At 40.1% G+C, this 72,089-nt stretch overlaps 5 non-coding genes across 5 annotated transcripts; 4 read left to right on the forward strand and 1 right to left on the reverse strand.

Moving 5' to 3' along the window:
- The first annotated feature begins 17,306 nt into the window (after positions 1-17,306).
- LOC112085084 lies at positions 17,307-17,412 on the forward strand. The gene has a single exon (XR_002898697.1). It is a non-coding gene; the product is annotated as a small nucleolar RNA R71 (small nucleolar RNA).
- Positions 17,413-24,462: 7,050 nt separating this feature from the next.
- On the forward strand, positions 24,463-24,568 carry LOC112085085. Its single transcript, XR_002898698.1, has one exon. It is a non-coding gene; the product is annotated as a small nucleolar RNA R71 (small nucleolar RNA).
- An 8,416-nt stretch (positions 24,569-32,984) lies between these two features.
- Positions 32,985-33,091, forward strand: LOC112085079. Its single transcript, XR_002898692.1, has one exon. It is a non-coding gene; the product is annotated as a small nucleolar RNA R71 (small nucleolar RNA).
- Positions 33,092-60,285: 27,194 nt separating this feature from the next.
- Positions 60,286-60,391, forward strand: LOC112085087. The gene has a single exon (XR_002898700.1). It is a non-coding gene; the product is annotated as a small nucleolar RNA R71 (small nucleolar RNA).
- A 4,954-nt stretch (positions 60,392-65,345) lies between these two features.
- On the reverse strand, positions 65,346-65,452 carry LOC112085086. The gene has a single exon (XR_002898699.1). It is a non-coding gene; the product is annotated as a small nucleolar RNA R71 (small nucleolar RNA).
- Positions 65,453-72,089: the final 6,637 nt, after the last annotated feature.

Here is a 72,089-nt window from a genome sequence, read left to right on the forward strand (position 1 = left end):
GTGGCTTTTGTGTGTCTTTTGTTGTGTGTAGGAAAGAGCGAGCCACATTTTTTTTGTCTGTCTCTTGTTGTTTTTTTTGGGGATCTCGCTTTGTTTTTCAGGTTTGTTTCTAGCGTACACTATGTTTCCCAATATTTAAACTTGGAAAGGGTTTAGGATATTATCGAAATTTCATTAACAACCCAGCAGTTTTTTTAATTGTTGGAAACTATATTTCTTGTCATCATTACAGACGTTTTCTCAACATCATGTTAACCGAGATATGGAGTACAGATTGAGTCCACATAGACGAAATCATGATTTTTTTTAAAATATGCGTACAGAAATAGGTAAGGTTAGATTTTTAATAAATAATGTCGTTTGTATATCCATCTTCTCCGAAAATTCCCACAAAAGAGATAATGTCGTTTGTATACTCAAATATATAATATGTGATAAATGTAACATTCAGGTGTACAAATTTAGGTGTACATATTGAGTCCAGATTGAGGTGTTCTTTTTTTGTAGTTATTAGGCGTACACAGAGAGGTAAACTGAGACTTTAAATATATAAGAGAATGGTTCTCGAAAAACTGGCACTACCACCCACCGAAATTAAATAAAGTCAACACTATTAAAGTATACATAGATAGAAAGCAAAACAAAGTACACCTACATACATACATACATACATAGTAGGTCTAAATAAAAGATTAAATCATAAAGTACGAAATATGGAATCTAAATCGATTACATAACATAAAAAAACATATTCGCAGATGCTAAACAATTCGAATAATTCTGAAATAATAGCAACGCCGAGGTGTACACAACGCAGGTGTACACACCAAGGTGTACACAACGCAGGTGTACACACCGAAAGTGGTTGACTTTCACCAATCAGTCACCATTCTTCCATTGACGGCCCAGAACGCGCTGCATACCAAACAAATACGAAGAACTTTTGCGTTTCCTGTGCCCAGAAACACGACGTGCACATGCTTGGCCCCTTTAACAATTCGTCATGCCAATCAAGTTGAGCATTGGCAACACCACAGCGACAAGACCAAAGTGTGGCAAACTGAGCATTAGTCTCAAATCTCCTCTTCGAGAACTCTTCAGGCAAATTATTGACATAACCACGCTCACCTCCATCAATAATTTTCCGAATTTTTCTCCTCATTGCCCTGCTGCCTAGTTTTGAAAGATACTCTAAACCCACGGGGTCTTCGACCACTGCTTTCATGTACATGCCATACATGTAAATACCTGTTTCGTATCCCATATCTGCAGATTCCTTGATGAGTTTTATGCCACATTTGTCTCCACGGCAGAAGTAGGCTTGCATCCCCTTCATGAACAGCAAACCCGGATTGCATGCGTCATACATCCTCCTCAACAAGTTGGGAAATTCCCAATACGCGATAAAAGGCATATCGAAATCTTCGGGAATAGGCATCTCCAATTCCACGGGATCAACCGATGCTAGAAAATTTTTGGTTAAAGTGCAGGCCTGGAACCATTTGCAAACTTGCTTCAGTGTGAAAATTTGTTGGACGGAGTTGCAACTGTATGCGAGAACCTTCTCCAATAGTTCGTCGGGAAGCGCCATCAGAGGGGATTGACAATCACGGATATCCGCATCACATCGCCCTCTCTTTGGTGCCATAGTTAATTTGTGAGGTTCAATTGTGATGAAAACGGTTGTTTATGGAGATGGAATAACTGCGGTTTAGGATTTGTGAGGATAAGGGTTGTTTATCTAGCATATATATAATAATTAGAAAATCCCACTAAATGAGCATATACATTAAATGCGGTTACCGTTACGATTGTAAATGAGTTTGTAAAATTAGTGGATAAACCATAAATTTCCTTGTTGTACACCCAGTTGATGTACACCTAAATGGATATTGGTGTACAGATACATATTAAGTCGGGAACAAAGTATTCACACACACCAATTAATAAATACTAAAATAAAGTAAAGTATAAAGAAATGTTTCTGGAGATGGAATAACTACGGTTTAGGATTTGTGAGGATAACGGTTGTTTATGTTGCATATATATAATAATTAGAAAATCCCACTAAATGAGCGTATACATTAAATGGGGTTACTGTTAAGATTGTAAATGAGTTTGTAAAATTAGTGGATAAACCATAAATTTCCTTGTTGTACACCCAGTTGATGTACACCTAAATGGATATTGGTGTACACATACATATTAAGCTGGGAACAAAGTATTCAGACACCAATTAATAAATACTAAAATAAAGTAAAGTATAAACAAATGTTTCTTAATGTACTCCCTTTTGATGCATATTGGTGTACAACTAAACGCAAATTGGTGTACGGATACGCAATTATTAAAGTAAACTAAATTATAAGCAAACTAAATAATTGACACACCAATTAATAGATAGTAAAGTAAACTAAATTATAAGCATATAACTTATCAAATAAACCCACATCCTAAACATTATCAAACACATAACCCAACAAATAACCCTTTCATAAATTGTCAAGTTCAACATTAAACTTCAGCATTCGTCCTAAGCGTTGGCAACAGCCGGATTCCCGACAAACTCTTTGTATGAGTCCATGGCGTATTTCTCCCTTAACCTGTCAACGTCATCGTCCGTTATCAAACCCATATCCTCCACTCCAAGCCCTGCAGCATGCATCTCTAAGAATTTGGCAGCACATGGCCCACAGTCACCGGATCTTTTGTTCTGATATATGCCCTCCAAACGACTCCATGTATAAGGGGTGGTGCGTAGGCCTTCCGTTAATTTTCTATCCAAATAACGCTTCAGTATAAATGGCATACTTTGACACACATGCGCCATATACTGCTTCACAGCCGCTTCATGATTATGACTGATGAATGAGTCCAAAATCTTTATGTTGCCCGTTTTAAAGTCAATTACAAGGTCCACCCAATGCTCAGACCCCCAGTTCATCGGGACATAAACAACGTCCACAAACCGTAGAAACATTTGCCTCTGCCGCTGATTAGCCCACTTTGCTGGTTTTCCCAATACAATGCCATGAATGGTTTTCCCCCAGTCATACTGATTTTTGTCTCGCGATATGAAATCATTGTAGTAGTTGCCGATGATGGATATGAACAAGGTGTCTACAAATGCTACCCTGTCTTTCAAGTATATTTCACCTCTACGTCTCCAAAGCATAGCCATTATGACTTGCATGTGCTGATGAATAACAAAACATAAATAACATATATTACAGCTAATTAAAGATTGAGTAAGTACTAACTATATACTTACCATCGTGTTAACCCACTCAGTAGGCTTCGCAATTTGTAGGAAGAATTGATTGTTGACAGTATGACCAGTGACAATGCAAAAGTCGCTGTAATGAGAGCAATTGGTAATTGACAACAATGAAAGTTTAAGGATAAATTGCTTTCGATACGATATAACTTACATGTTTCTTTCACGCGATAATAACTCCTGGAATGCCTTGAAGTGGTCTTGTTCCACTGTTTCGAGTGGTTTGTACGCAGCTTTCGATCTGGATACAAATAGAGCTTTGACCTTTGAATCTGCGGTGTAAATATCTCGAATCTTGTCCGACCGTACGCGTGCGCGTTTTCCTCTAGCTCTTACGCCTCTTCCTGTTCCTCTACCTCTTCCTCCTTTTCCTGTTCCTCCACTTTTTCTCTTTACACCAGACGATCCCTCAACTTCTTGTGGGGGTTTTGGAGTACAAGGGGTCTTCTGCGAAGCATCACTTGCATCCTCAGGTGTAGTATGTTAATCTTTCCCCGCATTTGAGTCGTCCTCATTAGCCACAGCCTACACACCACCGTAACAATAGAGCGTATAACATATCAATGGTATACCTATCGTATACCTAAACACTATTGTATACACATGCATATCATATGAATAACTTTATTGTCTGACCTGTGCATCCTGTGCATCCTGCGCATCTGTCTCCGCTTCCTTTTTCTTATATGCGTAGCTCAATGGGTGAGGAGTCTGAGGTTTGTAGACTACTAAGGTGCCTGACACCAAATTTGTTCTACCACCATCCACCTGAATAATTCATAAAAAACATAGCACAATACACACACGTTATGAAACTTAATAGAGTCAGCTGGTGACTAAACAATTACCTCACCTCGTGGAGGCCAGAAGGTGGATCTTCATCCGGATTGACGAAGTAAGGAGGTGGACGAGTTGTTCCTGAATTGGCTTGTTCAGGTTCAGGGTTCTTCGTCGGAGCTTCTGGAGTCTTCAAGTACGCATGGTCCCTGAGAGAATAATGGTCGCCGCCGTAGTAAGTAGAGGTCCCTTCTTCGTCATCTCTTTCTTTCTCATGTACACCATCTTCGGGGTGTACACCATCATCATGGCGTACGCTTGACTGTGCACCATCATAACCTCTTTCTTCACCTCCATCTTCGGCTTCGTCTTCATCCGATTTTTGACCATTTTTTTTGGGATTCTGTCCTTTGTCATCCTGTTCCCCATCTTCTTTTGACTGGTGTACATCGTCATCTTCTTCGTCCTGTTGGTATACGCCCAATCTCTTGTCCAACTCTGTCTTAATCTTACGAAGGAGCAAATTATTCTGACTTACTATCCATCTTTTAAGATCTTTAAACTGTCCACTTTCAGGGGTTTCATCTTCCGATAGATTAGAAGAGTTCTTGCCCCTGCCTCTCTTCCTCTGCATCTTACGTTTTTCAGTTTGATGAGTTTTCAGTTTCTTCTTTGGTCGGGTGGATGGCTCAGGATCCTGTTCATTGGTAACCTCGTCCTCTGCATCATTAATATCCACGATAGGTGCCGGTGCCACTACAAAATCCGAAGGTGTGAATTTGTACCCCTCGGCCATGAGTTCCTGCATGAATGCAACTTCGGCATCCTCTACCTCATCACCCCAATGCAATTCATTCTGTTGGTCATTGTCACCATCATCCACTACCATCTGTTTGATAGACAACTAAGACAAAAAAAAACAATTGCAAAATTACCAACCAAAATGACAGAGCACTGATCTTTTAAGACAAGTACTACAAAATAAGACTACAAATAGTACTAAATATAATACTACAAATAATTTACCAGAGGGTCGGATTCCACGGCAAGTATGTCCCCAAGATGCAATAGTGTGATAACGTTTTGACAGCCATCGGGATCTTCAACGAATGTCTTCAAGTTATCAGGTTGAGGAATTTTGGAAACCAACATTGGTATACATTGGAGGGCCATGAGTTGTAGTGATAGAGGGAATCCATAACATGCACTGGTTTTCTGTTTAAGTTGACGGCGCAATCGTGTTACAGGATTCTCCCTTTTCTCGGCATCCGTGATTGCCTTCGGAGCTTGAAAACGAGATACTGTTTTGTTAAAGGATACCCTCCCCCATGGATACAGCATGAACCTATCCAAGTCAGTCAACATCGCAACGTATTTCTCGGTGAGGGCCATATTTTTGCTATTGCAAAACAGAACACCGTCGACAAGAACGATTGGGGCCAATGGAAGCCGTTTCCATCGGGGTAAATCCGGGTCCTTTAGCATTTCAAGCACATCAAACACGTTCATAGCCTTCGCTCTTCCGAACAGGTCTTTCCAGATTCCTGTCTTTCCGACATCTTCTTCTTCTTCTGTGCTATCAGGTTCGGGATTGCAATTCAATCCAGTGATTTCCTTAAACTCCCGTATCGAATATCTCAGAGGCTGTCCACCAAAGAGGAACCAAATCTCGTGTTTCTTCGTGGTCACAAGTTGTCGTGATAGAAGGGCATTGACTAGTTTGGCGCTGTTGCAACATCTTGCAACAGGTAGATGGAATAACTTCCCAAACTGGGAATGAAGTAGCTTCTCAAGATCTTCAGTACCCTTTAACGCCTCGACAAGGAGGCCAATGACATTGGCCTTTGAATATATGTTTAACCGAGCACCAACGGGGTAGCAACCATCGCCGAGGACCCTTTTTGGTAGTTTTTCCGAAATATTGTTTGACGATTCCCCATCTTCCATGCCTGTATTCGAAGGTTCTCCGTCTTCCATTCCTGTATTTGAACCAAAAAACAATTCTGAAATGCAGGAAATATATAATATTCTGGATAAACAGTTAAATGCAAACCCAGGGGAAAAGTTTGAGGGAAAGGAGTTCGAAGGAGTTGGAAAGAGAGAACAGAGATCTGGAAAAACTACCCTATTCGTATGGATTCCTATATAAACTTCTGTAACTCTTTCTAGATGATATAAGAGTAATCCAACCGTTTGAATTCAATATATAGACATAAGTACTAGAGTTCATAACCGCTAATAAATATATCAGGCCAATCAGGCGCCCCGTTTCACATCTTAATTTGAGCTACAAACCAATCAGTACAGTTAAGACAAGGTCGAAGTTCATAAACGTAACTTACTTTTAGAATTCTGAGCAGGCCATTCTAGAAGAAGAGGAGCGAATTGTACTTTGGATCTACACCGCCGGCCTGGATTTTGACGACTCGCGTGAATGGGATCTTCAACCTGGTGGTCACTCTGTTGCGGTGGCATGGGCGGTATGGGCGAGTGGTCCGTCGGAGCTGTCTTTGAGTTACTCCGGAGCACTCGCCTCGACTCCGGAGGCACGGTGTTGTTGCGCCTTAATGATTTTGTTACTTTCCGCGCCATTACAACGGTCAATCGGATGGCTAATCGGAGATGGATTGCCGGAGATGCTAGATGGACTACGTCCAGATGTGGATCCCAAATTAAATTTTTAATTTAAATGTTGGGGTGTCGATAAATTATACATTTGGTTATACTTCGGTTTATGATATTGGACTTCGGTTTATAATTTTGTGTAATCGGTTTACCAAATCGGATTTAATTAAAATTTTTTAGTTTTTTTACTTCGATAATGGCAATTTTGAAAATAAAAATTGCCTTAGGGCCCTTGTGGGAAGACAAACAGTAAAAACAGCCCTATCCTTCCAAGGTTTTCAAAACATCTTATTCCTCTAATTTAAAACTTAAAAACTACCCATTCAGCAATTTTCTCCTAAATTAATGCTTAAGGACCTAAAATGCATGAAATAAAACATGATCTGGACTTAAATATGTACACTAAATGATGCATTTTATGAATATATCAATTCCCCCACACTTATCATTTGCTTGTCCTCAAGCAAAAAAATAAACAAAAGAGAAATTGTGAGTTTGGGAGTTCACATTTCTTTAAAGAGAGAGAGTTAATCATCAAAAGAATTCAAGCTCATGGTCCTAGTTACTAGTTCTAAGATGCAATACAAGGAATACTTTGGATGCAACAAGTTCAAACCCTGACCTACACAAGCATTCTTATCATTCACCCTTGTAACATTCATTGAGTTGTAACCATGTGGATCAAATGATGCTTATTCAAATACTTGTTTGGTTAACGGATGAGGTTATGAGATAAAAATGATCTCATTCAATGCTTATGGGTTCAATGTAGCAAGGGATCTCTCTTTGAATGATCAAACTTTGGCAGAAGGCTAAAGGTAAAAAAACAACTGATGCATACAAGGGCAAGAACTCATCTCTCCCCAATACCTAAGATGCCTCTAACCCAAGGTCTCACACTTCTCTCCTCACTCATTTTTTTCCACTAGGGGATTCACATTTCATTCACAACCACTGGCCTTGGGGTCTAAACCTTATACATAGCTCTCTTTCACTTAGCATTTTCCAACCTCTTTTCTTATCTCTTTAGACACTTGAGCATTTTGGCTTCTTTTCTTTCATTCCTTTCACTTTGAGGCTGGACTTTTCCTTTTTAGAACACCAGAGCTTTCTTTTCTTTGAACAATTGTCCCCAATCCATTCTCTTTTCTTTTCCATCCCCTAGCTCTCATCACTCTCCACTTTACACACATCTCTCTTTTGAGCTCTCACCAACAAACCATTCCCCCACACTTTATTCTTGCCAAGACCTCTTAGTTCCTTGATGATGGAACTAAACACCATAAGGCTTACCCTTGTCGCTCTAAACCTAAAACCTTCTGCTAAGTTTAATCCAAGGTGGACTCTCAACACTCACAAACGTTTGGCTTGAAGGAAGGTTCAGGGTGTGGAAACTGATCCAAAGTATGGAATCAGCTCTTTGAGCTAAGGAAAAGATTGGTAAAAATGGGTTTCTAGCTCAAATATGTATAAGTATCCACAGGTTCATTAAACAAGCATCACAAGATAATTCAAAATCAGATTAAGGGTTCCACTTGCTAAGGCTGAATTCAATTCAAAGCTTGCTTAATCAAGGTCCAAACATTGTTACACATTTCATCACTTGCAAGCATCAAAGAACTAATAACTAGGACCATGAACTAAACTCTTAAGATGATGCTCTCTCAAAGAAATCTATCATTACTCCCATGCAAATGATGCAAACCTATATGATTATGCAACTCTAGACTCAACCTTAACATGTGAATGCAGCTACATGAACATTTTTTTGTGTTAAAATTTTCAATTTTTTTGGTTTTTTCTATGCACTTAAATGATATGCATGATCAAATGAGACTCAAGATGCAAAAGATAAAATAAGATCAAAGAAAACATGATTAGTAAACACTAAACCCCTCTCCCACACTTAAATAACACAGTCCCTTGTGATATAAAAGCATAAGAGAGGAGTGAAAAGCAAAAGCAAGAAAAATGCAAAATGAAAAATTAAGAACTAGATGCATATGTACAAAGAGTTTGGAGTGTTACTAGACTTGTTTTTGATGGAATGGAGGCGTTGACCATTGAGGGAATGTCTGCTACTTTGAACCCTCTCGTTGGAACCAATCTTCCAAGTGGTCATTTTTGTTCATGGGCGTGCAAGGGTACCTCGGCATAGCCATGCAGAGGTAGTTAGGCGGAGGGTGGTCTGTTTCTGGGTTTAAACACATGAAGGCCTCGGTGTGCTCCACCATGAGGCATCACACCAAGGTCTTGACCCTTTGCTTCGTAAACCCACCTCGGCCTCCCCTTAGCCGAGGGGTTCATACTGAGGTGCTGAGCATGATCACTCCAAACAGACAGCCATCTCTTCTAGCTCCTTTTTATGGCCATTTCTTGAAGCCTCTAAGCTGATGTAGGCACCAGGGGTGAGGCTACAAGAGCAGTGAGATGGAGTGCAACAATTGGCCGATGGGCTCGCCTTGTATGCACTAAGAGATGATGATGTGGAGATGGATCGAGATGAGGCAAAGATAATTGGCCGAAGGGCTCTCCTTATCTTCACAAAGTAATGAGATGGAAAGTGAAACGAGAGATGGAGTGAATAAACGCCACACAGGGATGGTAATACCGTGATAAGTCTGGTGAAACACTAAGCAAGGGGTATCCTCACAAGCTTAAGTATCTCGGTAAAGCTCAAGAGACAAGTTCTTGAAGAAAGTTCGATCTTTATTAATATAAAAAAGGTTGTGTTCGTACAAAGCTGCGTGTGGGACTTTATTAATAGTCCGTCAGCTGTGAACCTTCTAGGGTTCGACTCAAAACTCAAAAAGAAAAGAATAAAACGACAGACTCTTAAAAGATTAAAGACATTTCTCTATTCTAGGACAATTGTTTCTAAAAACTAAAAATAAAAGGACTAAAAGACAAAGCCTGCAAAAAAAACAAGGAAACTCGTTAGAAATTCAAATTGAAATACTCACCTTGTCTTTAAAAGTGTCTCGGTGCATCCTTTAAGCCGGTGATATGGAAAAGACACAAGTTTCCTTATGTGGAGCGATGTAGGGCCAATGCGGAGTGTGAGAGGTCTTGAGGCTGTTGTGGGCTCTTGATGGATTCTTGGAGTTGTCTTGGTTGGGCTCCACACAGACTAAGGCTTGGCTCATTGTGGGGCTTGTGTTAGTTGGTTCTTGAGGCTCGGCCATGTTCACTTGAAGGCCCTTTAGTGCTTGCTCGGATTCTATCTCCTTGAGGGGCAAAGTTGGTGGGTCACAAGTATTGGCTCGGTCCCCTTCTTGACTTGTTGCTCATCGAAGATCCTTGATGTATGGCTGTAGGGCTCCATTTGTTGTAATAAGCTTCGGACTGCCTTATCAAATGCTTCCCGAGCTGCTCTAGTCCTTGATCTTGTTTGAGGAGCCTCTCTCATGACAGGCATTGTAATGTCTTGCTCGGCTTCCTCTTCAGTTTCTTCCTCTTCACGGTAGATGTCCTCATCATTCCCTCCCTCTTGAGAAGGTTCTGACCTCAGAACTGGTTCATCTGCATTGAAAGGAGCCAGGTTAGTAAAGTTAAAGCTTCTAGATACATTAAACTCACCTGGAAGCTCCAAACGGTAGGCATTGTTGTTAATGCGCTCTAACACTTTGAATGGACCGTCTCCTCTTGGGGCTAGCTTAGAGCTGCGCTGGTTTGGAAACCTCTCCTTGCGTAGGTGCAGCCAAACCCATTCTCCTGGTTCAAAGATCATTTCCTTGCGATGCTTGTCAAATCTTTTCTTGGTAAGCTCATTCTTTCTTTCGATATTTTCCTTGGCCTTTTGGTGGAGCTTCTTAATGTGTTGTGCTCGGCTTTCAGCATCTTGATCGGCATACGCTCCCGGTGGTAATGTGGTGAGATCTAGTGGTGTGAGTGGGTTGAACCCGTATGCTATTTCAAAAGAAGAAAACTTGGAAGTAGAGTGAGTAGCACGGTTATAAGCAAACTCTATAAAAGGTAAACAATCAAGCCAGTTTCTTAAGTTTTTACCAACCGTAGCTCTAAGTAAAGTAGAGAGCGTACGGTTTACAACCTCGGTTTGGCCGTCTGTTTGTGGGTGGCAGGTGGTGGAAAAGAGTAGTTTGGTGCCTAACTTTTTCCACAATGTCTTCCAAAAGTTGCTGAGGAATTTGGTGTCTCGATCAAAGACAATAGTCCGCGGTAGTCCATGAAGCCTCACCACTTCTTTGAAAAACAAATCAGCTATTTGTGTGGCATCACTAGTCTTGGCACAAGGAATGAAGTGTGCCATCTTCGAAAATCGGTCCACCACAACAAAGATAGAGTCTTTGTTCTTGACTTGGGGAGTCCTAGTACAAAATCCATAGAGAGATCCTCCCAAGGGGCGTTAGGAATTGATAAAGGTAAATATAAGCCGTGTAGATGTAACCTGGATTTAGCCTTAAGGCATGTGATGAATTTGGCACAAAATCTTTTGACATCTCGCCTAAGGTGTGGCCAAATGAAGTGCTCCATGATGATGGCTAACGTTTTATCTCAGCCAAAGTGGCCCATGAGGCTGCCTCCGTGTGCTTTCCTTATGATAAGCTCGCGCATGGAACCCTTTGGAATACAAAGGCGTTTATCTCTAAACAAAAAATCATCAGGTCTATAAAAAGGTCCGAATACTCCTTTTTCACACTCCATGTAGGTGCTACCAAAGTCGGGATCCACCCAATATTGTCCTTTGATGTGCTCAAACCCAAGGACCTTGGCCTCCATTGTAGTTACAAGAGCGTATCTCCTTGATAAGGCATCAGCCAGAATGTTCTCCTTTCCCTTCTTGTACTTTATTACGTAAGGGAAAGCTTCTATGAACTCTAACCATCGGGCATGTCTTCTCTTAAGTGCAGTTTGTCCCCCTAGGTGCTTTAGAGTTTCATGATCCGTGTGAATAACAAACTCTTTGGCGAGCAAGTAATGTTGCCACACTTCCAAGGATCGAACTAGGGCGTATAGTTCTTTGTCGTAGGTGGGATAATTGAGAGTTGCCCCATTCAACTTCTTACTAAAGAACGCTATAGGTCGACCTCCCTGCGTGAGTACGGCTCCAATGCCAATTCCAGAGGCATCACACTCCACTTCGAAAGTTTTGTTGAAGTCGGGTAGAGCTAGCACCGATGCCTTAGTCAAGCTATCTTTGAGCTTCTTGAACGCATTTTCTTGCTCAGCTCCCCACTTAAAAGATACATTTTTCTTGATAACCGCGGTAAGAGGTGTGGCTATGGAGCTGAAATCCTTCACAAATCGGCGATAGAAGCTTGCTAGGCCATGAAAGCTCCTTACATGGCCGATGCTCGTTGGCGTAGGCCATTCTTCTATGGCTCGTATCTTTTCTTGATCAACCTGTAATCCCTGCGAACTAATAACAAAACCTAGGAAAACAAGATGATCAGTGCAGAAGATGCACTTCTTGAGGTTTGCATAAAGACTTTCTTGTCGAAGAGCCTCTAGAACTAACTCAAGGTGCATAACATGATCTGATAAACTTTTGCTATAAACCAAAATATCATCGAAATAGACCACCACAAACTTACTGACGAAGGCTCTTAGAACATGGTTCATAAGCCTCATGAAGGTGCTAGGGGCGTTGGTGAGGCCGAATGGCATTACTAACCACTCGTATAGACCTTGTTTGGTCTTAAAAGCGGTCTTCCACTCATCTCCTTCCTTCATACGGACCTGATGATATCCACTTCTCAAATCCACCTTAGAGAACACTGTAGAGCCGCTGAGTTCATCTAACATGTCGTCAAGCCTGGGTATAGGATGTCGGTATTTGATGGTGATGTTGTTGATTGCCCGACAATCTACACACATGCGCCATGTCCCATCTTTCTTGGGAACTAACAATACAGGCAGGACACAGGGGCTCAGACTTTCTCTAATGTATCCCTTGGCCATCAGGTCTTGAACTTGAGACTCCAATTCTTTAACCTCTCCTGGGTTCATGCGATAGGCTGGCCTGTTCGGTAAAGCTGCTCCAGGGACCAAGTCTATCTGATGTTCAATGCCTTGGAGGGGTGGTAATCCTGGTGGCATCTCTTCGGGAAATACATCCTGAAACTTGTCTAACAAGCTGTTGATCTCTACAGGTAACTCAGGGGTTTCGTTTCCTGAGAACAAGCTTTCTTTGAAGATCATTAGTAGCACATTTTGTTGAGAAAGTAAAGCTTTATTAACAACAGTTGGAGTAATGTATAGGTTAGTTTTACTTACCTCGGGGTCTTTAGCCATCTTAACTTGAAGCTCATGTACTTCGGAGGGACTAAGAGGGGCCAACGTGTGCTTTCGCTTGTCATGAACGAATGAGTACTGATTAGTGCGGCCATTGTGGGTAGTTTCTTTGTCAAACTGCCATGGTCTCCCCAGCAGGAGATGCCCAGCTTGCATCGGAAGCACGTCACACAACACTTGGTCATGATATTTGCCAATGTTGAAATGCACGGTGACTTGTTCGGCCACCTTGAGCTCGGTGCTGTCGTCTAGCCACCTTAGTTTATACGGTCTCGGATGCTTCTTCTTAGGCAAACCTAGCTTCTCAATTTATATTTGCTCGCAACATTAGTACAAGATCCTTCATCTATACCTTGCCTCCTACGGTGCATCTTGTATGAAAGATGCTTTCACGTTGCATGGTGTCGTTTGGCTCGATCATGGTGCTAAGAATACGGCGTGTCACTAGGAGCTCGCCGGTCTCTGGATAGTTGACCTCTTCATCCGTCTCAATGATCTCTTCTTCTTGTTCCTCTTGTGATTCGTATCCTCCATCAGCATTGAGGATCATGATTCTCTGGTTTGGACACTCCTTTGCGTAGTGACCCCTGCCCTGACATATAAAACAAGTAATGTCACGGGTTCTAGATGGGTTATTAGGGAGCTTACCTTGATTAGGCCGATTAGTCTTAGACGGCTCAGGCGCTTGCTTCTTAAACCCAGGATTCCACTTCAATCGCTTTGCCTTTGTCATAGGGCTTTGGTGCGTTGGAGTTCCATTGCGGTCTAGGTCTATTGGCGGCTGGTTTGCTCTTGACATGTTGTTCAGCGTGTATTGCTAAATGCAAGAGCTTTTGGAGGTCATGATACGGCTGCATATCAATCTTGCGAGAGATACGGTTTTGAAGGCCATCTAGAAACTGAGCCATGAGATCCTATTCAGGTATCTCGGTCTCTAGCATGTTCTTGAGTTGTTCAAACTCCTCAAAATATTCCTCCATGGTCTTGTTTCCCTGCACAAGTTTTCTAAACCTTTTTAGCATTTCACGGTAAAAATATGGTGGTACATACCTCTTGCGGAGCTAGTACTTCATTTCATCCCAACTAGTGATCTGGCCGTGTCGGTGCCGTCTTCTATCGGCCACCTCACGATCCCACCAAGAGAGGGCGTTCTCCGTGAGTTGAGCTGCTGCAAAGGTGACTTTCTTTTGGTCATTGTACTCGTAGCATTCGAAGATATGCTCGAGCCGTGCTTCCCAATCTAAGTAGGCCTCAGGATTGATTCGGCCGGCGAAGGTGGGAGCCGTTAGTTTTGGGTCAATGCTGTTAATCCTTGGTGCTTCCACTTCTTGAACGCGGCCTCGGTGCACAGGATCCCTCACCCGCAGTGGAGGTGCATTTTGGTTTTCTCCGAGCTCAGGTCCTCCATCTTGTTGTCCATTTGGAGGGATATTGCGGATGGGTTCTCGCCGTTGGGGTTGTTGCTGCTGTTGCTCCATGCGTGCCATCCTATCACTCGTAGTAGTGAGTTGTGCCGTTAAGGCAGCGAGGGCCTCAGTGATTGGTTTGGTTTGGTTCGGTTTGCTCAGCCATCTTAGTTACCCTGAAACTTGATCAAAAACAACAAGGAATAAAAATACCAAGTGTATTGTAAACGAAGGTAGCTACTGCGGTTAACTAGCTTTTTTTGTTTTTTTGACTTTAAACAAAAACAATCCGACAGAAAAAAAAGAAATGCAAACTTTCCTTTTTAGATACTAGGGTTTTCTCTTTTCTTACATCTAACAACTAGCCGCAAGCAACTAAGCAACATGACGATATGAGGCTAACTAGATTAATCTAAACGATGTAACAAAGATGTCAAGACTTCAAAGCTAACAAGGAATGATGATAGGTGTATATATATTTTTTTTTTGAGCAGAAAGAACTAAGTGTAAAATGATAGATCCGAAAGGTATGGAAGGAATAAACCTGGTGTGGAACCTTTCGGCTCTGATACCAGATGATGTAGGCACCAGGGGTAAGGCTACAAGAGTAGTGAGATGGAGTGCAACAATTGGCCGATGGGCTCGCCTTGTATGCACTAAGAGATGATGATATGGAGATGGATCGAGATGAGGCAAAGATAATTGGCCGAAGGGCTCTCCTTATCTTCACAAAGTAATGAGATGGAAAGTGAAACGAGAGATGGAGTGAATAAACGCCACACAGGGATGGTAATACCGTGATAAGTCTGGTGAAACACTAAGCAAGGGGAATCCTCACAAGCTTAAGTATCTCGGTAAAGCTCAAGAGACAAGTTCTTGAAGAAAGTTCGATCTTTATTAATATAAAAAAGGTTGTGTTCGTACAAAGCTGCGTGTGGGACTTTATTAATAGTCCCTCAGCTGTGAACCTTCTAGGGTTCGACTCAAAACTCAAAAAGAAAAGAATAAAACGACAGACTCTTAAAAGATTAAAGACATTTCTCTATTCTAGGACAATTGTTTCTAAAAACTAAAAATAAAAGGACTAAAAGACAAAGCCTGCAAAAAAAACAAGGAAACTTGTTAGAAATTCAAATTGAAATACTCACCTTGTCTTTAAAAGTGTCTCGGTGCATCCCTTAAGCCGGTGATATGGAAAAGACACAAGTTTCCTTATGTGGAGCGATGTAGGGCCAATGCGGAGTGTGAGAGGTCTTGAGGCTGTTGTGGGCTCTTGATGGATTCTTGGAGTTGTCTTGGTTGGGCTCCACACAGACTAAGGCTTGGCTCATTGTGGGGCTTGTGTTAGTTGGTTCTTGAGGCTCGGCCATGTTCACTTGAAGGCCCTTTAGTGCTTGCTCGGATTCTATCTCCTTGAGGGGCAAAGTTGGTGGGTGAAACACGAAGCTATGGTCACTCTCTTGCACAAGTATTGGCTCGGTCCCCTTCTTGACTTGTTGCTCATCGAAGATCCTTGATGTATGGCTGTAGGGCTCCATTTGTTGTAATAAGCTCCAGACTGCCTTATCAAATGCTTCCTAAGCTGCTCTAGTCCTTGCTCTTGTTTGAGGAGCCTCTCTCATGACAAGCATTGTAATGTCTTGCTCGGCTTCCTCTTCAGTTTCGTTCCTCTTCACGGTAGATGTCCTCATCATAAGTATAAACAGCTTTTGAGACCTTAGAGCACTTAACAAACCCATCAAAACATTCCAAAAACATAAAAGAAAATATTAAAAAGATTTATATAAAGGATAAGCTTTGGGTGTCTCCCAAGAGCACTTTGTTTTAAGTCACTAAGTCTGATTTTTCAGAACCTTTGTCCATGAACTCAGGTGTGATGGCCTTGTTCATCAGCTCTTGAACACCAGATGACCCTTAGTCTATGAGCTCTTGTGTGAGGATGGCCCTGACCTTAGCAAAAGGTTTTGATCCTTCATTGCGTTGGAAATTGTATTCCATAACTCCACCATCAAACTTCCATGGAGTGAGAGTTAAGACTTGCGAAGAGGACCCAAGAGTGAATGGTTTGGTGCTTGTTGGGTTCTTGTCTTGAGACCCTGAACCATTGCATTTGTTGCTTCTGATCTCCTTCTCAATTGGTGTAGGAGATAGAGATTCCAAGCAATCCTCATCATCACTAAAGAACTTCTCACCATCAATGAACTCAAAATCAAGCTCTCTTTGGTGTTCTTACTTTTTCTCACAAGCATCAAAAGGCTGATCCTTCTCTTTCATTCCACAAGTCCCCACATATTTCATCACAGAGACTTGGAGTCACATAGGCTGGCGGCTCAATAGGTTTTTCTTCTTTCTTGAGCTTTTGCTTGGCCTTCTCTTCAGCAACAATCTGAAATTTGTCTTTAGAAGCTCCATGGACGTCTTTTATAGCAAAAACTTCAGTTCCAGGGGTCACCTCCCCACTGAGTTGCTCAATGTCCTCATTGGCTTGTGAAGAAAGACCTCTAAAAGCAATGTCTTCTTGTGGAATATATAGTAGGCGTTCTATCTCCTTTATAGCAGCTTCATGATTTTTGATCTCCATGTGATTCACTTGAGAGGTTAAACTCTCTATTTTTTTTGGAGATCATTGTAGAAACTCTTTTCTCTTGTTGTGATCTCATCTTGTCCCTTTAGAAGTTGTTGGAACATGCTGTTCAGCTCCACTTCTTGAGGCTTTGAAGCAGCTTGCCCTTGTGGAACAGATTCTTGCTGAAAACAAAGCTCCACCTCACCTTGACCATCTTGAAAATCTTCAATATCAAGTTCTTTGTATCTTTCATTACTCTTGGCCAAATTCTCAACAAGTAGCTCTCCTTGTTCTATAGTAAGGTTTGCAAAACGCCCATTGCTAGCTACATCCAATGTCCATTTATGGTCTCTATCAACTCCCCAATAGAAGATACTAATTAGGGAAAGCTTCTTGTTCGAACCCATGATGAAGACAATCTCTAGTGTAGCCTTTAAGTCTCTCCCATGCTTCATCAAAGGTCTCATGGATTCTTTGTTTGAAGCCCAAGATGTCTTACCTAGCTTGGACACTCTTTTGTATGGGATAAAACCTACGGAGGAAGATCATCTTGCAATCATCCCAAGAATTGACCAAAAAGGATGGTAATGCTCTCTCCCATTTGCTTGCCTTTTCTCCAAGTGAAAATGGAAAGGAGTCCAAATGATCATATGGGTTCTCCATTCCTAACCTCAAGAACTTAGAGTCTTGAATCAACCTAACCAAGCTTGATTTGATCTCATAGGCCTCAACTTCAATTGAAGGAGGGTGGATACGATACCTCTTTCCATAACAAGGAGTGTCACAGCTTCCAATTGTTGGCTTTTTCTTTGGAGCTTAGGTCAGTACTAGAGGCAGAGCTTGAAGTTGTGGCTTTTGTTGGGGTTTTGAAATTTGAAGAATACTCTTGTGGACGTCCATCTCCAACAGCTCAACAGAACTTGTCTTTCCATTTCTCTTCTTGTGAATTTGGTACCTTTCAAAGCTCAAGAGAATCAAGGAAGACAAGTTAGTGACAATGAAAAATAGAAAATTCAGCATCTCAAAGAGATGCATGCTCTTAATGATATACATTAACATAATGAAAACAAAAGAAAATGACTTTATCTCAAGAAGATCCAAAGTCTTAATGCTAGAAAATCCCCAATTGACAATGGCGCCAAATTGATAGTAGGTTTTTAGCCTACTAAGGTCAATTAACCTCTTGTGCTGTAGCACTTGAGGGTCAATCCAAATGGAGAGATTCTAGACAACAAGACTATAAGGAATTATCTTAATTCAAGTCTAATAAGCAGATGAGTTGGTAACCAAGAGATCTAAAAGCATAAAACAAACAAAAACAAGCAGTAATTAGGAAAAAGCAACAAGAAAAACAAATCAAATACTCAAATTCTAAATAAGATAAAGCTAAACCTCTATATGTGATCATATCAGGGTTCCTTCAATGTTGCTTCATGATGCTAAGCAAGCAATACAACACTTGTTACTCTTTAGTCTAACACACTTGGTACATGCGCATCTCTTGGAACCCGATCAGACATGCTTGTCTTCCGCTTCCCGAAACTCTTAGCCCACAACTTCAAATGACACAAGATCAATTCCAAAAGAAAGATGACTCAATAAGCTCGAACTTTGGTGAAGAAACCAATTGCATACGGGTAGAGCAAGGGTTCCCGGAGGACTGATCTTTGAAGTGCATTGCACGGGTCCAAATTGGTTTCTAGACATGTCCATCATCAGATTGCAATATCTCTCCGCTCACAGCTCCAAATATCCTGATTATAAGCGTTCTGCAAACTAGATCCACTGTTCACAAACTTTCATGAAAATCCCGGAAGCCAGATCGAAAGGTAAGGCTTTCCGGTAACAACATCTTTGAGGTGTATCGGGTTGCTCCGGAATGAATGCGATACAGGTTTATTTTCTGATGGCCATATATTTCATCTCGCTGCTCCAAATGCATTGATTGTACCTGTTCTGGAATCTTGACTCATTTATCTAGATCTTTGCTGAAGACCCCGGAAGCTGAATCGGCCGGGAAGACGACCTTTCGGTAACGCAAGCTTTGAAATTTATTTGCACTGGAGATTTTTGGCCGAGACTTAAACAGGCGGTACGCGTTTTGGCCGAGAGATCCTGCCTGCGGTATGGATTTTAGCCAAGAAACATCGACCTGCAGTACAATGATTTTCCGAGAAGCTCCAAATTGCCTTTTCTCACCATTTTTGATCATTTAAACACCATTTCTTCATCTGGTTCACTTTCTCCACTCCAATAAGCTCCAAAAGCACTTGTTTAACACTCCAGACCATGCAAAGACTCACTTGGACCTAATGCAAACTCCTAAGTCCTAAAACAATGTCTAAAGACCTAAAATACATGAAATAAGACATGATTTGGATTAAAATATGCAAGCTAAATGATGCATTTTATGAGTATATCAGGTCTCCAGGGTTTGCTTCCTCAACAAAGAAACCATACTATTCATCTTCAGAAATAACCATGTTGCATGGTCCATAAGTGGCTGATTATTCTCTCTTTTTTGAGGCTCGTGCAGTAATTGAGAAGACAGGTTGATCAAATAACTGAGATCTGGTCACAAGGGGTCAATTTCCAGTTGACCAGCTTTTAATAAGGGGATAAAAAGGCTTAGGACTTGTGAAACAGATGTCCTCCGTGGATGAGAGCTGCACAGCCACGATGGAATCAAGCTTGGCTACGGGTGAGACTTGCGCGCCCGCGGTGGTCTCTCCTTGACCGACCATGCTTGATTCTTCATTCTCCTCTTCTCCAGTGTTATATTATTGTATCCAAGGGTCATCAGGCATGTCCTTTGTCTACATATCAGGGTCTTCAGTATTTGGATCATTCTCCTTATGATCTTTAGATAGTTTTTCAACTTTCTCTTCAACTTCATCAAGAGCATAAACAACTCTATCTAAATTAGAATCAAGCTCCTTGGTCTTGTCAGCAACCTTTCATACTTCTTCCCACAGCTCCAATGTGTTGTTATAGGATTGATTTTTGCTGTCATTAAGATCGTTGTCCAAGTCTTTGATCATGACACTCAAGATTCACATACTTGATAGCAGGAATTTTTCAATCCTTGATCAATTCCTCAACTACTCATGTCATTGTAGCACTTGAGGTATCAATCCAAATGGAGATATTCTAGACACTAAGACTATGAGGATCAATTCTTAATCCAAGTCTAATGAAACAGGTTGGTGATTAAGTGATCTAAAACATATAACAAACAAAGACAAGCAGTAATTAAGAACAAGCAACAAGATAAACAAAACAAAGACTCAAATTCAAAAATAAGATAAAGCTAAACCTCTAGATGTGATTATTGATCAGGGTGCTTTCAATGTGAATTCATGATGCTAAGCAAACAATGCAACACTTTCAATTCTTTAGTCTAGACTTCCAAATCAGATTAATTCATTCTCATGACAAAAATCCCTTTGTTAATTACCAAATCAAGACTAATTCCCATTAGATGAATAAGCAATCAACAAGCATAATGTTCCAGGTTTAAAATGACCAGACAGCCTCATTGTGCATCAAAATAAGAGCTAAGAAAGACTGAATCTTATACAGAAAGATAAAGCAAGCATCACATGATCTCAAATTCCAATTAACTTAGAACTCTAATCTAGATTAATCCTCTCATGAAGGCATTAACCTCTACACTAATCCATTTTCAAACCGAATAATCATTTGTGAAATATGAATCAATGAGCATTAAGAAACATTTCTAATATGTCATTCATGCATTTAACAATCATTCCCATGATGAAGAAGGCATAAACCCTTGAGTTAGCTCATTCAGGCATTTCATCAAACACCTTGTGGGTGGAGAAATGCCTAAGCTCTAGATCAGAGTGATTATCAAAGATCTAGCATTAAGAGCAGCTAACTAAGGAAAGGAAATGAAAATCTAGAACCTAAACATCATAAGTCAAACATCTAAGCACCCTAATCTACACACCTAGAAGCTTAAAACAATACTCACTAATCATGCTTAACACACCTAATCTTTTTCAAGAGGTGATGTTAAACATGATTAGAAGCAAAGATAAGGAGAGAAGATGATAAGAAACAACTTTAGATTGATTAAATCCTTGAGATATCTCTTAACAAAATCTAGGTTTTCACAACAGCGGCAAAGAGAAAAGAGAGAATAAATCTTAACCTAATCCCTAATTTCTCAAAAATATTTATACCAAGGGTTTTCTTCATGAGCCAACCCTTAACAAGCAGGATATTTTCCCAAAAAATCCCAAAAACTCGGACTGGATCGAGAGAAATATCGACGTGCCATATCTCGATATTTTGGTCGATATTATTTCGGCGTTTGAGGTTGGAAAATATCGACCATGGGTCACCTCGAAATTTTGGGTTTAGAATCTTGAAGAAGACACCGGAGGCTGAATCGCAATAAAAGTCCTCCTTATAAGGTGATGAAGTAGAGGGATTGTCGGCTTCTATCCACTTGTCCGGTTTTGATGCATTCACACGAGGGTCTCTCCACGGCTTCTGTCCCAAATGCTCTTTTTTTGCTCCAAATGACCTGTAAACACTCCAAAATGCAAGACTCTATAGGACATAATGCATTTCCTATCCTAAACCAACTATAAGGACAACAGTATTGAAAACTACCTATATGTATGCATGAGACTCAATATTTGGACCAAAAATGCAATCCTAAGTATGCAAATTATGAATATATCAACTCCCCACACTTGTCCTTTGCTTGTCCTCAAGCAAAAAGGATCAAATGAAAGAGAGAGGCCAGTTGAGTGCATTGGGAGTTCATATTTCCTTTGAGAGAAGTGACCACTAAGAGAATTCAAGTTCATGCTCAATATGCAATGCAAAACCATACTTTGGTGTATCAACTCAACAGTAATCTCCACAAGTTCTCCTATTCCTCAACTTTTTAACATTCATTAAGCTTTTTACCAAGTGGATCAAATGATGCATTGTTTAAACAAACAGAGTTTGGCTAGGGTGAGGTTATGAGACTAAAATGATCTCATCAATGCCTGAGTGGGTTCAATGCAGCAAAAAGATCTCTCTATGAATGACCAAACTTTGGCAGAATGCTAAAGGTAAAAGGCAACCTATGCATACAAAGGCAAGGACTCATCCCACCCCACGCTCTACTCAAAGTTTCCTCACTTGCTTACTTTTCACACTCATTCTTCTCTCACTAGGGGATTCTCTTTTCCTTTTCATACACAAGTCTTGGAGTTCAAACTTTACACAGCTCTTTTTCACTTTCTTTTGTAACCTCTAGCCTCTTTTTCTTTCTTTCTTAGAACATTTGAGCTCTTTGGCTTCTTTTCTTTTTCTTTCACTTAGAGGCTTGACTCTTTCTTTCCAAAACACTAGAGTTCACTTTCTTTGACTGAAAATTTCCAAGACTGATTTCTTTTCTTTTTCTATCCCCTAGTTCTCACCACTCTCCTTTTGTTTACACTCATCTCTTCTTTTTCCACTCACCAACAAGTATTCCCGACACTTAGTTCTCGCCAAATCTCTCAGTTCCTTGATGATGGAACTTACCACTCAATGAGACTTGCCCTTGTCGCTCTAAACCTAACAGTTTCTGCTAAGTTTGGTCCAAGGTGGCCTCTCAATCACACACAAACAATTGGCTTGAAAGAAGGATAGATTCAGGGTGAGGAAAACTGATCTATTATGCAGATTCAGCTATTTGAGCTAAGGAAGAGGATGGTAAAAACAAGATTCTAGTTCAAATATGTATATTGGTATCCACAAGCTTATTCAAACAATGCACCAAATGATAGTTTCAAGTCAAGTTCAAGGTTTTCACTTATTAGAGTTGAGTTCAATTCAAACTTGCTTCTCAGATTCAGATCATTTCAAGCTTTGCAAGCGCAGAAATCATTTCACAAGCATATTTGGTCCAAATTCATAAAGTGATGTACTCTCAAGAAAAAACTATCATTACTCCCAGCAAGATGCAACCTATATGATGCAAGCTAGACTCAATCCTAAAATGTGAATGCAGCTACATGAACATTTGTTTTTTTTTTTTGAAAATTTTTCAGATCTTTCAATTTTTTTTTGGTTTTTATATGCACTTAGATGAATGCTAAATGAGACTCAAGACTCAAAATGGAAAATAAGATCAAAGAAAACATGATTAGTAACACTAAACCCCTCCCCCACACTTAAATAACACAATCCCTTGTGTTATAAAAGCATTATAAAGAGGATAAACAGAAAAGAAGATGAAAAAATCAAAAGAAAGATGCAAAATGCTATGTACAAGGTTTGGAGTGGTACCTTTAGATATTAAGTGTTGGAGAGGGATGTGGGTGGGTCTCTGATTGTGCTTGAACCATCCCTTTGAGCATTGGAAATCATGGAGCCGCTACATTCAGATCGACCTACTAAATGTCGATATTCTGGTCGATATTTCTTCGGTGCTATGGGTTCAAATTATCGACCAGAATATCGAGCATTAGCACCTCGGTATCTCAAGAAATTCAGATCTTTTATACCATATCGAGGTGACACAGGTCGATAGTTTGATCGATATTTCTTCGGCGCAAGCAACAGGTCTATATCGACAACTCCACCATCAAACTTCCATGGAGTGAGAGTTAAGACTTGCGAAGAGGACCCAAGAGTGAATTGTTTGGTGTTTGTTGGGTTCTTGTCTTGAGACCCTGAACCATTGCCTTTGTTGCTGCTGATCTCCTTCTCACTTGGTGTAGGAGATAGAGATTCCAAGCAATCCTCATCATCACTAAAGAACTTCTCACCATCAATGAACTCAAAATCAAGCTCTCTTTGGTGTTCTTACTTTTTATCACAAGCATCAAAAGGCTGATCCTTCTCTTTCATTCCACAAGTCCCCACATATTTCATCACAGAGACTTGGAGTCACATAGGCTGGCGGCTCAATAGGTTTTTCTTCTTTCTTGAGCTTTTGCTTGGCCTTCTCTTCAGCAACAATCTGAACTTTGTCTTTAGAAGCTCCATGGACGTCTTTTATAGCAAAAACTTCAGTTTCAGGGGTCACCTCCCCACTGAGTTGCTCAATGTCCTCATTGGCTTGTGAAGAAAGACCTCTAAAAGCAATGTCTTCTTGTGGAATATATAGTAGGCGTTCTATCTCCTTTATAGCAGCTTCATGATTTTTGATCTCCATGTGATTCACTTGAGAGGTTAAACTCTCTATTTTTTTTGGAGATCATTGTAGAAACTCTTTTCTCTTGTTGTGATCTCATCTTGTCCCTTTAGAAGTTGTTGGAACATGCTGTTCAGCTCCACTTCTTGAGGCTTTGAAGCAGCTTGCCCTTGTGGAACAGATTCTTGCTGAAAACAAAGCTCCACCTCACCTTGACCATCTTGAAAATCTTCAATATCAAGCTCTTTGTATCTTTCATTACTCTTGGCCGAATTCTCAACAAGTAGCTCTCCTTGTTCTATAGTAAGGTTTGCAAAACGCCCATTGCTAGCTACATCCAATGTCCATTTATGGTCTCTATCAACTCCCCAATAGAAGATACTAATTAGGGAAAGCTTCTTGTTGGAACCCATGATGAAGACAATCTCTAGTGTAGCCTTTAAGTCTCTCCCATGCTTCATCAAAGGTCTCATGGATTCTTTGTTTGAAGCCCAAGATGTCTTACCTAGCTTGGACGCTCTTTTGTATGGGATAAAACCTATGGAGGAAGATCATCTTGCAATCATCCCAAGAATTGACCAAAAAGGATGGTAATGCTCTCTCCCATTTGCTTGCCTTTTCTCCAAGTGAAAATGGAAACAAGATGAGCTTGATACTGTCTTGGGGCACTCCTCCAGTCCTAAATGTGTCACACAACATCTCAAAGGAGTCCAAATGATCATATGGGTTCTCCATTCCTAACCTCAAGAACTTAGAGTCTTGAATCAACCTAACCAAGCTTGATTTGATCTCATAGGCCTCAACTTCAATTGAAGGAGGGTGGATACGATACCTCTTTCCATAACAAGGAGTGTCACAGCTTCCAATTGTTGGCTTTTTCTTTGGAGCTTAGGTCAGTACTAGAGGCAGAGCTTGAAGTTGTGGCTTTTGTTGGGGTTTTGAAATTTGAAGAATACTCTTGTGGACGTCCATCTCCAACAGCTCAACAGAACTTGTCTTTCCATTTCTCTTCTTGTGAATTTGGTACCTTTCAAAGCTCAAGAGAATCAAGGAAGACAAGTTAGTGACAATGAAAAATAGAAAATTCAGCATCTCAAAGAGATGCATGCATGCTCTTAATGATATACATTAACATAATGAAAACAAAAGAAAATGACTTTATCTCAAGAAGATCCAAAGTCTTAATGCTAGAAAATCCCCAATTGACAATGGCGCCAAATTGATAGTAGGTTTTTAGCCTACTAAGGTCAATTAACCTCTTGTGCTGTAGCACTTGAGGGTCAATCCAAATGGAGAGATTCTAGACACCAAGACTATAAGGAATTATCTTAATTCAAGTCTAATAAGCAGATGAGTTGGTAACCAAGAGATCTAAAAGCATAAAACAAACAAAAACAAGCAGTAATTAGGAAAAAGCAACAAGAAAAACAAATCAAATACTCAAATTCAAAATAAGATAAAGCTAAACCTCTATATGTGATCATATCAGGGTTCCTTCAATGTTGCTTCATGATGCTAAGCAAGAAATACAACACTTGTTACTCTTTAGTCTAACACACTTGGTACATGCGCATCTCTTGGAACCCGATCAGACATGCTTGTCTTCCGCTTCCCGAAACTCTTAGCCCACAACTTCAAATGACACAAGATCAATTCCAAAAGAAAGATGACTCAATAAGCTCGAACTTTGGTGAAGAAACCAATTGCATACGGGTAGAGCAAGGGTTCCCGGAGGACTGATCTTTGAAGTGCATTGCACGGGTCCAAATTGGTTTCTAGACATGTCCATCATCAGATTGCAATATCTCTCCGCTCACAGCTCCAAATATCCTGATTCTAAGCGTTCTGCAAACTAGATCCACTGTTCACAAACTTTCATGAAAATCCCGGAAGCCAGATCGAAAGGTAAGGCTTTCCGGTAACAACATCTTTGAGGTGTATCGGGTTGCTCCGGAATGAATGCGATACAGGTTTATTTTCTGATGGCCATATATTTCATCTCGCTGCTCCAAATGCATTGATTGTACCTGTTCTGGAATCTTGACTCATTTATCTAGATCTTTGCTGAAGACCCCGGAAGCTGAATCGGCCGGGAAGACGACCTTTCGGTAACGCAAGCTTTGAAATTTATTTGCACTGGAGATTTTTGGCCGAGACTTAAACAGGCGGTACGTGTTTTGGCCGAGAGATCCTGCCTGCGGTATGGATTTTAGCCAAGAAACATCGACCTGCAGTACAATGATTTTCCGAGAAGCTCCAAATTGCCTTTTCTCACCATTTTTGATCATTTAAACACCATTTCTTCATCTGGTTCACTTTCTCCACTCCAATAAGTTCCAAAAGCACTTGTTTAACACTCCAGACCATGCAAAGACTCACTTGGACCTAATGCAAACTCCTAAGTCCTAAAACAATGTCTAAAGACCTAAAATACATGAAATAAGACATGATTTGGATTAAAATATGCAAGCTAAATGATGCATTTTATGAGTATATCAGGTCTCCAGGGTTTGCTTCCTCAACAAAGAAACCATACTATTCATCTTCAGAAATAACCATGTTGCATGGTCCATAAGTGGCTGATTATTCTCTCTTTTTTGAGGCTCGTGCAGTAATTGAGAAGACAGGTTGATCAAATAACTGAGATCTGGTCACAAGGGGTCAATTTCCAGTTGACCAGCTTTTAATAAGGGGATAAAAAGGCTTAGGACTTGTGAAACAGATGTCCTCCGTGGATGAGAGCTGCACAGCCACGATGGAATCAAGCTTGGCTACGGGTGAGACTTGCGCGGCCGCGGTGGTCTCTCCTTGACCGACCATGCTTGATTCTTCATTCTCCTCTTCTCCAGTGTTATATTATTGTATCCAAGGGTCATCAGGCATGTCTTTTGTCTACATATCAGGGTCTTCAGTATTTGGATCATTCTCCTTATGATCTTTAGATAGTTTTTCAACTTTCTCTTCAACTTCATCAAGAGCATAAACAACTCTATCTAAATTAGAATCAAGCTCCTTGGTCTTGTCAGCAACCTTTCATACTTCTTCCCACAGCTCCAATGTGTTGTTATAGGATTGATTTTTGCTGTCATTAAGATCGTTGTCCAAGTCTTTGATCATGACACTCAAGATTCACATACTTGATAGCAGGAATTTTTCAATCCTTGATCAATTCCTCAACTACTCATGTCATTGTAGCACTTGAGGTATCAATCCAAATGGAGATATTCTAGACACTAAGATTATGAGGATCAATTCTTAATCCAAGTCTAATGAAACAGGTTGGTGATTAAGTGATCTAAAACATATAACAAACAAAGACAAGCAGTAATTAAGAACAAGCAACAAGATAAACAAAACAAAGACTCAAATTCAAAAATAAGATAAAGCTCAACCTCTAGATGTGATCATTGATCAGCGTGCTTTCAATGTGAATTCATGATGCTAAGCGAACAATGCAACACGTGCAATTCTTTAGTCTAGACTTCCAAATCAGATTAATTTATTCTCATGACAAAAATCCTTTTGTTAATTACCAAATTAAGACTAATTCCCATTAGATGAATAAGCAATCAACAAGCATAATGTTCCAAGTCTAAAATGACCAGACAACCTCTTTGTACATCAAAATAAGAGATAAGAAAGACTGAATCTTATACAGAAAGATAAAGCAAGCATCACATGATCTCAAATTATAATTAACTTAGAATTCTAATCTAGATTAATCCTCTCATGAAGGCATTAACCTCTACACTAATCCATTTTCAAACCAAATCATCATTTGTGAAATATAAATCAATGAGCATTAAGAAACAGTTCTAATATGTCATTCATGCATTTAACAATCATTCCCATTATGAAAAAGGCATAAACCCTTGAGTTAGCTCATTCAGGCATTTCATCAAGCACCTTGTGGGTGGAGAAATGCCTAAGTTCTAGATCAGAGTGATTATCAAAGATCTAGCATTAAGAGCAGCTAACTAAGGAAAGGAAATGAGAATCTAGAACCTAAACATCATAAATAAAACATCTAAGCACCCTAATCTACACACCCTAGAAGCTTAAAAGAAGACTACTCACTAATCATGCTTAACACACCTAATCTTTTGCAAGAGGTGATGTTAAACATGATTAGAAGCAAAGACAAGAAGAGAAGATGATAAGAAACAACTTTAGATTGATTAAATCCTTTAGATATCTCTTAACAAAATTTGGGTTTTCACAAAAGAGGCAAAGAGAAAAGAGAGAATAAAGCTTAACATAATCACTAAAGTCTCAAAACTATTTATACCAAGGGTATTCTTCATGAGCCAACCCTTAACAAGCAGGATATTTTCCCAAAAAGGCCCAAAAACTCGGACTGGATCGAGAGAAATATCGACGTGTCATATCTCGATATTTTGGTCGATATTATTTCGGTGTTTGAGGTTGGAAAATATCGACCATGGGTCACCTCGAAATTTTGGGTTTAGAATCTTGAAGAAGACAACGGAGGCTGAATCGCAATAAAAGTCCTCCTTATAAGGTGATGAAGTAGAGGGATTGTCGGCTTCTATCCACTTGTCCGGTTTTGATGCATTCACACGAGGGTCTCTCCACGGCTTCTGTCCCAAATGCTCTCTTTTTGCTCCAAATGACCTGTAAACACTCCAAAATGCAAGACTCTACAGGACCTAATGCATTTCCTATCCTAAACCAACTATAAGGACAAAAGCATTGAAAATTACCTATATGTATGCATGAGACTCAATATTTGGACCAAAAATGCAATCCTAAGTATGCAAATTATGAATATATCAACTCCCCCACACTTGTCCTTTGCTTGTCCTCAAGCAAAAAGGATCAAATGAAAGAGAGAGGCTAGTTGAGTGCATTGGGAGTTCATATTTCCTTTGAGAGAAGTGACCACTTAGAGAATTCAAGTTCATGCTCAATATGCAATGCAAAACCATACTTTGGTGTATCAACTCAACAGTAATCTCCACAAGTTCTCCTATTCCTCAACTTTTTAACATTCATTAAGTTTTTTACCAAGTGGATCAAATGATGCATTGTTTAAACAAACAGAGTTTGGCTAGGGTGAGGTTATGAGACTAAAATGATCTCATCAATGCCTGAGTGGGTTCAATGCAGCAAAAGGATCTCTCTATGAATGACCAAACTTTGGCAGAATGCTAAAGGTAAAAGGCAACCTATGCATACAAGGGCAAGGACTCATCCCACCCCACACTCTACTCAAAGTTTCCTCACTTGCTTACTTTTCACACTCATTCTTCTCTCACTAGGGGATTCTCTTTTCCTTTTCATACACAAGTCTTGGAGTTCAAACTTTACACAGCTCTTTTTCACTTTCTTTTGTAACCTCTAGCCTCTTTTTCTTTCTTTCTTAGAACATTTGAGCTCTTTGGCTTCTTTTCTTTTTCTTTCACTTAGAGGCTTGACTCTTTCTTTCCAAAACACTAGAGTTCACTTTCTTTGACTGAAAATTTCCAAGACTGATTTCTTTTCTTTTTCTATCCCCTAGTTCTCACCACTCTCCTTTTGTTTACACTCATCTCTTCTTTTTCCACTCACCAACAAGTATTCCCGACACTTAGTTCTCGCCAAATCTCTCAGTTCCTTGATGATGGAACTTACCACTCAATGAGACTTGCCCTTGTCGCTCTAAACCTAACAGTTTCTGCTAAGTTTGGTCCAAGGTGGCCTCTCAATCACACACAAACAATTGGCTTGAAAGAAGGATAGATTCAGGGTGAGGAAAACTGATCTATTATGCAGATTCAGCTATTTGAGCTAAGGAAGAGGATGGTAAAAACAAGATTCTAGTTCAAATATGTATATTGGTATCCACAAGCTTATTCAAACAATGCACCAAATGATAGTTTCAAGTCAAGTTCAAGGTTTTCACTTATTAGAGTTGAGTTCAATTCAAACTTGCTTCTCAGATTCAGATCATTTCAAGCTTTGCAAGCGCAGAAATCATTTCACAAGCATATTTGGTCCAAATTCATAAAGTGATGTACTCTCAAGAAAAAACTATCATTACTCCCAGCAAGATGCAACCTATATGATGCAAGCTAGACTCAATCCTAAAATGTGAATGCAGCTACATGAACATTTGTTTTTTTTTCTGAAAATTTTTCAGATTTTTCAATTTTTTTTTTGGTTTTTATATGCACTTAGATGAATGCTAAATGAGACTCAAGACTCAAAATGGAAAATAAGATCAAAGAAAACATGATTAGTAACACTAAACCCCTCCCCCACACTTAAATAACACAATCCTTTGTGTTATAAAAGCATTATAAAGAGGATAAACAGAAAAGAAGATGCAAAAATCAAAAGAAAGATGCAAAATGCTATGTACAAGGTTTGGAGTGGTACCTTTAGATATTAAGTGTTGGAGAGGGATGTGGGTGGGTCTCTGATTGTGCTTGAACCATCCCTTTGAGCATTGGAAATCATGGAGCCGCTACATTCATATCGACCTTCTAAATGTCGATATTCTGGTCGATATTTCTTCGGTGCTATGGGTTCAAATTATAGACCAGAATATCGAGCATTAGCACCTCGGTATCTCAAGAAATTCAGATCTTTTATACCATATCGAGGTGACACAGGTCGATAGTTTGATCGATATTTCTTCGGCGCAAGCAACAGGTCTATATCGACCAAACTATCGAGAAGGTGCATGTCGATATGAATGCGGACTTGGCCGACCGTTTCACCTTTTCTTTGCTCCATGTTCCTTGAGACTGCACTTAAGCCATACTTAACCCTGTCCACACTTCAACAGAACATCAAAACATCCTAAAAACAACAAAAGAAAGCATTAAAAAGAGTATTTACAAAGGATAAGCTTGGGGTGTCTCCCAAGAGCACTTTGTTTAAAGTCACTAAGTTTGACTTCTTACACTCTTTTCTTAGTGAGGGTGAGGAGGAGCATTGATGCTCCTTGTCTTGTCCATGAACTCAAGTGTGATAGCCTTGTTCATCAGCTTTTGAACACCAGCTGACCCTTTGTCTATGAGCTCTTGTGTGAGGACTGCCCTGACTTTAGCAAAAGGTTTTGCTCTTCCTTTGCCTTTGACCTTGTATTCAACAGCTCCACCATCAAACTTCCAAGGAGTGAGAGTTAAGACTTGAGAAGATGACTCAAGAGTGAATGGTCTGGTTTTTGGTGGCTTCTTGTCTTGAGACCCTGAGCCATTGCCTTTGTTGCTGCTGATCTCCTTCTCACTTGGTGTAGGAGATAGAGATTCCAAGCAAGCTTCATAATCACTAAAGAAATCCCCTTCAAACTCAAGATCAGGTCTTATTAGGGATTCTTTCTTTTTCTCAACAGATGCAAGGGGTTGAGCTTCTTCTATAGTTCCAACACTCCCCACATACATCATCCCATAGCGTTTCAACTCATCAGAATCATCAGATATAACTCCACAAAACCCAGCAAGAGGAGGCTTAAGAGGATAAGATACTTCATCATCTACCTTAGCAAGCACTACTCTTTGAGTATCAAAGTCCATCCTTGCTCCTGCGGTGTTCAGAAATGGAGTTCCAAGAAAAAGAGGTAGCTCTTTTGTCTTCTTCATCGAGTCCATAACCATGGGGTCCAGTGCACGAGATCTTCATGACTACCAAATCTGTTGGAACTGTGCGTTCACCAATTTTCAATGGGTAGTCTTCAAGGATTCCATATGGTTTATTTGAGGATGAATCTCCAAAGGTGATTGACATGGGGTGATGCTTAAGACTCTGGATCCCTAGTCTATCCACAATGTCTAAAGACATTACTCTGATGCTTGATCCAGAATCACACAAAGCATTCTTCACTTTCAAATTTCCAAGAGAGCATGAGATGGAGAACTTTCCTGGGTTGCCTAGCTTGGGAATAGATTTGGGTTTCACCCTTGTTGAACCAGTGCTAGAGACTCCATCAGATGTCCTTCCTTGAACCATTCTCTGATCCTTTCCTTCAGCAATCTCAGAATCATTCTTTTTCATATCAAAACAGACTGCCTCCCCACCTTCTTTCTCAATGTCCTCATTTAGATCACAGAACAGGAGCTCAAACTCATCTATGATGGCGTCCTCATCATCTTTTGTCAGTCATTTTTCACTTGAGACATTGCCATGGAGAAGGTCCTCAATCTCTTGGACAGCAGCATGATTCTCATCATTTGAGAGGATTGCATTGTAGTATTCTGTTTGATGTGCAATTGATGTCCCTGGTAAAGATCTTGGAGCTTGAGAACTGCAGTGGCCCTTGTTGTTCTCTAGAGTCTTGACTTTGGAAGCCAAGGTAAAAAGTTGAGTTAGAAGATCAGAATAAGTGCAATCCACCTTGTTGTTAATCTCTGCCATTTTCTTGTTGAAGTCTATGGCACCACTTGCTTGACATTTGAGGATTGCTGGAGCAGGTTCTGCACTTCTTGATCCTTATTCTCTGAGCTCTGTTGGAGACTTTGTTGTTGGGGAGGGACAAAACTTTGTTGTTGAGTATTTTGAGGATAGAAGTTCTGGTTTGGGGGATTCTTGTAGTAGGTAAAGCCCTTTTGGTAACCTTGTTGGCCACCTACAAATTTCACCTCAGCTGTGATGTCTTCCCTTTGAAATGTGTCTTGAAACACATGATTCACATCTCTAACAAAGTTGGCTGACTGATGAGAAGCTAAGAGAAGTGTGTCTAGCTTCTCATTGAGAGACTTAATGTCTTTCCTTGTCCTTTCCTCTTCAGCACTCACAACTCCTCTTGAATTCCTTTCAAAGTCTGATCCATAAAGCTCATCACTCTGAGCTACATTCTCCACAAGGGTCATGGCATCATTGACTTCTTTGGTCATGAAATTACCATTTGAAGCTGTGTCCAAGAGTAGTCTGGCCTTTGGTAAAGCACCTCTTTAGAAGGTACTTAGCAGCTGAGCATCTGAGAATCCATGGTGAGGGCATTGCATGGTATACCCTCTAAATCTTTCCCAAGCCTCACAAAAGGATTCATGGTTCTTCTGAATGAAACTTGAGATTTCATTTCTTAACTTTGCTGTTCTTGATGAAGAGAAGAACTTGGTTAGAAATGCTCTTTTGCATTGCTCCCATGTTGTGACTTATCCTTGAGGTAGAGACTTTTCCCATTGATGAGCTTTGTCTCCTAGAGAGAAAAGGAATAGCCTCAACTTGAAACCGTCCTCATTCACTCTATTCATCTTAGTTAGATCACAAACTCTATCAAAGTTGTCAATGTGATCTAATGGGTCTTCTACTGCCAATCACAAACTCTATCAAAGTTGTCAATGGGATCTAGTGGGTCTTCTACTGCCAAGCCATGGAACTTTTTTGATTGCACCATAATGATCAAGCCAGATTTGATCTCAAAATCGTTTTCAGGTGTAGGAGCTTGAATCCCATGTCTTTGACCCTGAGCATTGGCCTCATCACCAGCTCCCACAACTTGTCTTGGACGTGGAGGTGGTGGCTCTTGCTGATTCTGGTGGTTTCCATTACCACAATGAGCCTGTTGCCCTTGATCCATACCGAACCTCTCAATGTGCACAGCTCTTTCTCTTTGTCTTCTTGCTTGACTTCGGGTGTTCATACACCTGAAAACAAAGACAGCACTTGAAAGGTAATCAGTAAAACAAAAGAAAATGACTTGATCTCAAGAAGATCCAAAGTCCTAATGCTAGACTGAACTCTCCAATTGGCAACGACACCAAATTGATAGCAGGAATTTTTCAATCCTTGATCAATTCCTCAACTACTCATGTCATTGTAGCACTTGAGGTATCAATCCAAATGGAGAGATTCTAGACACTAAGACTATGAGGATCAATTCTTAATCCAAGTTTAATGAAACAGGTTGGTGATTAAGTGATCTAAAACATATAACAAACAAAGACAAGCAGTAATTAAGAACAAGCAACAAGATAAACAAAACAAAGACTCAAATTCAAAAATAAGATAAAGCTCAACCTCTAGATGTGATCATTGATCAGCGTGCTTTCAATGTGAATTCATGATGCTAAGCGAACAATGCAACACGTGCAATTCTTTAGTCTAGACTTCCAAATCAGATTAATTTATTCTCATGACAAAAATCCTTTTGTTAATTACCAAATTAAGACTAATTCCCATTAGATGAATAAGCAATCAACAAGCATAATGTTCTAAGTCTAAAATGACCAGACAACCTCTTTGTACATCAAAATAAGAGATAAGAAAGACTGAATCTTATACAGAAAGATAAAGCAAGCATCACATGATCTCAAATTATAATTAACTTAGAATTCTAATCTAGATTAATCCTCTCATGAAGGCATTAACCTCTACACTAATCCATTTTCAAACCAAATCATCATTTGTGAAATATAAATCAATGAGCATTAAGAAACAGTTCTAATATGTCATTCATGCATTTAACAATCATTCCCATTATGAAAAAGGCATAAACCCTTGAGTTAGCTCATTCAGGCATTTCATCAAGCACCTTGTGGGTGGAGAAATGCCTAAGTTCTAGATCAGAGTGATTATCAAAGATCTAGCATTAAGAGCAGCTAACTAAGGAAAGGAAATGAGAATCTAGAACCTAAACATCATAAATAAAACATCTAAGCACCCTAATCTACACACCCTAGAAGCTTAAAAGAAGACTACTCACTAATCATGCTTAACACACCTAATCTTTTGCAAGAGGTGATGTTAAACATGATTAGAAGCAAAGACAAGAAGAGAAGATGATAAGAAACAACTTTAGATTGATTAAATCCTTGAGATATCTCTTAACAAAATCTGGGTTTTCACAAAAGAGGCAAAGAGAAAAGAGAGAATAAAGCTTAACATAATCACTAAAGTCTCAAAACTATTTATACCAAGGGTTTTCTTCATGAGCCAACCCTTAACAAGCAGGATATTGGCCCAAAAAGGCCCAAAAACTCGGACTGGATCGAGAGAAATATCGACGTGCCATATCTCGATAATTTGGTCGAGATTATTTCGGCGTTTGAGGTTAGAAAATATCGACCAAGGGTCACCTCGACATTTTGGTCGATATTATTTCGGCGTCCTAGGTTGAAAATGTCGACCACTTCTTATCTGGATGCTTCTGGTCGATATGAATGCAAACCCTCTGAACCAAAACCATCATAAATCTCCGCTCAGAGGTCCGAACCTCGGTCTGTCAACTCCGTGAGCCAAATATCCCCATCAGCTACAACTTTGATGAAGGGTCCGGATCCAGCAGACGTCGGCAAGGGCTCCGTTTCACCGGTTCTTTGAGGCGCGTTGTTTTGGTCCTTTAGCGGCTGCGAGAGATGTGTTCTTTATGATTGGCGTAACTTTCAGCTCCGACCTCAATATTGAGTGATCTTAAGCGTTCTGGAAACTAGACTCAACCCTCTAGAATCTTTAAGAAGACACCGGAGGCTGAATCGCAATAAAAGTCCTCCTTATAAGGTGATGAAGTAGAGGGATTGTCGGCTTCTATCCACTTGTCCGGTTTTGATGCATTCACACGAGGGTCTCTCCACGGCTTCTGTCCCAATGCTCTCTTTTTGCTCCAAATGACCTGTAAACACTCCAAAATGCAAGACTCTATAGGACCTAATGCATTTCCTATCCTAAACCAACTATAAGGACAAAAGCATTGAAAACTACCTAAATGTATGCATGAGACTCAATATTTGGACCAAAAATGCAATCCTAAGTATGCAAATTATGAATATATCAATACTCCTCTTTGTTGAGCGAAGATCAATATTGTTCTTCTGTCCTTGTCCTTCTTCAACAGCTTCCACTCTCAACTAAAAGGTTGCAATGTCTTTAAATCTGTTCTTCTAGGGTTTTCACATGATCAAAGAGATCATCAAACTTCTTACTAAGATCAATGTAGATGGCATCTATTTTCATATGTAGGGCAGCCTCAACAACAGTTTGAGAATCAAGGAACTGATTCAACTTGGCTTCTAATCCATTAAGGTAGAGATTAAATCGATTGTTCTAATCATTCTGTAGAATGTGATAAGGTAGAGGGTGAGATGGTCGATGATTCACCAAACAAGGCAAATAGGGTTCATCGCGGCAAGTAGGAGGCTTGCGGCTTCCATGGTGATGGTTCGGCGTATAGAACTGCATTCAAAACGCCTTTGGGTATGACCTTTTTCACCTTGTTTATGGGAAAGCATGTCATCTTTCACTAAAGCTTGAGCTGAGAGAAGAATGTACAATAAGGAAACTGAATTACAAGATCCAGACAGGAAGTGTGAAATGCTTGAGTCAGTTGAATGAGTTAGACGAGATTTGCTATAATGCCTATGAGAATTCTAAGATCTATAAGGAGAGGACTCAAGCATATCATTACAAAAAGATAGTTCCTAGGACGTTCTCACCTTGATCAAGTTCTACTCTTCTACTCACGCCTAAAACTCTTTCCCGGGAAGCTTAGATCGCCATGGTCTGGACCTTTCAATATCAAAGAGATTTTACCATATGGTGCTGTGGTTCTCTGGAACCGTCAAGGAGGCAACTTCACTGTCAATGGACAACAATTAAGCCATATCTTCCAGACACTGAAGAAGACAAGGAAGATGTGATTTCCTTAGTATATGCGCCTATACGTCTAGAAGACGACTAATTCAAGCTAACGACTTAAACAAACACTTAGTTGGGAGGCAACCCACTTGATATTTTATCAATTCTCGTTGATTTGCATTTTATATTTTTCTTACTTTATTTTTGTTTCTTTTAATTTCAAGATTTTAGACGAAGAATGAAGAAGAGATGAGTAAAAACCACAAACCAGAAAACGATTTATCACTGCCATTGCACATAGTCCACCCGTGGTAAGCCAAGATCGACCACGCACGGAACGTTTCTACCCACTGATCTGCTCAAAGTTTAATCCATGTAGCTACTCTGCAAGAGCACATATGTGCCGTTGTAGTATTGCAAAGGTCAAACCACAGAGACAAGAAGTTCATTCAATAAACCTATTGAATTCAAATTAAGCTAAGCAAGATGATGAGAATTAAAATAGCAGTGTAGTAAAAATGTTTATAAAACTTGGATGGATGGAAATTAGGTTCAGGGCGTTTTTCAAGAAATCAAAGAATGCAGATAAATCGATTATTCAGGGTTCAGGTTTAAGCACGGTTCTTGAACTCAAATCACAAAATTATAATCAACCAACTTCCGTTGTGAGAATCATCTAAATCTAAATCTCAGAATCTGATGTGTGCTGTCGTGAGGGTTGTCAAGTTTTACCCTAATTGAAATCAATAGCCGCAAGTGCACAGCTGATCGATTGTAGTACTTAGGGATCGAATCCACAGGGAACGAGGATCTTTTCCTGCAAAAAGCCTTTGAAATAAGTATAAAGTAAGGAAGTCTAGAACCAAAACGGTTTTGTGGGGGTTTGGTAGTGTGTTTAAAATGTAAAAACGAAATATTAAAAGAGAATACGAGAATTAAATGACGTAATAACTAAACTTAACGAAAATGACTAAAAATGTAAAAAACGGATATCTAATTGCTTAAATGAAAATGAACTAAAAAGGAAAGACAATATTGAACTAAAGCTTGAAAGAAAATCGGTGTAAATCAATGGGAAAGAAGGCGTTGCAGGGAAGTTTTCTCAGGGGTACGAACGATTCAAAACATTGCTAGAGAGTAAATTTGATAAGATCTTAGCTTAAACTTTTCGAACTGGAGTCACGGACGTATGAATACACCACTGTCGTGATCATAGACAACTATCTCTCTCAACCCTGACCAGTAGGTTTCCACTCTGGCCCTGGAAGAGAAGAGATGCATTATGTTTAAGACTCGTCCTAATTCACTAATCGCCCTTAGGTAGTTTTCCACTCCTATGTTTGTTTTGCTCTCCCAAACTAGATCTGATACCGGATGAACACTTTCGTGTCACGAAGCATCTGGATCAGATTGTAGTTCATGACGCTACTCTCATGCAGTAAAAACGAATTCAGAAGAAAAAGTTCTAAGATTCGGCTCAAAAGCTCATGGAATCCTCATCGAACATATAAATCCCCATCGAAAATCCTTTAATCCCAACAATAAAACTACTCAGACATAATGAACGAAATCAAAAACATAGTATTAATAAGTAGAATAGAAACCGAAATTGATAAAGAAAGAACAAGGGTTCAAGAGAACAAATCTCTCTCTCCCTAAAAGCTAAAGCAAAAACAATAAAAGTATGAAGTAATGATAGATGGTATTCGGTTACTCGATTATCTCCTCGTTTAGGGTTCCTAAGACATGTATTTATAGTGCTCAAGACCTCTCTGGACGTCACTTAGGGTTTCTCCAAATGTGGGCTTCAGAAATGGGCTTTTTGGTCTCGGAGGTTGATGGTCGCAGTCGGGACAAGTGTGACCGCGGGGAACGAGTGGTTTGCCGCGGTCGGGATGCTCCTGACCGTGGGGAATGAGTGTTTGGCCGCAGGTGGAAGTGCTTGCCGGCTGGTTTACGGGACATCTTGCTCTTCGCGTATCTTTTGATTGAACCGTTGGATTGCCAAGCTGTAAAGTGCACTGGAAAGCTGATACTTCCATCTTTAAGGTCTCCAAAGTTGAGCTGGATCAGACGGTGATAAGGCCTTCAATCAGGGGTGAACTTCTGACGGTTTGACTCTGAGCTGAAATCTGGTTTTCTATCCATTTTGTTAAGCTTTTCCCTAAGTTACCTGAAAAGAGTCTTGGAACTACAAATACTAGAAAACGTAATAAAAGTACTTAAAAGCAATTGTAAACATAGAAAAAGCATTTCAAAACGATCCATAAAAGTGGTCAAAATACGGTGTTATCAGAATCCCAAATTCCTTTTCAAATGCTAAAGATATAAACCAGCTGTAATCCTCAAGTTCGATATGTTCACAAAGTATCTAAACCAAATTCCTTTGCAAATAGATACTTTGCTCACCCTAGGTTCTTTCCATGTATTCAATTACACTTCTGTGTCAATCAAGTAACCTAATGATCTAAGTTCTAGGTGATCAGTCCAGAATTAGCCTTAAGAACAACCTATGGTGAAGAACTAACAGGATTATGAACCCTAACTAATCAATCAATCAAACAATCAGAGAAAACCTGAATGAGAACCCTAAACCTAAAAAGCTAACTACTCAGACATAGATATTGAATCAACACATATGATTGAATAGATTGCAAAATAAGATGGATAGAATAGATAACAAGGGTTCGAAATCTTCTCTCAAAAACGAACAGAGTTTAGACTTATCTCCCCAAGCTCTCAAAATCACGACAAAGCCAAAGCAACAAGTGCTCTCTTCAAAAATCTAAGGTATCGATATATGGTGGCTAAAAAACCCTAATACATACTAAAAAAAACACGTGTTGGGCTTCCTTGTAAATATTGGAGACTTCTGGGCCCAAGAGATTCATCAAAACTTGGACAAAATCACGTTTTCCTTATTTCTGCGATCAATGTTGAGTGACACTCTCCATGGTGTTGAGCGACACCAATGCACATAATTCATCCTTCACGAATTTGATCTCTGTTTAGCTCCAAAGTGCTCCAAAATCTCCAGTTAAGCTCCAAACGTACCTAAGACCTGAAAAGACTCGAAAAGACTCGAAAACACTCAAAAGACTCTATAAAGAAGACTTATATCATGGTCAAAAATCATAAAAACCATGATATATCAACGCCCCCAGACTTAGCATTTGCTTGCCCTTAAGCAAACAGAATACCAAATGAGAGAAAGAGGTTGGAAAAACATGGAGATTCAACTTTTCAATAGAAACAGAAAGACTTATATACAGACTTACTAGTGAGTTTCCTCCCACCAAGTGCTTCTTTAAAGTCATTAGCTTAACTTGACGGGGTTCAGGCAGGGGGTGCACCATCCAGAGGCATTATATGCCCATCTGGAATTTTGGCTTTCGCCCAGTAATGTTTCACCCTTTGTTCATTCACTGTAGACTTCCTCCTGCCATCTGGGCTGAGTAGGACGATGGCACCATATGGTCTGACCTCCTTGACTATGAAAGGACCTGACCAACGAGAGCGCAGTTTACCAGAAAAAAATTGCAAACGAGAGTTATACAGGAGTACCTGGTCGTTCGGTTCGAAATACCTGGTGAGGATTTTCGAATCGTGGTACGCCTTGGTTCTCTCCTTGTACAGCTTCGAGTTCTCATAAGCGTGGTGTCTGATCTCGTCCAACTCATTCAGCTGGATCAATCTCCTTTCTGCAGCAGATTTGATGTAGAAGTTCATCAGCTTAATCGTCCAAGCTGCTTTGTGTTCAATCTCCACCGGAAGATGACAAGATTTCCCTTAGAGCAGATGAAACGGTGTAGTCCCAAGTGGCGTTTTGAATGCAATCCTGTAGGCACAAAGCACATCATCCAACTTTGCAGCCCAATCTTTCCGAGTTTTAACCACTGTCTTCTCCAAGATCTCTTTAATTTGTCGATTAGATACTTCGACCTGTCCACTCGTTTGAGGATGATAAGGAGTTGTTACTCGATGGTGCACGCCATGCTTTCTCAGTAGCTTCTCAAAAATCTTGTTAATAAAGTGAGAACCATCATCACTTATAACAATTCGAGGCACTCCAAATCAAGGGAAAATAATGGACTTAAACATTTTGAGAACCACTGAAGAATCATTAGTGGGACTAGAAATTGCTTCTACCCACTTAGACACATAGTCGACAGCAACCCATATGTACTTATTCCCATAAAATGAAGGAAAAGGACACATAAAATCAACGCTCCAGCAATCGAAGACTTCAATCTCCAAGATGAAGTTCTGTGGCATCCTGTGTCGCTTACTGATTTCCCCTCTCTTCTGACAAACATCACACTGCGAGATAAAGGTGTGAGCATCCTTAAAAATTCTAGGCCCCCAAAAGCCTGCTTGAAGAACTTTAGACACTGTTTTGAAGACAGCAAAATGTCCAGCATACTCGGATCCATGACAGTGAAACAGCACCTCTAGAACCTCTGACTCTGCAATGCATCTCCTGTAAAGCCCATCAGAACAATGTTTGTACAGGTAAGGCTCCTCCCATCGATATCTCCTTAGCTCCCTTAAAAAAATTCTTCTTCGCATACCCTTTGAAGTTCTCAGGCTCGGCCTCTGCAGCAAGGTAATTTGCAATATCGGCATACCATGGTCAGTTGGTAGCAGACACAGCAGCTGAATTTATTACATGAAGTCTGATTTGATCCTTAAAAAATCCTGTGTTTTGCTGCGTCGGGTGTCGTGCAACACTAGTGATGGTATCGCTCGACACTAACGTTTTTCCAACTCGAAAAGCCTGCAATTCTTCGTCAAAACCACTTTGAAAGCCAGTTTCCACGTAGTAAACATTCTCTTCAGGCAGAAAACCATCAATGGGGACGTCATCTTCAACCCTGATATGCAAAAGATGGTCAGCTACTCCATTCTCAACTTCCTTCTTGTCTTTGACCTCAATGTCGATTTCCTGAAGTAAGAGAATCCATCGCAGTAACCTCGGCTTCGCATCATTCTTCTGCATCAAGTATTTGAGCGCAGAATGATCTGTATGCATAATCACCTTCGATTCCACTAGATAAGGACGAAACTTCTCAAATGCAAAAACTACAGCCAATAACTCTTTTTCGGTGGTCGCATAATTTTTCTAAGCATCATCCAGATTTCTGCTGGCATAGTAAACTGCATGAAGTTTCTTGTCCTTCTTCTGTCCCAGAACAGCTCCAACTGCGAAGTCACTGGCATCACACATCACCTCGAAAGGCAAATTCTAGTCAGAGGGTTGGACAATTGAAGTACTTATTAATGCCTGTTAGATCAGTTCAATAAGTGGTCTTGCGATTTTGCTGAAATCTTTGATGAATCTCCGATAAAACCTAGCGTGTCCCAAGAAACTTTTCACTGAATTCGCAGAATCTGGTTGTTGCAAGCTCATCATGACATCGATCTTCGCATGATCTACTTCAATCCATGCTTCTGAAACTCTGTGCCCACGAACAATGCCATCTCTGACCATAAAATGACACTTTTCCCAATTTAGAACCAAGTGCTTCTCTTCACATCTAGGTAGCACCTTGCACAGATTCTCCAGACAGTCTTTAAAGCATGATCCATAAAGACCTCCATAAAATCCTCGATCATGTCAATGAGGATGGACATCATACAGCGCTGGAAAGTCGGGAGCATTACAAAGTCCAAAGGACATTCTGCGATATGCGAAAGTGTCGTATGGACATGTAAAAGTGGTCTTCTCCTGATCATCTGGGTGGATGGGGATCTGGAAAAACCCTGAATACCCATCGAGGAAGTAGTAGTACGGGTGATTGGCTAGTCGCTCCAGCATATGATCGATGAAAGGTAGGGGAAAGTGATATTTCTTGGTTGCTGCGTTTAGCTTCCTGTAATCAATACACATCCTGTGCCCAGTCACTGTTCGCGTCAGAATCAGCTCATTCTTCTCATTCTTCACAACTGTGATTCCCCTTTTCTTAGGAACCACGTGCACTGGGCTGACCCAAGCACTATCTGAAATCGGATAGATGATCTCAGCTTCCAGCAGCTTCATGATCTCCTTCTTAACCACCTCCTTCAGATTCAGATTCAGCCTCCTCTTGTGTTCGATCGACGACTTCGTCTCGTCCTCCAGGTGAATCCTATGCATGCACAAGTCGGAGAGATATCATCAAGAGAATAACCAAGAACTTTGCAAAATTTGCGCAGCTTGCTTAGCAGTAAGGTGAGCTCTACATTGTTCAATGAAGCATTAACAATAACAGGATAAGTGGAATTAGGTCCCAAGAATGCGTACCTTAGCCCTGTGATGTGGGTGCAGTGGGCAACACAAGTTTTACCCTAGACAAGCTGCAAGTACACAGCAAACGCAGTAGTACTTAGGGATCGAATCCACAGGGATTTGTATGTTGAGAAATTCTAACTGATACTAAAAACAATCGTAGACCTAATCTAATAAAAAGGGATTTTGGTTTGTCACTAATTCTAATTAAGTAGAGAATGAAAAAGCTGGAAATAAAATCGGTTGAAAACTATATGAAATACGGCGCTGGGTTCAAGGTTCATCTTTAGGGTTCTTGTTCTAAAAGACAAGGAATTTAGGCAAGAATTTTCTATGACTCTGAAACTAGGATAGACACTTGTAAGATTAGCCAACTCTCGTCACCCTAATCATCTAATTAGTCACTCAGGACAACTAACTCTCGCTCTCATGCCAGAACAAGATCATGCATTGTAGATCGGAATCTATCTCGGCTTACGTATCCTCCGTAGGTAGCTTTCGTCTCCTATGACGGTGACATCCATAAGATCCAGTTCAGGTAACCTAGATACAACACTCTCCTGGCTGGGATTTAACCTAGAATAGGATTCTGGGTGATCAATCCAGAATTACCGCTTTTGAGATTTGGATGAATGGGAGAATCATGTAAAAATCGAAATAATTTTTCCTAAAAACCTAGATGTCATTTGAACACAGGATCCCTTAGGATTTCACTTTCACCCAACTAGGTGACTACTCAGACATGGCTGAGTTAGACATCATCATCGGTTTAAGAACTAAAAAGAAGAAAAGTAAATAAACAAAAGTTGCAGAAAAACTTCTCTTATTGAAGACAGAGTGGCAATGAAGAGCTTCTACAGATGCATACAAATAAAAACCTAAAACTAGAATTGAGTTCTCTCTCAAAGAGAAGAAAGAGGCTTTCTTACAAAACACCTAAAAATGAGTATTTATAGTGTTTCTTCAAGTCTGGGTGTCTAAGGCTTGTAAAATGGGTGCATGAAGTGTCTTGGGTCTTAGTTGGGCTCCTGAGGTTCGGACATAGGTCCACCGGGGGTGAAACCTCTTGAGCCGCGGTGGGAATAATTCTGGCTGCGGGTGAAAGCTCCAGTTCTTGACTGGGCTTGTGTTGATCGGCCTTCAGGATGATATCTGGAGATCTAACCGTTGTATTGCTTTGATTCCAAGTGTGTTGGAAAGCTGGTTGTCTCTTCTATAATTTCCCCAAATTTGGTGATGATCAGACGGTGATAAAGTCTTCATTGGTTGCCAAACTTCTGAAGGTCTGAATTTATCCAAAAATGTACTTTTGCTCCAAAAATGTACTCCAAAGCTCCAAGTTTTCTGAAAAGCCTTTTAAAACTCCAAAACATGGAAAACACTTATAAAACATTTTAAAACTGAGTGAAAACACCTGCATAAGATTGAAAATGATCCATAAAAGTGGTCAAAATCAAGTGTTATTAACTTCTCCAGACTTAAACATTTGTTTGTCCTCAAACAAAACCAAAGATCTGAACCTGGAAAAGAGGTTTGAAAATCTCAGAGACCATGCTTCTAAACCAAAGTTAGTCATTATGCTCAGATCAGGGATGATCTAGAAAATTCTCACCAAAGTACAAGCATAACTAGTCCGTTGATCCGTCATGCGAAAGTCTAGACACTTAAACCTATCTTCCAGTCAACTAGCTCTTAACATTCATTTATACGTTCCAGTGGTTCTCATCAAAGCGACTTTAGTAAAGCAATCAAGGCTAGGTTTTCAAAATGGTTGTTTAAAGGGTGAGGTTCTTAGTGTTTAGGGTTACCTTTTTCTGGAGAGACAAGACATTATGCAAAACAGCAAGAGATGATGGATCTGTTGATATCCACAGTTTCCAGTCACATTCTTCTTGCCTTAAGATTCTTGATCTCCTTTTTTCAGGTTCTCCTCATGACGCCCCCAGACTTAGATTTTTGTCCAGGTTTTGAAAAACCAATACTCACAGATAAATACTTGTAGCCTTTGCTTCAAATAATTTCAGCCATCATAGACTCTTTTAGGCTTTTTTTCCTTTTCTTTCATTTTTTGATTTTTTTTTTAAAGGGAAAAAATTCCTTTGGATGTAGAGTCTTAGAAGGAAAGAAATTTACCTTTGAGTTCAAGCTTTTTGAGGAACCATTAAGCTTTGATAGATTCTTGATGCTCCACTTTCCCAAATTTCTTCAGTCTTTCTCTTAAGTGAATGGAAACTATATTGTTTGATATATTCATAATTTGCATACTTAGTATTGTATTTTTAATCCAAATATTGAGTCTCATGAATACATTTAGGTAGTTTTATTTATATTTGTCTTTGTATTTGGCTTTAGTTAGGAATTGCATTAGGTCCTAGAGAGTCTTGCACTTTTGGAGTGTTTAGAGGTCATTTGGAGCTAAATGGGAGCAATTGGAACAAAATCCATGGAGAGACCGTAGCCTTGTGTGCATCAGATTTGGAAAAGTGCATAGGACCGACGATCCCTCTACTTCATTCCCTAAGCCGGAGGACTTTCATTGCAAATCAGCCTTCGGTGCCTTCATCATGATTAAAGAAGGTTGAGTCTAGTTTTCAGAACGCCTAAGATCTTCCAATTTGGAGTTGTGAGCTGAAAGTTATGGCGATCAGAAGGAACATTTGTCTTGGAGCCGCTAAAGAACCAAAGTCATGCGCATCAAAGAACCAGTGAGACGAAGCCCTTGACGACGTCAGATGGACCCGTACCCTTCACCAAAGTTGTATCTGATGGAGCCATCTGGCTCATGGAGTTGACAGACCAAGGTTCGAACCACTGAGCTGAGAGTTACGAAGGTTTTGGTTCAGGCGTTTTGCATTCATATTGACCAGATGCATCGAGATGAAGGATGGTCGATATTCTTGACTTGGGCCGCCGAAGAAATGTCAACCTGTGTATCGAGGTGAAGCAGTGGTCGACATTTTAGACCTTGAACCGCCAAAGGATTGTCGACCTAAGTATCGACCAAGCCCATGGTCGATATTCTTGTTAAGAAATCCTTTGCAAGAATGTCGACCAGACATATCGAGATATGGCACATCGATATTACTCTCGATCCAGTTCGAGTTTTAGGGCTTTAATGGGCCAATATCCTGTTTGTTAAGGGTTGGCCTATTAAGAAAACCCTTCCTATATATAGTTTGGAGACATTAATCATTAGGTTAAGCTTTATTCTCTCTAATGTTCTTACCTCTTTTGTAAAAAGACTCTCCTTTAGTAAGAGATATCTATTTTTGTGAGTTTTAATCAAGAGAAATCAAGGATCTTTTGTGTTTAAAGCTGCAATCCATCATTATCTATCTTCTCCATCTTCATTTCCCACCATTAATCATGTCAATCTGCTCTACTTGCAAAGGTTTAAGAGAGATTAGTATGATTAGTGAGTAGTTTGCTTAATGAAGTTCTAGATATGTAGGTTAAGGTGCCAAAGTGTTAGATTAGGAGTGCTTAGGGCTAGATCCATGTTTTCATTTCTCTAAATAGCTGATATCTATGCTAGATCCTTGCACATCACTTGTGATCTAGAATCTGGGTTTTTCATGCACCAAAATTGGATGAAATTCCTGAAATAGCTATATTAGAGGTTTATGCATTAATGCCATGATGAAATTTGTTATTTGCATAAATGATCACTTAGGATTAATTCTTAATGTTGTCTTGTTGTTTGATCTCCAATGATGATTGGGTATGTGAAATGGCTTGATTTGTGTCTTGATGCTTGGGAAAGATTAAGCCTTGATTAGAATCCTAAATCACTTGAATCATGTTTCATTATTGTCATTAGCATTTCTAGTTTAGCACCAAAGAACCCTAGCCAACTATCATGTCTAGAATCTCATGCTTCCATCATTTCATATCATCTCATCTTGTTTAATTGCTTTTGCTTGCTTAGTTTACTTAATCACTTGTCTTTTTTCTAGTTTTAATCTTATTTTAAGCATCATTCACCGACAAACTTCACCATTTGCTTGAATTAAGAAATTGTCTTGCATTCTAGTGTCTACCACACATTGGATTGATAAACCCTTTATGCAACAACAGCTAATGGTTTGATAACCTTTGCTAGAGCCTCAAAACCTCTAGTTATCATTGTTCCTCCCTCTCCGGCGTTTTTGCACATATCTGTCGATACAAACAAGAAAGAGAGTGCATGAGGTTTGAACACAAAGGTTTGGGTAAAGGGTGTGGTACCAGCTAAAGATGAACTGGCCATCTAGGACAACAAAGAGTGGTAACAATAAGGTGAAGATGTCCTAGATGTGTATCATGATGCCTGCTAAAACCAATGATGAGAAAATTAGATGTCAAGATTATGTTCAAGTGAAATGAGCTAGTATATCCTGGCAGAAAAGATCTCCATGAATAGAAATCCTCTGGTGGGAGTTTGTAGTGCAAGTACTCTAGCTACCGCCTAGTCTAGTACTAACCACAAAAAGAACTAGCATGAAAAGTTTAGAAGCACATGGGTTTTACTCATCATAGTTTTGTGTCAAACATTCCTGAAAAATACTCAAGGTCTTTTAATAAGCATAGAAAAATCTAAAAATTTCAGAAAAAGATAAAAAAAAAACAAAGAAAAATAGATTAGTACGGATAAACATCCTCCCCTATACTTAAATCACATTGTCCCTAGTGTGAAAAAAGTTGGTGAGAAGATAGTGATTAAAAGCAAAATAGTCTAAAATAAAAGAAAAGAAAAATGGTGATAGAACCGTGGGTATGATGTGGTGATGGATAGGCGCCTATGTCTCATGGCTGTCATCTGTCTCTATGGCAGAAGAGTCATCATCAAACCTGTGGTTCTTCTTCAGTAACTTCTTCATGCGCCTGTTGATCTTCTCTTGCTGATCAAGCTTCTTCTTTAAAGCTGCAAACTCTGCATTACTCGTAGTGGATGCTCTAATCTGAGAAGAACTGGCTTGGGATGAAGATTGTGCAGGCTGAAGTCTCCTGCTGTTTGCAGCTACCTCTCTCTTGGCTTTTGCAGACAGAAATTGCTTCATAGTCAGAGGTAAGAGTGGCAAAGATGGTAGGAAGTCGCTAGTCTCTGGTTTCCATCATGGGCCAGCTCCATCTCGAGTACAGGGCATTGAATCTGAAGGTAGAAGGACCCTATACTCGGTGGTACTAGTGCAGAATTTGTAGGCGAATCTAATGGGGTCCATCTTGGCCCTAGTGATAGTCCTGTCTCTAGAGAACTGAGAGAGATCGAACCAATCCTCCCTAAGAGGTGTCTCAGCTGAAAAATCAACTCCTGCTGCTACCATAAGCGAAGTAATGATGCTCCCACAAGCTGGTGAGTAGTCCTGACACTCAGATGTTAGCATCTCATGCTTAACTTTCACTAGGTTCCTTGCAATGATGCAAGCAAAGCAAGGGAACCTTGGGTGATCTGCGAAAGGTAGTTGTAGTGTCACCAACTCTGACTTGAGGACATTCGTCTAGTTGGCTCGAGAAAACACAGTGTGTGCTAGCAGCTTATGTACATATGATAACACCGTATTTTGACCACTTTTATGGATCATAATTGTATCTTATGCAGGTGTTTTAACTCTGTTTTCAATGGTTTTTAAAGTGTTTTCAATGTTTTAGAGGTTCAAAAGACTTTACAGGAATGTTTCCACTCCTGAAAAATCATTTTTTTTCTAGCCGTGAGGGAACAAGTTTTACCCTTAACAAAACAAATGAAAGCCGCAAGTGCACAGCTAATCAGTTGTAGTATTTAGGGATCGAATCCACAGAGATTTGTGTGCCTGGTATTCTTCTATGGTTTTTAACTTTATGTCTAGACTAAATTGGTTTTAAAGGTTGGTTGTTTTTCTTGCGAATTAAACTAAAACAAAAGAAAGCAAATAAATCTATCCTAAAAAGCAAGTAAAGAAAATTGAATGAAATGTAAATGAAAATAAGTAAAATATTGAACTAAACAAAAATAAGGCAAGTAAAATATCGCATGAAAGGTAAATAAAGCAAGTAAATAACGAACTAAGGAAATTGAAATGCAGGTCTAAGAAAGCAAGTAAAGATCGATGGAATTGTAAACTATGGCTAAAAACGCTAAGCTTTTGGGAACTCTAAGGGATCATAATCGGTTTTAACATTAGTGTAGATAGATTGGGATTGACGGATAACAATATATGGGTTCTAGAGCTAGAGTACGGCGGTATGACTACGTCACTGTCGTGATCATAACCAACTGTTTCTCGCAACCCTGACCAGTAGGTTTCCACTCTGGCCCTGGAAGGGAGAGAACGCAAGAGCTGCACAAGACTCATCAGTACTCACGATCTCGCCGCAGGTAGGTTTCCACTCCTCCGGAAAAACGCCTGTTTCATTCTAGGGCTGATACTTAATGAAAACTTTCGCAACACTAACTATCTAGATCAGATACTAGGTGATCAATCAAGCATACATGCAATAAGAACAAGAATAAACAGAGAACAGGTCGAAATCCCAGATCTATAAACCTAGATGTCTTAATCAATTATGAGAGCCCCTTTCGGGAACCCTAAGCCCAACTCGGGATCTACTCAGACATGGCTGAGTTCGACATCATCATTGGTTTTAATAAAAGTAATGAAAAACAGTAAAGAAAAAGATAAAGAAAGCTTCTCTATTGAAGAACTCGGACTTGAACAATCTTCTACAAAAATCTCATAAAAACGGCTAAAGGAAAAGGGTTTCTGTAAAGTATGAATGGCTCTCTCTAAAAACGACCTAAATGACATGTATTTCTAGTCTCCAATACTTCATGGTCTCTAGGGTTCCGGAATTGAGGCTGGGAATGACTTTGGGCTTCAGATAAGTGGGCTTTAAGTCGGAGCTTGAATGCCGCGGTCGGGAGTGTTGTGACCGCGGCAATTGGCTTGTTGGCCGCGGTCGGAAAGCTTCTGGCCGCGGCAAATAGCTTGTTGGCCGCGGTCGCGTGAGCTGCTGGCCGACTTCGAGTGGCTCCGGGGCTAATGAAATATCTTGAGATCCAACCGTTGGAATGTCTCCAAACCAAGTGCAATTGAAAGCTGGTTGATTCTTCTATAAGTTGTCCAATTTTGAGGGTGATTGAACGGTGAGAAGGTCTTTGTCTCTCCATGAGAGTTCTGACGGTCTGCATTTATCCAAAAGAGTCTTTTTGTTCCATTTTGTGTCTCTTTATCCCAAATTACTTGAAAAGTCTTTTAAAATCCGGAAACATAGAAATCCTTTGAAAACATTTGAAAATGGAGTAAAAACACCTGTAAAAGATATTAAAATAATCCATAAAAATGGTCAAAATACGGTGTTATCAACTCCCCCAGACTTAGTCTTTTGTTTGTCCTCAAACAAAACAAAGGCTAATCTCGGTGAGAGGTTTGAAAACGCAGGAACTAAACAAAATCTCAGAGACCAAACTTCTAGACCAATATCAATCAGTATGCATCGATCGGGGATAGCCTAGAAAATTCTCACTAGCAATATAGGCATAACTAGTCTTTTAATCCGTCATGCAGAAATCTATGCACTAAGATCTAACTTCCAGTCAACTAGCTCTTAACATTCATTAAAAATCTCGGTGGTTCTCATCAAAGAAAATCTAGGCAAGGCAATCTAGGCTAGGTGTAAAGAAGGATTATTTTGGGGGTATTGCTTAAAGTGTTTAAGGGTTACCTGAAGATCTGGAGGATGCAGGACATTATGCAAAACCGCAAGAGAGAGTGAAGCTGTTGGTATCCACAGTTTTCAGTCACTTTTTTCTTGACATAGATTCGTGGTCTTCTTCCTCAAGTTCTCTCCAAACTCCCCCAGACTTAGATTTTTGTAAATCTTTCAAAAGAATAGCTCCTTAAACGAATAGTGGTTGCTCATTGCTCCACAAATTTCGACAATCTAAGACTCATTAGGCTTTTTGTTTCCCTTTCTCTTTTCACGTTTTTTTTTTTTTTTTTAGAGAAAGATAGGGAACACCTTTAGATATAGAGTCTTAGAGAGAACGGATTTACCGGTTAATATCTGTCTTGTAAAGCTTTATTATGTTTCTGATACTCTTCCTTCCCAATTCCATTCAGTCTCTTTTGCGAGTGACTGAAAACTGCGTCGCTCCTCTTCTCTCCGACGTTTTTGCACATATCTGCTGATATAAACTAAAGAGAGAATGCATGAGGATTGAAAACAAAGGTTTTGGGTTTAGGGTATGGTACCAGATAAAGATAAACTGGTCATCTAGGACGACAAAGAGTGGTAAAAGTTCAGTAAGATACAATTAAAGCCCAGATCAATCACATCAAGTTTTTGGCGCCATTGCCGGGGAAGGCACGCGTTTTCTTTTCTGCAAAACCCCGAGAAAGGTTAGTAAATCGACTCTAGAACTCCCTTTTCTGCAACTTTCCATTTTTCGGTTATTTTATTTCCATTTCAGAAGATATGGATCCTATAAATCGAAATATACACTATGAGGAAGGTTTCTATAACACTCCTCAAGCCACAAGACGCAGAGAAGAATACCAAGGCCGAAATCTTAGCTACATGGATCGATACAGCCAGCCAAACCACCCTTACCACCGGCGCAGAGAGACTGTTCCACACCGGGAAGATCCTTATGGCCCTCCTCCGACCTACTTCGAGCCACACGCCTATAATCCTCCACTTCAGAACCCTAGTCAGCAAGAGGACAACTTGAGGATCAGCAGACGTTTGGGACGCCTCGAGGGGATGATAAACCAGTTCCTTGATCAGCAGATTCTCACCGAGAACACCCTGCTCAAGAAAATTGATTCAATCTCTGAAGAATTCAACAAAAAATTCGATGGGATGGCCAATCATGTTCAAGTTTTGGAAGAGCAAACCCACAAGGACTCACAAACACTAGCTGGGATGATCCACCAAGTCGCAACAGAGCAGACAAGACAAGGGTATGACATCATACAAAACTCAAGTGATATTGTTGAATCAAAACAGGAGATTAAAGAAGTCAGAGAATCCGCCTCCTGGTATAGAGAGAAGACAGACGAAGAGTTGCAAGAGATCGAGCACAGGCTGAACAAACTCGAGCTCAAAGCACGGTAGATTGATGCAAGAATGGAGCAAATGCCCAACATTGAGCAAATTGAGAGGTTTTCTAAGAAATCTCCCAAAGATCCTGATGAAGATGCACAACAACGCCCTGGTATGAGTTCATATGATGCTAGTCTACCCAATAAAGAAGCTGGAGAGGTCCGTATCAAGTACAAGAAGGAAGAGACGGACTATGAGCATATTTCATCCGGAGCCGCGGGTCCAAGCTTTCCGACCGCGGCCAAGGCCCTGTTCCCCGCGGTCGCGACTCCTCTGACTGCGGGAGTTGGTCGTTCAGATGCTCCTCCGGGTTTTGAGAAGAAAATAATACACCTTCTGTCCCAACTTCAGCCTCCAGCACCTAAAAAAGCAACTCAGGAAGAAGAAAACTAAGTTTCAGATGAAGAACCAGATTGGCATGAATCATTACCTTGTATGATGGCAAAGGAATGTGTTGAAGATTCAGCTGACTCTTCAATCCAAGAAGACCAGACGTGCAGCGAGATAAAGATGCCATACATCGATTCAATCATTGAATATGATGCTGCAGCTTTCTTTTGTGAATCCTATTCTGCGTTTGAGACACCAGCCAACACCTACAGAGAAAGGCAAGTTCGAATTCTCCATAAGGTCAAGACTACAGGTCAGTTTCTTATCTCTTGTTCTATTAGAGGAGAAATGTTTAAAAACGTGCTATGTGATTCTGGAGCTTGTCTTAACATGATGTCCAAGGCAATTGCTTTGAGACTTGGTATTAGACACCTGCGCAGGACTAGAGCAAAGATTAGCTTAGCTGATGATTCTAATGCAACACCTCAAGGATAGCTCATGAAATTCCTTTGAGAATAGGAGATTGCATAGTGTCTGTCGACTTCTACATTGTCTAGACGAGAGATGCAACATATCCAGTGATTCTAGGATGGTCTTTTCTAGCAACTTCCGGAGCTATAATGGACTGGCCAAACCGGACGATTTCATTTGCTAATATCGACAAAGATGTCTTCACAGAAGCTGTTCCATACAACAGCAAAGCAGGAAAACGTTCTGCAGCAGAAGAGTTTGAAGAAGAACTTTGGAGTGACGAAGAACCTGCTAAGCAAAGCAAGGAGATGTCTAAAAAGACTTGTCTCAGGACAAGGTCTTCTTCATTGGAATAAGTCACATCCAACACCAAAAGTCGAGCTAAACGACTTAAAACAAAAGCGCTTAATGGGAGGCAACCAATTTAGGTATTGTTTTCTTTAGGATTTTTCTTTCTTTTTCTTTTGATCTTTTTCTTTTTCTTAGTTTCAGATGTTTCTTATAAAACAAAAAGCCAAAAAAAATAAAAAAACCAAAAAAAACCAAAAAGAAGGATGGTACCTGACTGCTCGGCCCAGCAGGAACCAAGGAGAAGCAGGAAGAGGCCGCGATATAAGCCCCCGCGGTCGCAGACGTTCTGACCACGGGAAACGACCCATCGACCGCAGTCGCGTGAATATGACCGCGGCCAAGTGCTTGTTTGCCGCGGTCGTGCAGCCCCTGACCGCGGCACTTGGTCGTTGAAATCCAAACCCGACCCAAACCACCCCATTTCACCTCATTTCACCTCACCAATGACCCTCCACCTCATTCATCACCCTCCACCACCTTCATCACCGCCTAATCACCTTCCCAAACCCCTTCGAATGAATCCGGTTCATCTCCACCAGCATCCCGGATCCAGGTAAGTTCTCTTTGTCCTTACCAATTCGATTATTTATGCATTTTTCTCATCCAATCTCGACTTGTTTCACACTGAGGACAGTGTGATTTAAGTCTGGGGGAGGATTTCATCCCTTTCTAACCACTTTTCTTTCATGAGTCTTGCATTATCTACACTTTTTGCATTTTCCTCGAAGTTTTTCAAAATCGGTTTTCAAAACAAAATACGTTTAAAAGGGAATGGTGAACATGAATCAATATATAGTTGACTGTGTGCTTTAGACTGTTCCTAGTGACTTGCTCATTCATGATTTAGGACTAGACTAGGCGGTAGCTAAGCACATTTGAAACGAAGTACCCCAGAGGAATTTGAATAATTTCGATTTAGATGAAGGGATACACTAGCTCTGTTTTATTTGGACTTAATTTTCTCATTGAAGCATTAGACTCGGGAAACGAATCATACATCAGGACTCCTTTATCCTTTTACCACTCTCTGTTGATCCTGAATGGCTAGTTCATCTTTAGCTAGTTCCCCACCTTAACCAATCCTATTTCAAACCACATGCACTCTTGTTTTCTATTGTCTTATATGCAGATAAATGCAAAAACGTTGGAGAGAAAGAGGAACGACGTAGTTTTCAGTCACCAAGGACAGAGACCTGCGATTTGCCGGAAAAGTTCCCGGAAGGATTCAACACAAGAGGAAACTCAGTTTGCCTTAGAAAAATCTCAAATTTTGGTACAGTCTCGTCCTCTAGTCTCTCTCTCTTTAAAAGGCATTTCCTTTCCACCAAAAAAAAAAAAAAAAAAAAAAATTCCGAAAATAAGAAAAGAAAGGAAATAAAAGCCTTAGAGAGTCTAGAGAGGTCGAATTTTAAGTCCCAAGGCAACTGGAGTTTGATTTTATGGAGTTTTGGAGATTGTTTTCTGAATCCCGGAAAGAATCTAAGGTCTGGGCGGGATAGCTGTTTACAACAAAGGAGGAATGATTATGCAACAACATTTGGCAAGAAGAAGTGACTGAAAACTGTGGTCATCAACAGGTCCTTATCTCTCTTGCTGTTTTGCATATTATCTTGCATCCTCCAGATCTTCAGATAACCCGAAACACTTTAACTCCACCACTTAAATAGCCCTTTAATGTCAAACGCCGTCTACCCTGGATGATGTCTTTAATGAAAACTCACTATTGAACTTAATGAATGTAGAGAGCTAATTGACTGAAATCAAGATTTAAATTGTTTAATTTTTGCATGACGGAAAAAGTGGACTAGTATCTCTTGTGCTTTGGTGAGAATTTTCTAGACTAAGTTGAGGATTGATGCACTATCTTTGGTCCTAGTTTAGAGTTCATGTCTATGAGATTTGTGCATTTCCTATTTTTGTTTTCACTTAACCAGTTTAGGCTTGGTTTAAGTCTGGGAGAGTTGATAACACCGTATTCTGACCACTTTTATGGATCGTTTTGAAAAACTTTTTCTATGTTTTTAATTGCTTTTAAGTACTTTTATTACGTTTTTCTAGTATTTGTAGTTCCAAGACTATTTTCAGGTAACTTAGGGAAAAGCTTAACAAAATGGATAGAAAACCAGATTTCAGCTCAGAGTCAAACCGTCAGAAGTTCACCCCTGATTGAAGGACTTCGCACCGTCTGATCCAGCTCAAATTTGGAGACCTTAAAGATGGAAGTATCAGCTTTCCATTGCACTTTACAGCTTGGCAATCCAACGGTTCAATCAAAAGATACGCGAAGAGCAAGATGTCCCGTAAACCAGCCGGCAAGCACTTCCACCCGCGGCCAACAAGCATTTTCCCACGGTCAGGAGCATCCCGACCGCGGCAAACCACTCATCCACCGCGGTCACACTTGTCCCGACCGCGGCCATCAACCTCCGAGCCCAAAAAGCCCATTTCTGAAGCCCACATTTGGAGAAACCCTAAGTGACGTCCAGAGAGGTCTTGAGCACTATAAATACATGTCTTAGGAGCCCTAGAAATCGTGCAACCTTAGAGAACCGAATTATTTACTTCATACTTTTATTGTTTTTGCTTTAGCTTTTAGGGAGAGAGAGATTTGTTCTCTTGAACCCTTGTTCTTTCTTTTTCAATTTCGATTTCTATTCTACATCTTAATACTATGTCTTTGATTTTGTACATTATATCTGAGTAGTTTTATTGTTGGGATTAAGGGATTTTCGATGGGGATTTATATGTTCGATGAGGATTCCATGAGCTTTTGAGCCGAATCTTAGAACTTTTTCTTCTGAATTCGTTTTTACTACATGAGAGTAGCGTCATGTACTACAATCTGATCCAGATGCTTGGTGACACGAAAGTGTTCATCAGGTATCAGATCTAGTTTGGGAGAGCAAAACAAACATAGGAGTGGAAACCTACCTACGGGCGATTTGTGAATTAGGACGAGTCTTAAACATAATGCATCTATTCTCTTCCAGGGCCAGAGTGGAAACCTACTGGTCAAGGTTGAGAGAGATAGTTGTCTATGATCACGACAGTGGCGTATTCATACGTCCGTGACTCCAGTTCGAAAAGTTTAAGCTAAGATCTTATCAATTTTCCTCTCTAGCAATGTTTTGAATCGTTCGTACCCCTGAGAAAACTTCCCTGAACCCCAACGCCTTCTTTTCCATTGATTTACACCGATTTTCTTTTAAGCTTTAGTTCAATATTGTCTTTCCTTTTTAGTTCATTTTCATTTAAGCATTAGAATATCCGTTTTTATCATTTTTAGTCATTTTCATTAAGTTTAGTTATTACGTCATTTAATTTCCGTATTCTCTTTTAATATTTCGTTTTTACATTTTAAACACACTACCAAACCCCCATTAAACCGTTTTTGTTCTAGACTTCCTTACTTTAACTTATTTCAAAGGCTTTTTGCAGAAAAAGAAAGGCACGATTCCCGGCACTCCACTTGATGTCTTTTAAAACTCTAAAACATTGAAAAATCATTCATGGAGCACACATTGAAGTGGTAAAACTTGTTCCCTCACGGCTAGAAAAAATCATCCACTTCAGTAAGTACGAAGCTTCCAGGATCGTTTTTCTTTTCAGGGATTCGGCTTTGCAGGATAGAACTACATTCATGGGTTATCATCATAACACCTTCTTCAACATATCGAACAGCAGGGTGAGAGAGTAGTGATGCCTTGGACCTTCCTTTGTCATACACTCCATAACCCATCAATTTCCAAAGATCCTCGTCTAGGTCTTTCTCCAATGCAATCTCATCACAATAAGACAACTTCAAAGCATCACACATCTCTAAAATGGTAAGAGAATAGAGATGACCTCCAATAGAGAAGGAGAATGTGCCATCTAGAGCTCTAGGAGTAGCTCTCTTCTTAGCACAAAGTCGCTGATGCAAGGAACTCCTTGGTGTGGCTCTCATAGGTTGGAAAACTCTGCTCCATGAATGATCGTATTCCAAGCCTATCAAGATACCATATCACATCTTCTCTGATTCCAAGCATCTCAACAGTTGAGTAGTCAATTGCTGGAATTGGCTTGATCTTCAGCTTCTCAAGCTGTTCCAAGTAGTTAATGTCTGGATCAATGGCTTTACCAACAAACTTCACTTTTGGCCTAGAGGAAGACTTAGCTTTCGGAAGTACAGATTCTTGAGTGGAAACTCTCTCAATATCTCCTGAAAATATTCTCCTTTGTGCGGCTATGAAGATGGAGAAGGGTTCATCATCACTCAGCTGTGTCTCGTTTAAAGCGTCATATGTCTCCTGCGAATGGGGCTTTTTGCATGAGAACTCCTCTTGGTTCGAATGAATCGTACCTGAGAGAGATCCATGACCTGCAAAACAAAATTCTCGAGACAAAGAGTAAATGAAGCTGCTTTTATATCGATTTTTATGAGAAAGGTGTTTATAGAGCTATCACAAACACATTCATATGACAAACAAGCTGTAAATGCATAAAACATTGCAAAATCTGAGAATTCCTGGTCAAGTTCGAATTATTGATGTCCAACACATGAGATTTCTAAATCAAGATGATGTTCATGCTCACTCATATGTAATCTATTCTGGGTATCTATCAACAAGGACCAAACAATCCAGATTTGCAAAGCTGAATCAAACATATCTTCAAATTTTGATTTTCTCAAAGTTCTCAAATCTCAGATTTTTGAAAAATTCAAATCTCTATGGTCTAAGTGTTTAATCATGCAATTAAACTACCCAAAAGCCTAATCTTAAGTTCAAAGACAATCTCCAATCATCCTAAGGTGAATTTGTACTCATTCTAAGAAAACCATAAATTTGAGTTCTTAAGAAAAAGTTTGAAATTTGGATCCATACCTTGATGAAAGTGTTATCTGATGATAGATCTGGAATCTCCTTTGAAAAAGAGTGAAGACGGTTCGAAAATTTGAAGGATATTTGTCAAGTTTGAAATCTGGTATTTTTCTCAAAATCTCCAAACTTGTTGGGGAAGATAAAGAGAAAGACCCTTTTGATCTTTTAAATCCTCTTTTTCTTTTAAAAAGGTGTTTTTCCTATTAAAAAAATATTTTTAAAAGTTTACAAGACTTACTTTGGCGTGTTTAACACAGAAATTATGTTTAGGGAACTTCCCGGTTAATTCCCGGAGTAAATCGGGATTTAGAAATTCTGGTTCGTGGGAAATCGGGAAAACAAGACTGGAAGCTGAACAAGGGCCGGCCGCGGGCGAGGGACGCGGGCCGCGGTGATTTCTAGTCCGGCCGCGGCTGAATTGATTGCGGCCACGGTAAATGCTCTGCGAACTCCTGGTTTCTTCCTGTTTTTCTGTTTCCTCCTCCTATCTTTTTGTATTTTGTGGTTTTTTGAATGTTTTTGGTTTTTCTGGGTTTTATATAAGCTTGAAATGCATTAAAAAAAAGATCAAATAGGAAAGAAATAAAAGAAAAGAAAATCATACCAAATGGGTTGCCTCCCATCAAGCGCTTTTGTTTAAATTTTTTTAGTTAGACTCTTGGTAGGATTAGGATTGAGAAGAAAAGGTAGGATCTCTTGAAGTAAGAGTCCTTGGGATCCTCCTTAGCCTGAACTTTGGATCTCCTTCATCTTGAATCACAATCTCTTTTCCTTTTTTAAAGATTTTTGCATCTTTGAAGACATGTTTTGTCTTCTCAACAATTTCTTCAAGGTTTTTCTCTTTCTCCTTGCTGATGTCTGGTGGAACTACTATCTTGATCTTTTCAAATTGCCTGGATGCAAGTGCTTTTAGCTCGTTTTGTTTTCCATCATCTTTTCTTTGCTTTTGTCCTTTCGGTTTGGAGCATGATCAGGTGTGGTCTTGTAGAACTTTTTCCTGTCCACATTTAACAAAACTAAACAGCGATTTGCATGGTCAATAATAGCACCTATAGTAGCTAAGAATGGGCGACCAAATATCAGGGGTCTCTCTTTGTCTTGGTCCATCTCTAAGACTTGGAAATCGGCTGGGATAATTTTGTTTCCAATGACCAGTAGCAAGTCCTGGATCATTCCTTCTGTCCTCTTTTGAGATGAATCACCAAAGATTATCTTTACTGGAGATGGGAAAATGTTCCTATACCAAGTCACTCAGCAACAGATTTTGACATAACATTAACATTAGCACCAGAATCACATAAACAATCTGAAAATTCAATTCCAGAAATTGAACAAGTGAAAGAAAAACGCCCTGGACCCTTAGACTTTTTGTCTTTGGTCAGGCAAGCGTTTTGGTATCTTAACCGGTATGACTTGGCTTCTCTCATGATCGGTTTTAGAGTCTTTCATGAGAGGTTCAGGTGTCGACTTTTCCTTAGAGTCTGCGACAGGTTCTTCTTCGAAAACTGCTATCATAGCATTGCAGAACTTCTTTGGATTATCTTCCACTCTTCCTGGTAAGACTCCTGGTTGTCTCTTCATTGAATCTGTAGTCTGACCTATCTGATGTTCCAACTTCTTGACTTGGGTTACAAGAGATTTAAACTTCTCATTCAAGTCATTGTACATACAATCGATCCTCACTTCCATTTCCCTGATTGACTTCTCATTGCCTTGAGATGTCTGCATTACACTTTGTTCAAGCGATTTTACCTGGTTGCTTAGCTGGGAAAGGGTTGCTTTTAATGAGCTGGTCTGTGCTTGTTGAGGGTTGAAAGATGGTTTTTGTTGGAAATTTCCTCCTCCATAGTTCCCATTTTGGAACTTGTTTGGAAAATTGCTTTGTTGCTGCGGATAAGGCTGGTTCTGGGAGTTCTCGGCTCCCTGGCTCCTGTATGAGAGATTGTTGAAGTTGGCATTCCTGAAGTTGTGGTTGAAAGTGGGCTGAATCGGTTCTAGTATGCTTGAGCTCCCATGAAATTGATTTCTTCTTCTTGGTATATACCATCATCTTCATATCTTCCATCTTCTTCATTTCCTGCAGTAGTATCACTAGCATGTATATTCTTATTTTGAAATTTAAGAACTTGAGTTATCATGCTTTTTAGCTCAGAAATTTCCCTTGACTCATGACTAATGATGGTGTTTTTTGATCTGTCATACTCAGGGTTGTTGTTGCAGTTAGCTACAACCAGATTTTCGATGAGTGCTCTCCCTTGTGGTATAGTTTTCGAACTGAAATCTCCATTGCTGGCAGTGTCAAGAGAAAGTTGATACTTCGTCTGAAGTCCTCTGTAGAAGGTTCTTAGCAGGTTTGCTCTAGAGAAAACCATGATGAGGGTAGTCTCTCTCATACTTTTTAAATCGCTCCCAGGCTTCATAGAATGATTCTACTGGGCCTTGTTGGAAACTTTGTATCTTGTTTCTCTTCTGGTTTGATCTTGACTTGGTGTAGTAGTGGTTCAGGAAAGCTGACTTGCATTCTTCCCAAGAAGTAATAGAACCAGATTGCATAAATTTAACCATCTAAAAGCTTTATCACTTAGAGCGAAAGGAAAAAGCTAACACTTCAAATATCCCACCGTTTCTGGAGTTGTTCTCACCATTCCACAGATTTCTTCAAAAAGGTTAATGTGGTCCATTGGATGCTCAGTAGAGATTCTATGGAAATTGATTTTGCTTCACCAAAGAGACAATTTGAGGTTTTATCTCATGATCTCCTCTTGCTGGGGTAGGAACTTGATTAGCTGATATGTTTGAAAGTTGTTAGTGAGGTGCATCGAAGTTGGCAATAAGTCTATTCCGAGGCTATCTTCTCGCATGATTGGCAAGTTGTATGGGTCGATTGGCTTCTCTACCATTCGGTGGAACAATGTTTTCATCATTCCTTCTTTCTTTGGGATCGACCTGGTCTTGTCTCCTTCGGTTATCAGCGGCTTGAGCAGCAATTATAGGGACTTGGTTTCCCTCTTCATTGAGTTGTGGCTGGCTATCTCCTTCATGGGCAGCATCTAGGTCATCACCATGAATAGACTCACGGTCATTGACTCTAATGTGATCATCTTGATCATGGTTTAAAAGATATTCTCGATGGACATTCGGATTGGCTATCTTGAGCGTTCTTCGTCTGAGTCTCCGAAGTTCTCTTTCGTGTTTGTCAATCTCGTCTAAGGGCGGTACAATGTTGTCAAGATTTCTCCTAGTTTTCATGCATATGAGAGCAAAGAAAGCAAAGATAAAAAGAGAAGTTAGAAAATCTCCAACAGAACTCGAAAATCTTGAGGTCTAGAATTGAAGTTAGATTAAGAAATTAAGTCAACAGCGACAAATCCCCGGCAACGGTGCCAAATCCCCGGCAACGGCGCCAAAAACTTGATATGGGTGCAGTGGGCAACACAAGTGTTACCCTAGACAAGCTGCAAGTGCAAAGAAAACGCAGTAGTACTTAGGGATCGAATCCACAGGAATTTGTGTGTTGAGGATAAACACTTGTAAGATTAGACAACTCTCGTCACCCTAATTATCTAATCACTCATTCATGGCAATTAACTCTCGCTCTCATGCCAGAACATGATCATGCATTGTAGATCGGAATTCATCTCGGCTTACGTATCATCCATAGGTAGCTTTCATCTCCTACGACGGTGACGTCCATAATTTCTGATCAAGTTCAGGTAACCAAGATACAACACTCTCGTGGCTCGGATTTAACCTAGGATCGGATTCAGGGTGATCAATCCAGAATTACCGCTTTGAAATTTGGATGAATAGGAGAATCATGAAAAATTGAAATCCTTTTTCCTAAAAACCTAGATGTCATTCGAACACTGGATCCCTTAGGATTTCTCTTTCACCCAACTAAGTGACTACTCAGACATGGCTGAGTTAGACATCATCATCGGTTTAAGAACTAGTAAGAAGAAAAGTAAAGAAACAAAAGTTGCAGAAAAACTTCTCTTATTGAAGACAGAGTGGCGATGAAGAACTTCTACAGATGCATAAAAAGAAAACCTAAAACTAGAAATGAGTTCTCTCTCAAAGAGAAGAAAGAGGCTCTTTTACAAAATACCTAAAAATGAATATTTATAGTGTTTCTCCAAGTCTGGGCATCTAGGACTTGTAAAATGGGTGCAGGAAGTGTCTTGGGCCTTCGTTTGGATCATGAGGTTCGGACATAGGTCTGAAACCTCTTGAGCCGCGGTGGGAACAAGTCTGGCCGCGGATGAAAGCTCATGTCCTTGATTGGGCTTGTGTTGATTGGCCTTCAGTGCATTGATGATACATGGAGATCTAACCGTTGGATTACTTTGATTCCAAGTGTGTTGGAAAACTGGTTGTCTCTTCTATAATTTCTCCAAATTTGGGGATGATCAGACGGTAAGAACGTGTTCATTGGTTGCCAAACTTCTGACGGCCTGAATTTATTCAAAAAATGTATTTTTGTTCCAAAATGCACTTCAAAGCTCCAAGTTTCCTGAAAACCCTTTTAAAACTCCAAAACATGAAAAACACTTATAAAATCTTTAAAACTGAGTAAAAACACCTGCATAAGATATTGAAAGTGATCCATAAAAGTGGTGAAAATCAGGTGTTATCACCCTGCAGGAAGCTATTTGAGTTCGAGATTAGGAGCTTTTTCTTCACTCCAGTCGCTGAGCTTCTTAACTTTTGCAGGAAGTTCGATCGGTTCCTCTTGAGCTACCAACTGCATCACTTGCTCGCTAGCATCCAACATCTTGACATATGATGCTGTAATCTCGTCCATGCGCTCTGTTTCAGTTGCAGGTGAGATCAGAACTTTCTCCAGTGGGTCTGCAGGGTGCATCTCGTGGAAGATCTCCTCTGTGAAGTCGGTGAGTATGTCCACGTAGAAAGTCTGACCATCGATGGTAGGCTTCTTGATAACACCGGATTTTGACCATTTTTATGGATCACTTTAATGTCTTTTACAGGTGTTTTTACTCCATTTTCAAAGGTTTTCAAAGGATTTCTATGTTTTCGGGTTTTATAAGACTTTTCAGGTAATTTGGGATAAAGAGACACAAATTGGAACAAAAAGACTCTTTTAATAAATGCAGACCGTCAGAACTCTCATGGAGAGACAAAGACTTTCTCACCCTCTGATCACCCCCAAAATTGGACAACTTATAGAAGAATCAACCAGCTTTCAAATGCACTTAGTTTGGAGACATTCCAACGGTTAGATCTCAAGATATTCTATTTGCCCCGGAGACACTCAAAGACGGCCAGCAAGTCACGCGACCGTGGCCACCAACCGATTCACCGCGGTCACAAGCTTCACGACCGCGGCCAAGCCCCTGTTTCCCGTGGTCACGTTGCTCCTGACCTCGGCCGGCCAACTCCGATTAAAAGCCCATATTTCTGAAGCCCAAAGTCATTTCTCTGCCTCAATTCCGGAACCCTAGAGACCATGGAGCATTGAAGACTATAAATACTCATCATTTAGTTTGTTTTTAGATATCACCTTCATACTTTTACAAAAACCCTTTTCCTTTGGCCGTTTTATGCGATTTTTAGAGAAGATTGTTCAACTCGGAGTTCTTCAATAGAGAAGCTTTCTTTCATCTCTTTTTTTTTACTGTTTTTGATTGCTTTTATTAAAACCAATAATGATGTCGACCTCAGCCATGTCTGAGTAGATCCCGTTTGGGCTTAGGGTTTCCGAAAGGGGATCTCATAATCGATTAAGACATCTAGGTTTATAGATCTGGGATTTTAACTTTGTTCTCTGTTTATTCTCGTTCTTATTGCATGTATGCTTGATTGATCACCTCGTATCTGATCTAGATAGTTAGTGTTGCAAAAGTTTTCATTAAATATCCGACCTAGAATGAAACAGGTGATTTTTCCGTAGGAAAGGAAACCTACATGTGGCAAAATCGTGAGTACTGACGAGTCCTGTGCAGCTCTTGCGTTCTCTCCCTTCCAGGGCCAGAGTGGAAACCTACTGGTCAGGGTTGCGAGAAACAGTTGGTTATGATCACGACAGTGACGTAGTCATACCACCGTACTCTAGCTCTAGAACCCTAGATTTCAATATCCGTCAATCCCAATCTATAATCCCTAGTGTTAAAACCGATTATGATCCCTGTAGAGTTCACAACAGCTCAGCATTTTTAGGCATAGTTTACAAACCAATCGATTTTTACTTGCTCATTTAGATCTGCATTTTATTTACTTTGGTTCGATATTTTGCTTGTTTCACTTGTCTTCCATTCGATTTTACTTGCTCTTTTGGATAGATTTATTTGCTTTCTTTAGTTTTAGTTTAATCCGTGACAACAACCAATCTCTAAAACCAATCTAGTCTAGACATAAAGTTAGAAACCGTAGAAGAATACCAGGCACACAAATCTATGTGGATTCGATCCCTAAATACTACAATTGATTAGCAGTGCACTTGTGGCTTTCATTTGTTATTATTAAGGGTAAAACTTGTTCCCTCACGCAGTAGACACATCAAGTTTTTTGCGCCGTTTCCGGGAATTTGTTTCGCTGCCTTTGTTATTTTTCTTGTTCTAATTTTTGTTCTAGACATCTGATCTCTAGTTCTTTCTTAAAGTTTGCTTAATTATCGTTCCCTTATTTTGTTTTTCTCTGAATTGCATGAATACCAGACGCAAACCTGTAGAAAACATTCCAATTCTAGACAAGATAGACAGACACGAAAGAGAACCTCGAAGGCTTAGACAAATGCAAGAAATGGCCAACGACGACCAGCCTAGAGATCCTGTTAACCGAGCTTTAAACATGGACCAAGATAGGTCCAAACTTGGAGAAAATGAAGAGAACGATCACAGAGAAGGTGATCATGCTCGACAAGATGGAGAAGAGAATGAGGTTCCTCCAAGAAACCATCAAAACCGCGAGAGAGAAGAACATGAAGAACTTGATGCACCTATCAATGCAGCCGATGGTGACAACCAGGGGATGCAGCCGAATGGACGCGTTAACCGCCCTGTTCAGCAAGCAAATCAACACCGAAGACAAGACAGGAATCATCGCATAGCTGATTTCGATGCACCCACTCAGAATTTTCAGAACCGATCCACAATTCAAGTACCATTTCTAAACCGGAAAGAGTTTGAAGTCAAGCCTCAAATTATCTCTTTGGTGAAACAAAACCAATTCCATGGAGTTCGTTCTGAACATCCAATGGACCATATCGAGCTCTTTGAAGAAATCTGCAGCATGATGAGGACAAACCAAGTTCCAGCAGACTATTTAAAGTGTAAGTTGTTCCCTTTTTCATTAGCAGATAAAGCTCATCGTTGGTTGAAATCTTTGCCTGCAGGATCGATTACTAATAAGGAAGAATGTAAAACTGCTTTTCTGAACCACTTCTATACTAAGTCAAGGTCAAACTTGCTGAGAACCAAGATCTCAAGCTTTCAGAAAGGGCCGACTGAAATCTTCTATGAAGCCTGGGAACGTTTTAAGGAGTATGAACGTGACTGCCCTCGCCATGGATTTCCCGGATCAAGCCTGCTGAGCACATTTTACCGAGGTTTGCAACCAAAATACAAACTTTCACTTGATACAGCTAGCAATGGAGATTTTGGACAAAAGATGATAGCACAAGGTAGAGCCCTCATCGAGAATTTGGCTCAAGCCAATAGCAATGATTGTCCTGAATACGATCACTCGACAAAGCAAACCGGATCCGACAACAAGGAGATTACCGAGTTGAAGAACATGATGAGCCAGCTTTTGAAAAGCAACAATCGCCCAATCCATGCTTGTGCGACCAACAATGTCGCAGAAGACGAAGGACTTAGTGATATCGATCACATTAACCCAGCCTTTCAAGAAGAAGAAGTGAACTATGTAGGAGCACAAACGCCATATCCAAATCGTTTCAACAATGGCTTCAACAACAATTTCCGGAATGCAAACTACAACAATCTCTCTTACCGCAACCTAAATGCGGAAAATCCTCAAGATCAGCACTATCCACCGCAGCAAAGATCCTTCCAAAACAAGTTCCAAGGTGGAAATTTCAAAGGGACAGGAGCTTATCAGCCGCGACAGCCATATAACTATCAAGGTACGGGTTTTAACAATCAATTTGTACAACAGCAAGGAGTCACAACGAATCAGCTAGCTTCGCAAATCGGAAGACTAGAACAGTCCATCCAACAGCTTGTTATGACAAACGAGAAAGCATCTAAAGACATGAACGTGAAGGTTGACTGCATGTACAATGACCTGAACAGGAGGTTTGAAGCTTTATCTTCGCACGTCAAAAAGCTAGACGTACAAGTTGCCCAAACAGCCAACTCTATGAAGAGACAAAGTGGAGCTCTTCCCGGAAGAGTTGAAGATAACCCCAAGAGATTTTGCAATGCGATAACCACGCTGCCCGAAGAAGAAGCCAGAACCGATGGGAAAGATGAAGAAACCCCAATCTGTGTACCACTTTACAAGGATGTCGATGCCAAGCAGCCACCATTCAAGGTACCTCAACGTTTACCATTTCAAAGGCTTACAAAAACTGACGATCCAGGATGTTTTGTTTTCCAATGTTTCATTTCATGAATCAAGTTCACAGACTATCTATGCGATTCTGGAGCAATTGTCAACATCATGTCAAAGACATTTGCCGAAAAATTGGCATAAAAAGACGGTCAAGGTTATCTTTGGAGATTCATCTCAAAAAGATACTGAAGGGGCGATCCATGATCTACAAGTTCTAGTAGGGGACAAGATTGTTCCAGCAGATTTCCAAGTCCTGGAAATGGATCAAGACAAGAAGAGACCACTAATACTCGGAAGACCTTTTCTAGCTACTGTAGGAGCAGTAATCGATCACGCAAACCGGCATGCTGTCTTCCTCAATGTAGATAGCAGAAGGTTTTACCCGACTGTCCTAGATGATTTTCCAAGTAAAAGAAACTGGCCAAAAGAGAAAGAAAAAGAGAAGCTGAGAGCTTTTGCAAAGATCAAGATCATCATTCCACCAGATGCAACAGATACTAGTGAAGACCAAATCCAGGAGCTGATCGAGAACACAAAAATGGTTTTAAACAATGTTAAAGTCCGAAAGAAGAGTAAAGGAAAGAAGACGGCTCCTCAAGGAGAAGAAGTTAAACCTCCAACGACTTGTAACGATAAAGGCACGTCAAGTGGAGTGCCATTTAAATCAGCCTGATTTTTCATGCCTACGTCGAGCTAAACGACTTAAAACAAAAGCGCTTAATGGGAGGCAACCTATTTAGGTACTCTTTCTTTTAATTTTCTTTTCCTTTTTACAATTTATGTTTTCTTTTCCTTTTAAGTTTCAGGTATTTTTATAAAACAAAAACACAAAAAATCAGAAAATTAGAAAAACCAAGAAAGAAGGAGAGGTTTTTAGTTGTTCGGCTCGGCAGAAACCTGAAAGTTGGACAAAGGCCGCAGGAAAATGGGCTACGGTCGCGACCAACTGACCCGCGGCCAACGCATCATCGACTGTGGCACCGTGAATGTGACCGCGGCCGAGCTTAAGATCACCGCGGCCGTTGGTCGTTGAGACGGGACCTTGGATTTCCGCTGCTTTCCAAAGGTTCCCGGTGATTCTTGATGATTCCCGGAACATTCCTGGAAAAGCCCGTTAAGATTTTCCGTCAGTTTTAAATCCCCTGTTGCGTACAAGACAAGAAAGTTCCCGCAAGCTTTTGAATTCTCGGAAATTTCCTGTTTTTGCTACAAAAACGCTTTTTAAAGAAAGAAAACGCACTTTTTGGATCAAAACTCCTTTTTCTCTTCTCTTCCAAAAGACTTGGAGATTTAGGAGAAAGAATATCTTTTTCAATTCTTAAGCTTTTTAAGAAATTCTTGGCCCAAACCTCACTCTTTTTCAAAGCTGATTTCAAATCTATCATCAAATCTCTCTTTCCAGCAAGGTATAAAGCTCAAACTCGCAATTTTTAATTGATTTTGGAATTTAGGATTTTCTTAAAAAACCCAAATATTGGTTTATTAGTGGTGGAAATAGCTTAAGAACAATAGATTATCCTTCTAGGTTATCTGAAAATCAATTTTAAAAACACCTAGCTTAAGAGGAATTGAGATTTTTGAAATTTGGATTCTACATGCTTTATAAAAATCGAATTTGGAATAGAAAAATTGATGAATTTGATTTAGTTTTGTGTGATTAGTGACTAGTACTAGGTAACCTATAGATTTGACATGGAATTTGCTCACTTAAACCAATTTTTAGAATATTTCTATGTTGAGAACATCAAAAATCTGAATCTGGTCATGAACTACTAGATTTCTTTGATTTAATATCCATTATGTTTGCTTGTGGTTTTAACTAATCTCCTGATACTATGATTAGTATAACTGATTGCTAATGTGTTAAAATCAGCATCCATATCCACTCTTTTTCCAAGAATCATCTCGTCTTGTAGGAAAATGGAACAAACCAGATCCCAAAGAAGCTGTCGCACTGGTGACAGCTCTGAGGAAATTCCCGATGATAGTACTCTTGGAGAGTACATGCTGAACCAAGCCAGACCGAGAAGAAGAAACTACGTGATGAGGCTGTTCCAGAACTCAAGAGAAACACGAGCAATTCCCGAGCCACCACAGATTCGATATATTGGGAAAGAAACCAACCCGAGAGTGGACTATGCAAGACGTTTCAAGAAGCTGAACATCAAACCAACGCCATGCATTGATTATCATACACTTGAGATGCTTGGGATTAGAGAAGATGTAATCTGGTACATCGATGCGCTTAAGCTGAGACCCTACATGGAGCTGAACCTTCCAACTTATCCCGAGCTACTCTGCGAGTTCTTAGCAACTGTCACCCTCCACCACACGAAGAGGAGGAACCCCAGAGCATCTGATGGCATCTTGTCGTTCTCTTTCCGCGGACAGACTTACTCACTCACCATTTCTGCACTTTGTGAAGCTCTTAAGCTTCCGTACACCGATGGCATTTACCTCAAAGAAGAACCTGATTTTTATTTATGGAGAGAGATGGGTCATGGCGTCTATGATAGCAGGAGATCCAAGTCAGCCCTTCTTACTCATCCTGCAGTGAGAGTTGTGCAAAAACTCCTAGCACACACAATTTTCTCTAGAGCCAACATGGGATGTGTTTTGAAGACCGAGCTCATTACACTTTAGATGCCATTTATGGACAACCCACGACTTGCCTGTTTCGCCTGGATCATAGCACAGAACATGGTGAAGGTGAAGCATGATTTACATGGTTGCAAGGACGCTAGTCCAGCTTATGGGAGCGCTATTACAGCGATACTACAGGCTGTAGGATTCGATATCTCATCTGATGATCTACTTCCCAACGTCTGGTATGACCTACTTTATCTCTCTCGCGATCACACTATCTCTCGTGCCACTTTCGATTCAGACAAGTTCGGTTACAAGTATTGCACTGGCACCGAGGAGCACCGAGTCTGTTTACCCTCAGCATCAGTCCCGAGATTGTGTAACGGAGGACGTCCGCGATGGACTCCAGAACCTGATGAGTTTTTACCCTATGTGCCTCGTCTACCATTCACCATCGGGCAATACATAGTGGCCAAGGCAAAGTGTGATGCAGCTGCAGCCCGTGCTCACTTTCACCCATCTGTTTCGACCAACCACACTTCATCGTCGACATCGTCACACACACATTCTGACCTGGAGCGCAGAGTTGAGAGACAAGGACGACACTTTGAGCGCGATGTCACCTTCCTACAGGAGCAGCACCAGTTCGACGCAGACACATCGGAGGATGAGTGATTGATCAGCACTTCATTGTCATTTGACAGCCATCACGGTTCTATCATCATTTTCCTTTCTTTTATCTTATTTTATTTTTGCTTTTATTAACCATCTTCTCACCAACTTTTTCACACTGGGGACAGTGTGATTTAAGTCTGGGGGAGGATGTCTATCCGTACTAATCATTTTGTAACCTATTCGACCTTAAGTATTTTTCAGGAATGTTAGACACAAAACTATGATGATTTAGACCTGTACGCTTCTACACTACGCATGATAGCTCATTTGTGGTTAGCACTAGACTAGGCGTAGCTAGAGTACTTGCACTACAAACTCCCACCAGAGGACTTATATTCATGGAAATTCTTTCTGACAGGATATACTAGCTCGTTTTATTTGACTTTAATATTGATATCTAATTTTCTCATCATTGATTTTAGGCAGGCATCGAGATATACATCTAGGACGTCTTTTACCCTCATTTTTACCACTCTTTGTTGTCCTAGATGGCCATTTCATCTTTATCTGGTACCATACCCTAAACCCAAAACCCTTGTTTTCAATCCTCATGCATTCTCTCTTTAATTTATATCAGCAGATATGTGCAAAAACGTCGGAGAGAAGAGGAGCGACGCAGTTTTCAGTCACTCACGAGGAAGACTGAATTGAATTGGGAAAGAAGAGTATCAGAAACCTTATTAAGTTTTACAAGTCTGATTTTTATTGGTAATTTCGTGCTCTCTATGAATCTATATCTAGAGGTGTTCCCTCTTTCAAAAGAAAAAAAAAGATGAATGAAAGAGAGGGAAACAAAAAGCCTAATGAGTCTTAGATTGTCGAAAGTTTTGGAGCAAGAAGCAACCACTATTCGTTTGAAGAGCTATGGTTTTGAAAGGTTTACAAAAAAAAACTAAGTCTGGGGGAGTTAGAAAAGAATCTGAGGAAGAAGACCAGAAATCTATGGCAAGAAGAAAGTGACTGAAAACTGTGGACATCAACAGCTTCACTCTCTCTTGCGGTTTTGCATAATATCTTGCATCCTCCAGATCTTCAGGTAACCCATAAACACTTTAAGCCTTACCCCTAGAATAACCCTTTTGACACTTAGCCTAGATTGCCTTGTTTATACTTTCTTTGATGAGAACCACCAAAATTTTTAATAAATGTTAAGAGCTAGTTGACTGGAAGTTAGATCTTAGTGCAATAGATTTCCGTATGACGGATTAACGGACTAGTTATGCCCCTATTACTAGTGAGAATCTTCTAGGCTATTCCCGATTGATGCATAATGATTGATATTGATCTAGAAACTTGGTCTCAGAGATTTTGTTTAGTTCCTGCGTTTTCAAACCTCTCACCGAGATTTGACCTTTGTTTTGTTTGAGGACAAACAAAAGACTAAGTCTGGGGGAGTTGATAACACCGGATTTTGACCATTTTTATGGATCACTTTAATGTCTTTTATAGGTTTTTTTTACTCCATTTTCAAAGGTTTTCAAAGGATTTCTATGTTTTCGGATTTTATAAGACTTTTCAGGTAATTTGGGATAAAAAGGCACAAACTGGAACAAAAATACTCTTTAATAAATACAAACTGTCAGAACTCTCATGGAGAGACGAAGACTTTCTCACCCTCTGATCACCCACAAATTTGGACAACTTATATAAGAATCAACCAGCTTTCAAATGCACTTGGTTTGGAGACATTCCAACGGTTAGATCTCAAGATATTTTATTTGCCCCAGAGACAATCAAAGACGGCCAGCAAGTCACGTGACCGCGGCCACCAACTTATTCACCGCGGTCACAAGCAACACAACCGTGATAACTAAGAGTTTTGAGGCTCTTAGATGGGTTATCAATCCCCTTGTCAAAGTAGTATAAGGGGTGTCAATCCATATGTGTGGTAGTTAGGCACTAGTTTATAAGATAAGTTCTTAAGTCAAGCTAATCAAAGACAGGTTTGGTGACAAGTAACAAGTGAAAATATAGACAAGAAACAAACAAGTAATGATTAGTGAACTAAACAATTAAGCCAAACAAGATGATGGTGATTAAGCAAATGGTAAAAGCTAAACCTCTAGATGTGATCATTGATTAGGGTGCTGTAGATATCAATTCATGATGCTAAGAACAATAATGCAATGCAAGTTACTCTTTAGTCTAGACTTCAAAAGCAGATTAATTCATTCCCATGACAATAATCTCTTTGTAAATCACTTAATCAAGATTAATTCACCTTAAGCAAGATCAAGCAATCAACAAGCATAAAGTATCAAGTCTAATAATGACCAAACGGTTTCTATTTCAAAGAGACCGAATCTTACACAGAAAGCAGCAACAAGCAATCACATGATCTCAAAACCAATTAACTTAGAACTCAAATCT

The sequence above is a fragment of the Eutrema salsugineum genome, unplaced genomic scaffold, assembly GCF_000478725.1.
Source record: "Eutrema salsugineum unplaced genomic scaffold, Eutsalg1_0 scaffold_31, whole genome shotgun sequence".
NCBI classification, from domain to species: Eukaryota; Viridiplantae; Streptophyta; class Magnoliopsida; order Brassicales; family Brassicaceae; genus Eutrema; species Eutrema salsugineum.